The sequence below is a fragment of the Lactuca sativa genome, chromosome 5, assembly GCF_002870075.4.
Source record: "Lactuca sativa cultivar Salinas chromosome 5, Lsat_Salinas_v11, whole genome shotgun sequence".
Taxonomy (NCBI): Eukaryota; Viridiplantae; Streptophyta; class Magnoliopsida; order Asterales; family Asteraceae; genus Lactuca; species Lactuca sativa.
The window spans coordinates 126,966,677-127,038,765 of NC_056627.2; the positions used below are offsets into that span (position 1 = coordinate 126,966,677).

Below are 72,089 nucleotides of genomic sequence, written 5' to 3' on the forward strand. Positions count from 1 at the left end.
TTTTAAATTGTACGTTCTTATTACTAGAAAAGTTGTGTAGTATTAATATTAAAATAAAAATTTTGAAGTAGTGTTTATCCTATAAACAATGTTTAGTTGATACTATTGTGAGTTTCATATAACCATGCTAAAGTGACTAGTGCCTCTACGACGTTCTTCAGGCATCGGAATGTTATGACATTTGTCACCTAAGGCATGTCGGCCTAGCTGTTCCAAGCAGCTTAGGTGCGGGATTGTCAGTCCCGTATAGATCTATATACAAATTCACGCTCTCCTTCTAAGAGACTCTAATTACTATGTATAGGACTGGAACCTATACCTAGATGGGTACAATGAAGTAGTGCCTCACAACCCTGTATTAACTAGTTTACGTGTAGTGTTATAGTGTTCTCTTGTACTTGAAAAAGTACGTATTACCTTGTATTAGTAGTTTACAATAAATATAATTAAATAATTATTTTAGTATAATATCCTTGTCTTAGAAAACCGTGTGCATGTTCCCTAAATTATACCTATTATAGTTTACTTGTAGGTTCTGTATACGATGGAAATCTTAGAGTTTAACAGTCTGTATGACACAAAAAAATATTTTAGAAAGATACCCATCAGCTCGACATGTTACCAAAAGGGTTAACAATATAACGAAATATATTTTATATTCATATATATTCACAATGTATATAATTAAGAAAGAAAAGATAGTTGAATAAATAATTCTATCCTAAACCTACAACTAGACAAGGAACATGATTTAGGACAAAATTGCCAATTCTAAGTCTGTTGACCCGTATATATATATATATATATATATATATATATATATATATATATATATATATATATATATATATATATATTGATAAAATATAGATAATAAATCAATTTGAAAAATTGCAAATGGTTTGAAATTGTTTGAAATCATTAGAATAATAATACTAGAGTCCTTGTGATTTACTTGTAGTCCCCCTCCCCCTAAAAACATTGAAAAATAGTGAAAACGTAGGGGTATGAACTCACCTCGAATGTGTGTGCTAGTTCGGACACGAAGTGATTTTGAAGGATCCCCGAGTTAAAACACGTGAAAGTAGTCGTATCCTAAAATAATTATACCCGACGTCATATTTAAAATAAAAATATATTAATTTAAATAATGGATAATAATTTAAAGTTTTAGACAACACTTAATCATGTAAAAAAATATTTACAAAAAGCCTTAGGAATTATTTGAAATAATTCTAGACATTTTCGGTGCACATGTGGAGTTTTTGGTGAGCTTGTAGGGGTTTTCGGTTGGAGGCTTGAAGATTTCAAGATATTGATGAATGTTCTTGGTGTTCTTGGTGAAAATAAGAAGATCTAGGAAAGAATATTATGAATATATGGGGTTTACGGATGATACTTGAGAGCAAAAGTGGGAGTTTTACGGTTGGGAAATTGAGAAATGAATTTGTTTTGCGGCAAAACACTTATAAATAATAGGGGTTTTCGCCCTTAAAGGTCCTTGGCTTTTGGGTTTTCGGTTGTATGTAGGCTTTACATTGTTTTTTCGGTTCTAATGTGGCCATGGCTTTGTGTTTTCGGTCATACGAAGACCGAAAACCCCTTTGATTTGATTACAATGGCCGAAAGCTACTTTTGGGTTTAATTCTTTGGACCGAAAACTAATGATTCATGGATCTTTGGACCATAGAGTCTTGTTTTCTAGAGTCCTAGGCTGAAATCTCCATTCTGGTGGTTTATTTTACAGTTTAAACACATAGTCTTTTAACTTATGTTAATTTATACTTCATTATTTATTTATAGACATGACCTTAAGGCAATAGAAGGTACAATGCAACAAGGATTTGCATTGTGCTTCCACTTGTACTAGGTTAGGGGTTTAGACTTTGTTGGGTTTAAAATTTTGGGTTCTTACATTATCCCCCGGTTATAGGGAATTTCGTCCCGAAATTCGTTCAAGAGTGGTTACTTAGGACTAGGGAAAGAGGTGGGTACTTTTGTTCCGTTTGATCTTCTCATTTTCTAGTGTGTTCAGATCCTCACTTGGCGTTCCAGTGGATCTTCAATGTTGTGTCTGTTGTTCGGATCAGTAGGAGTGTGTGGGTTTGGCTTACTTATCTATGTTCATTCGAATGGTACCATGTCCACTCGTATTCCTGGGCAGCTTTTGTCCTAAAGTTCATGGTAGGGCTCATACCTAATCCATCTATCATCGTCTTATGTATACAAGTCGTATATAGTTAAGATTGACAAGACAGTCAGGTGGGTGAATCTACCCCAAATCCACAACCAAACAAGGAACATTAGATAGGGTGGAAGTATACGTCCTAATTCCTTAAAATCTTAATTATATACCACCCTCGTATATACGCTTAGTAGTGATAGGTTTATCGTATTTGTCTCTAGCCTCTGTGCTCGAACTTGACTTCCTCCACGAGTGGTATTCCCGAAATGTCTGCTGGGAACACTTCAAGAAGGTTTCGGAAGATGTAGTACTCATCGCATGAGTACTTTGTTGTTACGAAACGACAGATGATTTTGTGGTCTGTGTCAGGTTAGTCGTTATGACTGACGAGGGTTTCATTAGTTGGTTGGTTAAGGCGAAGGGTATTTTCGTAGTACATGTGAATGGTATGGTGAGGACCAAGCCAATCCATGTCGGATGACAAGGTTGAAACTTCTTATCGACACATGTGTTAAGTCAATTTGGAAGAAGTGTTTGTTATAGCGATACTGCATTCTGTGTGTAAGTTTCTAGTGCCTTCAGTTTTATCCTTGTTATTACTATTGCGAGCATTTTGTACTACATTAAGCGGGTACTAGAAGTAAGAGTGTTCCAATAGATAGTGATGATACTTCTTATTATGATCCCCACCAGGTCTGTTTATAATCATCTGGTGTTTACAAGTCATATATAATTAAGTATAAGAAGACATTCGGCTGAGTGACTCTGCCTTAAATCCACAACTAAACAAGGAACTGGATATAAGGCGGAATCACGCACTCTAAGTGTGTAGAATCTTAATTATATATGACCCTACGCTAAGCCATCATAGCTTACCTGCAAGGATTCTTAGTTTTATATAAATGATGTACTTTGTTCGGACGTGGAAGTAATTTATGATTAAGATTTCATTGGTAACAGTTTTTGTAAAAATTTTATGTTTTAAAATATTTTTATTTGGAAAACGTACCGTTGTCTACAGGTGGTTCCGGAAGAGTCTCTCATGTGGTATCATTAGCAAACTTCTATCTCCTCCAGAGTTTTGTGTTATCAGACAATCCCTCTTGTAGTGTCCTGTTTCGCCACACCCGTAACAGCCCTGGCTTACTCCAATGTCGGGGACCTAGGAGATTAGTTGTGCCAGTACCCTGCAGAAACGGGCAGTGTGCCCCTTCCTGTGGCAATTCTGGTAATTTAGCTCTCGGCGAACTCTGGTGTGATGGAAGTTACAGTTGTTATACTTCAGGAAGGTTCCAACATATTGTCTGATCGGTGTTGGAGTGACAGATGTTGTGGCAGCATGAACCACTACAATTTTTTGTCTCTTCGAGGGCTCTTGTGTTGGTTTTCTCTTTTTCTTGCTCCTAGACTTTCTCTTATAGTCGTCCCTTTTTTTGGCTCAGGAGTGGGAGTCATCATGCCTTCGTGAACTCCATGGTCCACAAGTGTTTCAACCAGATGCTTAGCACTGTCGAACGTGAGGTGATTTGCAGCTATCATGTTTCCTTGGATTTGAGGAGATAGTCCCTATATGTATCTCTCTATCTTCTTGCTCTCTGGGGTAACCATCCAGGGGCATAGTGTCGCTAGATCGCTGAATATATTAGTATAGGATACTATGTCCGAGCGTGCTATGGTAAGGTTCAACAGCTCTTGCTCCAGCTTTTGTAATTCGCCCCTCAGCAGTACTCTTCCATCATCATCTCCTTTAGATTTTACAGCCCATCGCGTTTGGCACTGGTAGGGTCGGTGACTTGACATGGCCATTCCACCATGTCAGGGCCCTGTCGGAGAATGTACATCCAGTAAACTTGACTTTGCTCCCTTCTAGGAACGCACATATCTCAACAATTAATTTTGGTTTCTCAAACCATCGCATTAGAGCAATGACTCCCCACTTCCATTAAATGATTTGGGTTTGCAAATCATGAAGTCTTTGTATTAATACTCTCTTGGACGTCTGTGGCTTTCTTCATTGTTAGAGTTGTTAGCACCATTACCCACCCCGTTGGCACCACTTGCATGGATTTGAATCATGACAGCTGTCACTGTCGTTGTTAATGCAGCCTGGAAGACAACAAGATTGTACTGTGGTGGTGGTGGCGGTGGTGTTGGTGGTGCGTTGTTTTTGTTTTTGTTTGACTTTTTTGGTGGCATCTTTCTGCCATAAGGTTTTAAAATATGAAACGGGGGTAAGCCTTTAGTAGTGGTTATAAGTCGAGTGTTACTTAAACTAAGTTATCTTAGTTATGAGTGTGTCATGTTCCGACTTTTATAGTGTTTTGAAAACAATTCATAATAGAGGTCTATGTATAATAGACTTATGAATTTTTAATAGTGATCATCTTTTGAGTGAAACTTTGTAACCTGGTTTACTATTACTAGTTGTCTCTAAAGAGACGATAAGCCTAACACATAGTGTGAGCAGCGTAATCACTAACTCACTAGGTTATATTAGTTGATTATTTATTAGTATGATGCATAAGGTGCTCTGCCACATCGCACGTCTCGTGAGTGGTTTCCTCTGCTCTCTATCCTTGCTATGATTGCCCTAGTTTCAACTGTAGGGACATGTTGTCTCCGGACATTCCTGTGGTGTTCTTGTCCGACGTAGATGTGTTGAATCTTAGCTCCATCATGCTTCGGGTTTTGTCACTAATCTCCATTACTTCCTAATGGAGAGTTTGACTCCGGATGTTTGAGTGAGCCTCTTATGTCTTCTCTTGATAGAGTAAGGGTCCACAATGATTTCACTAGTTCCTTACTCCTCATCTAATCCCTTCTTTGAATCCTCCTTATGAATCCCTTCTTGTTCTTCCATAACTCCTCTGTTGGTTGTTGTAGTGGAGTGGCTACATCTAGCTATGTTGTTGATGCGAGAATGGGGATGACTAATGAATTGTTGAGATTAATAAAAACATTTCTATCGAAATCTTTATGGTGATCCTTACCGGGTCCTCCTATAATCACATAGTGTATACAAGTTGTATATAATCAAGATCAAATAGACCTTCGAATAAGTGATCCTACTCTAAGACCACAACTAAACAAGGAACAAAAAATAGAGCGAAGATCGCAAATTATAAGTCTATAAAATCTCAATTATATATAACCCTAAGAGCATACACTCCGTAATTATAGACCTACCAGTAAGGGTCTTTTAGTTTTCACATAATTTAGTTATAGTGCTTAAAATACTCCTATAGTATTTTAAATTGTATGTTTGATTCTAAAGTTTCTTAGTATATGAACTTGGTAAGTTTTTAGACTTGTTGTTATCTTATAGTATCATAAAATACTCATATAGTATTTTAAACTTTATGTTTGGTTCTAGTATTCCATTCTATATAGAGTTGGTAGGTTTTAGACTTGTTGCAACACAACTATCACTCCCAAACATATGTTGGTTGTATCTCAAATAAATATAGTTGAGCAGGCTATATTTACCACATATATGATTACATAACTGTCTAGGCTTGACTGTAGTGTCCAACATCTAAATACTTTTGTTTTGTTCTTCGTGTGATAGTTGTTCTAGTATGTAAGCGTGTATGTATACTTTTATAAAAATATTGTTATATTTTAAAAGTATAACCCTTGATGTAATGAAATGTAAGAAATGTGACCCAAACTAGTTCCTTCTACAAGTACTTAGTGTATACAAGTTATATACAATCCGGATCAAATAGACAATTGATTCTGTGGTTCTGCGCCTAAGCCCACAACCAAACAGGGAATAGGAAATGAGGCGGAAACCACACATTCCACTGCCTGTTGGATCTTCATTTTATATAACCCTAACGAATTCACTAGATACTTACAGAGTTAGTTGTAAAGGTCCTTTTGGAATGTTTGGGTTGTTGGATTAGATGTCTATGCCCATAACTATTGTTGGTATATACTTGACGTGAGAGTAGCATGGTCCATTTGGGTTGCATATCATCAGGACAATTTGTTAGGATGGACTTTTGAGAGAAGATGTTATATATGATTTATTAATATATTATAAGTTATAATATATTAATATGAAATCATATGAGTTAATTAGTATTGATCAAGAATTAATTTGGAGATTAATTTGGTGATCAAAAGAGACTAATTAAATCTATAGGGACTAATTATGTTAATTAGTTATATTTATATGTGATGGGCTTATGATCCATGTTGGACTAAGTTTGTGTATGGATACATAAAGAGTTGGGCCACATGAACCATGGATCATAAGACCCATGTGTATGGAATTGGGTTATATCCATGACCCTAGAAATCCCACATATAAATACATCCATTCATAGCCAAAATCTCCACGTGTGATAGACTTGAAAAGATACTTGAGGATTATTGGAGTTCATTCTGGTTTTGGGTGCATGGAGATTCTTTCTCAAGTTCATCCTTAGTTCATGATGTGTTGTGATTCCACTTGAGGCTTCCACACTATTGGGGCTAAGCTCTTAAGGTCAAATACATCAAGACTTCAAGCTCCACCATAAGGTATGTTATCCTTACTAGATGCTATCACAATTGTATGCTAGTTATAGGTTTAATACCTTGGAAACACCATTGCATGTATAATTAGTGAAAACATAGATCCAAGGTATTTAGGGTTGCATAAACATCTTAGGAGTGTTACAATTCTCAAAATCCAACAATGGTATCAGAGCCTAGGATTGTTTTCAATTATACTTGATGCAAATTGCTAAAAAAAAGCTGAAAAAACGAAATCGATTTTCAGGCTGTCTGGGCACTGGAATCGCCGAATCCACTGATGGACTCGTCGAGTCCATGAAGAAAATCATCATACTCGTCGAGTAGGTTCAGACACTCAACGAGTAGAATCCCTTAACAGCATATTTTCAACTTTTAAGGCTGGAATTGCACTAGAATCATCACCCTAAGCTGTTTTTGAACCTATAAACTTGTTTTTGATGTGGTAATGTTCATTCTAATCCAATTCTTAAGATAATTGTCAAAAGTTTCATGTTTTGTATTACTTTAATGATTAGCTAATTACATGAAAAATTGTTTGATTTGAATTGTCTTGTTCATATGAATTTAATCAAGATTATGAACATTACTAGACATGTTTGTGATAGTTGTTTTCAATCCAAATTAATCTAAAAGCTATTCATAATATGTGTTTTTGTAACTTGTTCTCAAGTTATATGAAAATTCACATTAAAGAAGGTTATTAAAACCATAGGTTAAGAAACTTGGAGAGTCTTTTCCTCATAAATAGTTTTATGAACTCCATAACTTGTCCTCAAGTTATGGATGTTCAAGAGTCTCTCCATTAAAAGTTTTAAAAACATACATTAAACTCATATGTTATGAATATGAAAGGTTTTGAATAGTTTCAAAACTTGTCATCAAGTTTTGGAATATGCAAACTTACCACCCCATGTATACTTTAATTCCAAATTAAACCTTAGAATTTTAAAAGTTCAAAAAATTCAACCTTATACCATTATAATATTAAAAGTTAATGGTTATATATATGTATAAGATAAATTCAATCTTACCGTTAGTAGCCTCATTCACGAAGCCGGTCTCTAAGGGGGGGTATAAGGTTGTTGCCTATGAAATGGCAGTTTAATGGGTGTCCACTCTCACCCACCGCTTCCTTGACTGGTGGAGGGTCGTTAGCTAAACGGGTAGGAAATGACTATAATTCTCCCTTCATTAAAATAATAATGATAAATACTAAGTAACTAAACACTTATAAATTCACAATCTTAGTTACTTAGGAATATATGAATTTGGTGCTAACCCATGAAATCACACTTTTCACCCTTGTTAAGTCGTTAGTGAAGCGTGTGTGGTTAACCGACACACTAACATGGGAATGGCAATGTGTGGCAAAGCGTGACTTAAGTTTTATCATAGATTGGTGGAGCGTGTGTGGTTAACCGTCACATCGATTGGGTGATAAAATTAAGGGTACCAAGTCCATTTGCATGGTTATTCACACCTTATTTGTGATCTTCGGCATCCCAGTCGCAAACTTGAGTGGGCACAATCGAGATTTAAACATGCCATTGAAAGTTCAATGAATCTCAAAAGATCTAGGAGTTTCAAATCCAATGAAAACTTAATAATTTATTTTGTTTTTCATGGTGGAAATTGGTAAATCGTCATTTACCTACCTTCAAATATTTTGTAGCTTGGATTACGACATCCCTCTTCCAAGTTATAAAATACTTTGTTGGGTCCTAGTGTTAATATTTCATATTGAGTGTTATATTAAGGACTTTAAATCAACTAAACTTGAATTTCTCCCATTATAGATGTCTAAGTTCAGACAACTATGGTCTTCCTCATCCTTTTGGATAGAGCTTTCCTAAAGAATGTGATATCCCAAATGGCAGTCAAGGTGAAAGATCAATCCCTTTGTTGTGAATTAATAGGACTAGACATCATACTTCACTTCCTCCACCTCTTCCAATAATTCTCCCTGACCCACAAGTTCAAGGTCTCTCAATCCCTATTTGGAAAGCAATGCCTATATGTTCTCACACCTTGGAGATTAAGTCACATATTGACAAGTTGGGAGAGTTGGGGATCAAAGTCTTAAAGGAAGTTGACTGTCAAATGGGTTCTTCAATAACTTCACAAGTCATATAGTGAGTTCTTTAAGGAATGCTATGTGATAGACCATGACATGACCCTTAATGATCTTACATATTTGCTCGATGCTACTGAATCAACAATGATTTGGAGCAATGGTAAAGCAAATTTGATTGGAAGATCTACTTCCCATGCTTCCATGGACATTGGTATTGGTAACATTGAAAGTCTAGAAAAACTTTCTCTTCCCAATGGAAAGGCATCGGACATGGTTAATTCATTTGACCTAATGGTAAAGAGAAAGGCTAACTCTGAGATAGTATCATGCACCATTTTCAAAGATTTCATATGTTTCTATTGCCAGGAGAAGGGACATTGGTTGCGATGCTGCCCAATTTACCTGAAAGATCAAAAGGATTGTAAAGTCAAAAAGTTTGACTCAACTTCAGGTAAAGTCCATTATCTAACTCTATGAAGTTTCTTTTGGATATTCTTAATACATTATGTAATGTAATTACATTTTGATGTTTTAGAAAAATCAAAGGAAATCTGAAAAAGGGTATGCTAATTCTAATCGTGAAGATGGATTTCAATCGCATGGTTCGATGATCAGAATTTTGAGCTGCTACTTAAGAGTTATGATAGATTGCTTAGGAATAGTTAAAAACATGTTTTTCATATGTATTTGCATTGTAAGGGTAATTTTTCCGCAAGTTTTAAAGTAAAATGTTTTAAGCATCCTTACAATGGAATTTATGAAAAATTGTTGTTTATATGATTTTATTGATAGCAATATTGGAAAATGGATTTGATTCTTTCTTTTATGGTAGTGTCATAATTTACCAAATATGGAAAGATTCTCATCAACCAAGTTTCATTTGGATAGAAACTTGGAATCATGCAACTTGTATTGTATGATCAAGGAGAATTTTAATCTTTTGTAAATTAAGACTAATTCCTTGTTCACTTGTACATGTGAGTCGAGTGAAGGACTAAAGGATCATGTACATTAGGTTGTGCGCTGGTCAGGTCCACCACAAAGGCTAATAAGGTTATTCATTACGATTTACTAAAGCTTAGTAAATATGTTTATGCTTACAAGTTTAAGTGTAATTCTGAAACATTGGAAAGGTTTCAATGATTAACAGAATGAATAAGAAGAATCAATTTAGGCAGAAAGATAAAATTTTCTCCAATCTAAAGAGATGGGAGAGTACTTGAGTATCTTGTTTTATGATTATCTTAGTGATTATGGAACCATATCACAATTGATCCTCTGAAGACACCTTAGTGCATTTGTTTGGCTAAAGAGAGGAATTGTTGTTGAAATGGTTAAATCAAAAGATAAATCATACTTCGTTCCAAAATCAACTCTTAGAGTCATAGTCTAAGATTGTAACTTGAGTGACATAATCTTAAGAAAGGTTTCTAACACTTGTCAAATGTAATAGTAAAATGTTTCTTACCCTTGTACATTTGAAATTTGTAAGTTGTGATGTTTTGGATAAAACAAAGACCAACTAAGGCCAATTGTGTGAAGTGTTTGTCTTGATAAAGAATCTGAATTATCTCTTGAATATTTGGCAAGAATGTTTTATATGTCAAGAGGACAATTTGAATCTTAAAAATCCTGAAAGAATTTCAAGATCTAATCAAGAGTAAAACCTGTAGTTTATCACTAGCACCCGAATTGAGGTTTATAACCTATCGTGTTGACATATTGTGATTTTGATGCCCATTCCAGTTAAACTTGGCTTTGCATATGAGTTCTGAGAGTTCTCAATAGGTTGCATAACAACTTGTAAGCAATGGTAGGCCCTTGTGCTACCTGGTGGCAAGAATTTAAGACTGCACATGTTCAATCCATATGCGTTTGGATTTGTCACTAAACTTTGTCTTGTGATTATGGTTTTCACAAATTCACATGGATAGGAACACATATACCATAAAAACTAAGTGTCATAAGGTTTCACTCCGATTCATGAAAATGATGGCGAAGAAACGCTTTCACTAAGTAGATTTTAAGTAGATAGAAATTGTGACATTTGCATTCTCAAAGTCGTTAGTGGGGCGCGTGTGGTTAACCGGCACACTAACATAGACTTGTGAGAAATGGAAAAGCTCAAAACAATTGAGACTATGATTACGACATCCCTTTTCATAGTTCTAAACTTTTTTAGACACACATGTGAGCTATCCAAGGAAAGGTGTATAATTTTGATAAAGCCTTATCAAAACATCTCGTATTAGAAATCTGAACTTTGGTAAGAAAGTCAATAAAGTATTGATTTCAAGAAGTCTAGCTGATTTCTGGATACATGTCAGAGCTAGTGGGAGCATAAGTGTTATGCTAATTATCATCATGTTAGTGGGGGCATGATTATTATGTTAAGTGTTGCAAGTTATCAATGTTAATTATAGAAAATAAAAGTTTCAATTAGGGTTTGAAAATTTGTTTTGCTATAACTAAGAGAGAGGATTTTATAATTCAATCCAATTCTACAAGCTTAAGTTGAGATTTTAATCAGCTTTAGTTAATGATATATATGAATGTTATGTTGGAATGGTCAAACATAAGGAAATTCTATATATATGGTGTTCTCAAAATTCGATTATGATTATGGCATTCCTCTTCATAGTTCGAATTGTGACAACATGGCAGATATAATTTTATAGCAAGAATCACGTCCCATATGCTTCGGGTATACGATCGATTACATCCTTGTGTTATAAAATCATGTACGTGTTCCCTAATCTATACCTATTATAGTTTACTTGTATGTTCTATATGCGATGAAAATCTTAGAGTTTAACAGTTTGTTTGACACAACCAAATATTTGAGAAAGATACCCATTTGCTCGATTACATCATTGTGTTAGAAAATCGTGTACGTGTTCCCTAATCTATACATGTTATAGTTTACTTGTATGTTCTGTATGCGATGAAAATATTAGAGTCTAACAGTTTGTATGACACAACAAAATATTTGAGAAAGATACCCATTTTCTCGACATGTTACAAAAGGGTTAACAATATAATGAAATATATTTTATATTAATATATATTCACAGCATATATAATTAAGAATGAAAAGGCAGTCGAATAAATAATTATATCCTAAACCCACAACCAGACAAGGAACGAGATATATGACGGAATTGCGAATTCTAAGTCTGTTGACCCTTATATATATATATATATATATATATATATATATATATATATATATATATATATATATATATATATATATAAACATATTTTGATAAAATGTAGATAATAAATCAGTTTCAACAATTGCAAATGGTTTGAAATCGTTCGAATAATAACACAAGAGTTCTTGTGTCCCCCCACCCCATAAAAACATTAAAAAATAGTGAAAATGTAAGGGTATGAACAATTGCTAGTTCGGACGTGAAGTAATTGCGAAGGATCCCCGAGTTAGAACACGTGAAAGTAGCCGTATCCTAAATTAATTATACCCAACATCATATTTAAATTAATAAGATATTAATTTAAATAATTGATAATAAGTTAAAGTGTTAGACAACACTTAATTATGTAAGAAATACCTACAAAAAGCCTAAGGAATTATTTGAAATAATTCTAGACGTTTTCGGTGCTCATGTGGAGTTTTTGGTGAGCTTGGAGGGGTTTTCGGTTGGAGGCTTGAAGATTTGAAGATATTGATGAATGTTCTTGGTGTTCTTGATAAGAAGATTTGGGCAACAATCTTATGAATATATGGGGTTTACGGATGATACTTGAGATCAAAAGTGGGAGTGTTTACGGTTGGGAAATTGAGAAATGAATTATGTTTGTGGAAAAACACTTATAAATAAGAGGGGTTTTCGCCCTTAAAAGGCCTTGGCTTTTTGGTTTTCGGTCCTATGTGGGCTTTACATTGTGTTTTTAGTCCTAATTAGGCCATGGCTTTGTGTTTTCGGTCATACTAAGAACGAAAACCCCTTTGATTTGATTACTAAATGGTCGAAAACTACTTTTGGGATTAATTCTTTGGACCGAATACAAATGATTCACAAATCTTTGGACCGTAAACTCTTAGTTTCAAGAGTCCTAGGCCGAAATCTCCATTATGGGGGTTTATTTTACAATTTAAACCCTTAGTCTTTTAACATATGTTAATTTATACTTAGTTATTAGTTTATAGACATGCCCTTAAGGCAATATAGGGTACAATGCAACAAGGATTTGCAATGTGGTTTCATTTGTACTAGGTTACGGTTTAGACTTTGCTAGGTTTAAAATTTCGGGTTGTTACAATATGTAAGTTAGATTAAGAGTGTAAAGATTCGAAAGTACCTTTGTGCTCTTTTTAATTGATGTAGTACGAGTATATTTGATGGGCAAGGTTTGTAATCAGGCCAAGAACTACCTACCATCTTCAAATTATATAGCCTCTCCATAACATATAATCTAATCTCCTCTAACATGGTGATGATTGGCTTTTTCCTTGCATCCCTGATGACATTATTAAAGCTCTCAGATAATCCATTCTCCATTGCATCACACATCCTTCCATCTTGAAAGAATGCTCTACTGCAAGATTTGGGGTTTGTTTCCATAAGGTATTCATAGGCTGTAGGGTTAATGTGACGGTCTGAAGTTTCTTCCATTCAAACCGTTAAAAATAAATCAATTCGGAATTTATTTCCGCTCTTGTCAGCATTATTTTGGGTCTAGTTAATTATCTTAAGCTCAGTACAATCAAGGTTTGGGTCCAAGAACGAGTTTTTCTAAGTCATAACATAGCATCCGGGCCAAACACCCCTTCGAGAGGAGAGTACGACCGCTAACTCGAGTTTAGAGCCGTACACCCCCACCCCACCCCTTGACCAAAACTCCACCCTATATATAGGGTACTTGGCCTTCATTTACTACTTTACATACTTCATAAGCTTTCTCTCTTTACTCTCTCTACATCCATTGATTTTGGTTCAACAATCCTTAAGACTATAAGTAATTCTTCACTTTGATTATGTTTCAATCCCTTATCTAGTGACGAATCCATGTTTCATCTCATTAATTTCATCACTGGGGGTGCTTTCTTGGTGATAGGTCCTTTCGAATCAAGGAGTTGCCTTGTTGTTACGTTCACTCCATCATAGAAAATGGAGACTTCTTATTGGCTTAAGATCATGATGCGGGCAATTCCTTAGTAAACCTTTGTATTTCTCCCAAGCCTCGTATAGTGTCTCTCCAACTTGTTGTTCAAAGTTGGCTATGGATTTTTTTAATTTGGCTATTTTCGAGGGGGGGGGGGGGAGGGAAATTGATCAATAAATTCTTCTGTCATCTTAGCCCATGTGGTGTTGGACCCGGGAGGGAGTGATTTGAGCCAATCTTTCGTAGCTCCCTTAAACGTGACTGGTAGCATACGAAGCAAGACGGTTTCGCGAGGCACATTTGGAGTATTGAAGTAATCAGCTACATCGTTAACTTCTTCCAAATATTTGTAAGCGTCTTCATGATCTTTCCTGTATAAGGGGATTTCCTTAAGTTGAGCAAGTATGTGGCCCTTTAGTTCGAAAGTGACAGTCACGAGAATGATGGGTTGTACTAGTCCCGGTCCGGTATCGTCACGTATCCTCTTCTTCCATTCTCCCATGGGAACATCATCGATGTTCGCCATGGTGTTGTTGAATTCTCCTTCTAGATTGCTTCCTTCTTCGTATTCGGATTCATGCTCCTTCTCTAATTCGGTTTCTATATGGAATGTATTGTCTCCAAGATTTCCAAAGTTGCTTCCTTTGCTCTTTTGGCTGCTGGACTCACCTGCTTTCTTGTTCTTTTTCTTCCCAAAGACTGATTTTAGATCCCTAAAGAGTGATTTCTTTGGTGGGTTATTGTCTTTAAGTACTTTATCCTTGTTTTTTCTTAATACGGATTTCGGGTCTTCAAATGGAGGAACCAAGGGTGTGTTGGATCCTCTGGTCATGTAACACCTGCAACCAAAACAAGAAAAACGCGTAAAAAGAAAAAAAAATAAAATAATAAAAAAAACAAAACTGAGAATCAGCTATGGACTCGCCGAGTAGCGTCGAATGCACTCGGCGAGTTCACAGCTTAAATAGGAAATTTTTTTTATAAAAATCCTAAAACCATATTAAAACTTAAACTAATGACCAATTTACTAAAAAATAACTTTGTGCAAGATAATTGTCACACACAGGATGGATAAAACTAGAAATTAGTGTTAATTTTTGAACCGTTCCCCGACAACGGCGCCAAAAACTTGATGTGTGTAAAACCAACTAGTTTTAATCCCACTTTTTAAATATAAAATTGAAACACAAAGGCAGTGAACCTATCGATTGTGGTGTAGCTAAATAAGTAGGGTATCGAACTCAGGGAACGGCAAATTAAATTAATTACTAGAATTATCTAAAAAGCAAATCATAAAAAGAAGGGGTTTTCTCTAGTTTTAGAAAACTAGAAACTTAAATAAACTAACTAACACACAATTTAACTAACTAATAGCTAAAACAAGTAAATACCACTGAATTCAATAGTTAAAAGGACTTATGTTTAGGTTCGAATCATTTGTTCCCATGGATGATTTTATCGTAAATGTATTATGGTAAATGTATGGGATTAATTCTTCATTGGTTATCGCTTAAAGTGATTAGATTCACATTCGCTATAGCTAACCCTTAGAAAACAGATTAATTCAAGCAACGGCCAGTTGTCTAAATTAATGAATTTCCTAGTTTAATTGTTCGGGTTAAGTAAGACTTGTAATTAGCTAATCAAATTAGTGATTCGGTTAACTTCTTGTTGATGGTGTATCATACAAGCCCACACATTAACTTACTTATCTTCCAATTAATTCTAGTTTCACATTCGTTATTCCTAGACATACAACTACGTTCTCAAATAAATCATATGAAATTAATAACTAAGAGATGTTCATACAACTTAATTACTGGTTTATTAACAGAGAATAGTTAGTATTAACATATGAGGTTCTTTAACAAGCTTATCAAAACAATATCACCAATTAAAATTAACCCTAACCATAAAATAAAACCACGTTTACAAATTCATCTACCCTAAACAGAAGTTATGGGTTTTTACCTCATGATTACAGTAAAAAAAGATGCAAAAACCAATTTAGATAGTTCCAACATGATTCAAGCAAAAGGTTTAATAAGAATAAACTAAAATTGCCTGAATTCTCTTTGAGATTGGACTTAGGGTTTATTCCTCAGCTTCTCCCGATCTAGCAACACCTTGAATCGCAGCTTCAGCCTCCTAGGGTTCCAGAGAAATCCTCCTATCGATCCCAAAGTCCCTATTTATAATTTTCTGGAAACAGAGGTGACTCGTCGAGTCAAGGTCCCTACTCGTCGAGTCCCTCATTAAAAATCTGTGTTCAGCAAGGACTTCTAGTGCTTCGTGTATCTTTGATCCTACTTGTCGAGTCAGGAGTGGACTCGTCGAGTCCTTCTTGTTTTTTGACATTTTTTCTTTGTTGTTTCAACTCCCAAACTTCCAACTGCTTCTCCTGCTCCCTTTTGCTTCCGACCATATCTTTTGGACTGAGAATATAATTTGAACACTATTAAGTACCTTTTGTCCATAATGTGCAAGTAATTAGTTAATACATAAGAAAAATCTATGTTAAATATAAGGCTAAATATGCACATATCATTTAGGGAATTTCATTACCGATTTCTCAGATATGAACTACATACACGGTTGAATACATAAACTATGACATATTTAGTTTATAACCCATATTACTACAAGAGTACAAGAGTTAATAATTATTTAAGTTTAATTATTATTTTTTTACTCTACAAAACATACATCGGATTTTCATACGAAAGGACATAACACTTATATATTATTACTCGTAAAGTCGTTGACTTAATTGGGAGATACGTCCTTGGGCGCTTACAACATAACCTAAGTGGAGGACTACCCTTATGAACCAGAATTTCCTGGAGGGAATGTGTGGCTTTTATGTATAGATCTATACGGGACTGACTATCCCGCACATGGCTGATAGCTATAGTCAGACCGGCATGTCTACAGATGAAAAGTGTCATAAAGGATATTGATGTCCATTTCCTGTCATATCAAGTTTAAGTATGGTCGTAAAACTCGCCAATTGTACGACTCTTTTACGTGATGATATACCTCTCATAAAAAATTGCTTTAATAACATAAGTGTGACACTTATGCCTTACAGTTTCAGAACTATTAAATCAACGGCACATGTATACCAGGGAAAATAAGGGATTTTCCCAGACAAACAGAACATAGTTTACATACTGGTGGTAGCCAAGGTTTTCAAACGGAATACATTTTACATACTGGTGGTAGCCAGGGTTTTCAAACGAAATACATTTTTCATACTGGCGGTAGCCAGGGTTTCGATACAAACGATACTTCACATATATTGAAAAATAATCATTTTAAAAATTCAGTGACTAGTTTTCATTACAAAAACATGCTTATGAACTCACCAGCTTTATGCTGATACGTTTTCAAAACAACTTGTATTCTCAGGACAGCAATAGACAGGTACCTTGCCAGCTTTTGGGGAAGACGGAGCATTTTGGAGTCTTGTCTTTTACTTTTGTCTCATTATGATGTATACACAGTATGTTTCAAACAGATGTAAATATTCATATTATAATGTAATGGTTGTGTTTACTTTGATTACTATGATCCAATTGTTGTGATACTACGCATGACGTCATCCACCCCCGGACGTTTCCGCCATTTGTTTTCACGGTTCGAGGGTGTGATAGATTGGTATCAGAGCTATTGTTTATAGTAAACTGAGTATACCGAACCATACATGGTATACAACTATAAACACTAAGGGGCCGAAGCGCTCTGAACTAAAATTATACTTTAAAAGTATAAGTATTTTTCAAGAAGTATACAAGTGTACCTACATACCATAAACAGTAATCACGAGTAGAACAAAACTAAAGTATTTGGATGTTGGATACTGAGGTCAAACATGCGCGGTTATGTAATCATGTCTACGGTCAATATAGCCTGATCAATTATATTTGTTCCAGACATGACCAACATGTGCTTGGGAGTGACTGTCGTGTTGCAGCAGCCCTAAAACTTACCAAGTATCACTACCACAAGATATCGATAGAACAAAACATGCAACTTAAAATACTATAAGAGTATTTTAACTAGAGTCAAATTCATTACAGAAATTCACCTCCAAGTGTTTTTACTCATTCCTTTTAGCGATAATTTACTTGCATTTAGTAGCTTTTCCTTGTTTATCGCTTAGTAGAACACTCTATCTATCAAACTGAGATATAGCTTGCTTCTTATCTCTTGATTCAAATCCAGGGGACTTACCATCCTCTTCTTCATGATTATTTTTAGAAAAAGATGCCTCCAAAGAAAAGAACCAACAAAAAGAACAACAACCCCCCAACAGATCCGACGCCGCCACCTCCTCAATTCGATCCCGCTATATTCCAGGCAGCTGTTACTGCCGCTGTGGCTGCCGCGATGTCACATATTAACTTTGGCGGCTCTGGCGGGTTAGGAGGTGGTACCCATTCCCTCAATCTTGATGGAAACCAAGAACACTAGAAGGAGTGTTCCTATAAAGACTTCATGAACGCAAAACCCACATATTTCGACGAAAATGGAGGTGTTATTGCCCTGACTCGATGGTTCGAGAAGATCAAATCCATCTATGAAATTTGTTCCTATTCCAAAGCCAACAATGTGAAATTCGCCACTTGAACTTTCATCGACAGAGCTTTGACCTGGTGGAATAGTTGAGTCAAATCCCTAACCTTTCCTGTAGCAAATTCCATGGGTTGGGAGAGCTTGAAAGAGCTGATGCTTGTTGAATACTGCCCATGGGGCGAGATGCAGAAATTAGGGCACGAACTATGGAACTTGAAGATGAAGGGTTCCGACATTTCCTCCTATACATCTAGATTATGTGATCTAGATCTCCTCTGTCCGGGAATGGTCACCCTGGAAAGCAAGAAAATAGAGAGGTACATATAGGGATTAACGCCCCTAACGCAAGGGAATGGCTTGGCTGCTAAGCCAACCACTTTTGACAGTGCCAAGTGCATGGCGCAGACTCTCATAGATCATGGAGTTGATCTAAATCCAACAATAGCCACTCCCGAACCAGCAAAGGTGAGTGGTGGGAAACGAAAGTTCTGGAAGCAGCGTAAGGGCCAGCCTTCGCAGGAGCCCTCCAAGAAACAGAAAAAGGTGGAAATTCACGCTGCAACTACTGTTACCGCTGCTCCTGCCACTCAAGCACCTACCAGTGGATATGTTGGTACCCTTCCTCGGGGCGACAAGTGAAATTACCATCATAAACCCAGCACATGCCGCGAAATGCTCTGCAACAACTGTGGCAAGAAGGGTCACACAGCCCGAGGTTGCTAGACACAAGTCCAACACACTAACCAGGCCTCTGGAGTAGGCGTTGGGCAAGCCTGTTACGGTTGTGGAGAAGTCGGGCACTACAAGAGAAATTTCTCCAAGGCAACAATAGTTGGCAGCACGGGGAAAGTGCTAGCTATGGGTCAGGAGGAAGCAGTTGCAGTTCCCACCGTCGTTATAGGTACGTTCCTCCTCGACAACTCCTATGCATGCATTCTTTTTTATTCTTGTGCGAAGAGAATTTTTGTTAGTCATGCATTCAAACATCTTCTCAAACATAAACCTCAACCTTTAACGTAAGCATTTACCGTTGAGATGGCTAATGGTGAGAAAGAGAGCACTAACAACATATTCATTGGCTGTACCCTTACCCGAAATGATCATTCCTTTCTGATCGATCTCATGCCTATTTCAATAAAGACTTTCGATGTCATCATCGGCATGGATTGGTTGAGCCCCAATCATGTTGATATCCTTTGTTATGAAAAAGTGATCCGTCTTAATCTTCCCTCTGGAGAAACCCCCATGATCTATGGTGATAAACTCAACTCAAAACTCTGCATCATTTCGTCCATCAAAGCCCAGAAATTTATGCGAAAGGAGTGTCATGCATTCCTAGCCCATGTGGTTAATGAGAAATAGGAAGTTAAGGACCTCGAGAGCATCCCCAAAGTCTGTAATTCTCCTGATGTCTTTCCTGAATAGCTTCCGGGAATTCCTCCAAAACGCCAAGTTCAGTTCCGAATCGACGTAATCCCCAGAGCTACCCCCGTAGCTAAATCCCCATACCGCTTAGCGACAGCAGAAATGCAAGATTTATCTAGCTAGCTCAATGAGCTCCTCAACAAAGGATTCGTCAGACCGAGTTCCTCACCCTGGGGAGCCCCTGTTTTATTTGTGAAAAAGAAGGATGGATCATTTCGGATGTGTACTGATTACCGCAAACTGAACAAGCTCACTGTCAAAAATCGTTACCCTTTTCCGCGAATCGATGACCTCTTCGACCAACTTCAAGGAGCCAACTACTTCTCCAAAATAGACCTACAATTAGGGTATCATCAGCTGCGAGTCGACGAGAGTGATGTTCCTAAGACAGCATTTCAGACTCCATATGGTCACTATGAGTTCGTAGTAATGCCCTTCGGTCTAACCAACGCACCGGCGGTATTCATGGACCTGATGAATCGGGTGTGCCGTTCTTTCCTGGACAAGTTTGTAATCGTGTTCATCGACGATATACTTGTCTATTCCATAAGAGAAGAAGATCACCAATAGCATTTGAGACTGTTGATAGAAACGCTAAGGACGGAGAAGTTATACACGAAATTCTCCAAATGCGAATTCTAGATTCGAAAAGTAACTTTCCTAGGTCACTTGGTAAGCGAGGAAGGCATACACGTTGACCCTTCTAAAATCAAAGCGATAGAGAGCTGGTCAGCACTGAAGACGCCCACAGAAATCTGTCAATTCTTGGGTATCGCTGGCTATTATCGTAGGTTTATCTAAAATTTCTCCAGAATTTCCAAACCCTTAGCCACTCTGACTTAGAAAGGTGTACCCTTTTGTTGGGGTGAAAAGAAAGACACTGTGTTCCAAACATTGAAGCAGGCCCTATGCAGCGCACCTATCCTGTCTCCGCCCAAAAGGACAGAGGACTTCGTTGTCTACTGTGATGCATCCAATCAGGGCCTAGGTAGTGTGCTCATACAGCGAGGAAACGTTATTTCTTATGCCTCAAGACAGCTAAAACCACACGAAGTCAACTATACAACTCACGATATGGAATTGGGAGCGGTGGTCTTCACATTGAAAATATGGAGACATTATCTCTACGGAACCAAGTGCACTATCTTCACTGACCATAAAAGCCTGCAGCATATCTTCGACCAAAAGGAGTTGAACATGAGACAACAACGATAGGTAAAGCTACTCAACGATTATGAGTGCGAAATACACTACCATCCCGGAAAGGCCAATGTGGTGGTAGATGCCCTTAGCCGGAAGGAATGCCCAGGTCGTAGAGTGAAGGCACTGACAATGACTATCCATTCCACTTATCCATGCAAATCAGAGAGGCTCAGCTGCAAGCCTTAAAACTAGAGAACGTGGCGGATGAAGCCTTGAGAGGAATGGAAAAGAGCTTAGAGATCAAGGGACACGGAGTCTATTATTTCATGGATCAAATCTGGACCCTAAATTTTGGAGGGTACAGAGATGTTGTCAAGAACGAAGCTCACATGACTAGATACTCTGTTCACCCAGGTTCGGACAAGATGTACCTTGATCTCAATAAACTATACTGGTGGCCAAACATGAAAGTGGAGATCGCCACCTTCATAGGCAAGTGTCTGACTTGCACCAAGGTGAAGGTCGAATATTAGAAGCCTTCAGATTTGCTTCAACAGCCAGAGATACCTGAATGGAAGTGGGAGAAGATTACTATGGATTTTATCACTAAATTACCCAAATCTCCGAGTGGGTAAGATACCATATGGGTAATTGTCGACCGATTGACAAAATCCGCTCACTTCCTACCAATCAAAGAAACATTCAAAATGGAAAAGCTCACACAAATCTACATCCAAGAAATAGTCTGACTGCACGGTGTGCCTGTGTCCATTATCTCCGATCGAGATAGCAGATTCACCTTGAGATTTTGGCAGTCCCTGTAGAAAACTCTTGGAACTAAGTTGGATACGAGCACAGCTTACCATCCTCATACAGACGTGTAGAGTGAGAGGACCATTCATGCTTTAGAAGACTTGTTGAGGGCATCTATCATTGATTTCGGAAAGTCGTGGCACATCCATTTTCCCTTGGTTGAGTTCTCTTACAACAACAGTTATCATACCAGTATCCAGGCTGCGTCGTTCGAAGTGCTATATGGTCGTAAGTGCAGATCCCCTCTGTGCTGGGCTGAGGTGGGTGACACGTGGCTAGCCAAGAGGCAAGTCCCTGATAGCCCTCTCACCGGCCCAGAGATCATCCGTAAAACCACCGAAAATATCGTACAAATCCGAGAATGACTGAAAGCCTCACGAGACAGAAAAAAGAGTTACGCCGATAAACGACGAAAACCCTTGGAGTTCCAGGTTGGATACCGTGTTCTGCTAAAGGTCTCACCATGGAAAGGCATGATACGTTTTGGAAAGCACATAAAGCTAAAGTAAATATACAAAGGACCATTCGAGATCCTTGCTAGGATCGGTCCCGTAGCCTACAAACTTTGTTTACCTCAAGAGCTTAGCAACATCCATTCAGTCTTTCATGTCTCAAATCTTAAGAAGTGTTTATCCGTTGAAACCCTTATGATCCCTCTTGATGAGATTAAAATCAACGAGAACCTCAACTTCATGGAAGAACCAGTCGAAATCATGGACAGAGAGATCAAACGAATGAAACAATGTCGCATCCTGATAGTGAAGGTTCGCTGGAATGCCAAGCGGGGACCTGAATTCACTTGGGAGCACGAGGATCAGATGAAACAGAAATATCCGCATCTCTTTCCAAATCCATGATTTGTATTCTATGTTCGAATATCAGGAAAAAATCCCACTAATGAGGGGATGATGTGACAACCCAAAGTTTCTTCCATTCAAATCGTTAAAAATAAATCGATTCGGAATTTATTTCTGCTCTTTTCAACATTATTTTGGGTCTAGTTAATTATTTTAAGCTTAGTACAATCAAGGTTTGGGTCCAAGACAAAGTTTTTCTAAGTCGTCATAGCATCCAGGCCAAACACCCCTTCGAGAGGAGTGTACGGCCGCAAACTCGAGTTTACGGCCGTACACCCCCACCCCACCCCTTGGACAAAAACTCAACCCTATATATAGGGTACTTGGCCTTCATTTACTACTTTACACACTTCATAACATTTCTCTCTCTAATCTCTCTACATCCATTGATTTTGGTTCAAGAATCCTCAAAATTGTAAGTAATTCTTCACTTTGATTGTGTTTCAATCCCTTATCTAGTGACGAATCCATGTTTCATCTCATTAAGCGCTTCTTTTTAAGGGTCATTAGCTGGACTCCACCCCGCCTTACGTCTCGGCTGCTTCCTCCATCGGAATCTCCTTCTTTAATTTTTGGACTTTATATTTCGTCTTGTACAAATGGATTTTTCTCTTGTATGCTCTCTTTAATTCTTCCATTCTCCTACTTGCAGTGATTTTTTCAGCCTTACACTTTTTCCATTTATCATGCTTATTTTTTTTCCATTACATCATTTTCATGCTCCCTCGGTTCCCTTCCTTCTTCATCTTTCTTGATTGAATACAGTGTTTTGAAGGTTAAAACATCAAACGTAGTAGAGACACTAGCACGAGGCTTGGTTCTTTTGTTTTTGATTGACATCCTTTCTTGATCTAGCATATGTGTTCCAATAGGAGGGTTGTGATCTTCACCATTCAAGGTTTTAGGATCCCCTTTATCTCCTAGACTTCCTCTATCCTCATCTTGGACAGCCACGTTGTTCTCTATAACTGTTTCAAGAAAACCCAAATGTGCATCCTCAAAGTTGATGTGATCTTTAACAACCTTGTTTTCCTTAAGAGGATTCTTCAAGTAATCATGCAAAAATTGTACATCTGGTTCACAAAGAGTATTAATGGCTTCTAGATTAAAATTTCCATCTAATTGAGATTCTTCGTAAGGACTCGTCGAGTCAGCAGGTATGACTCAGCGAGTCATAGGATTTTCAACACTTCTGAAGCTTTCTTTGTGGTCAGCATCCTTGATCAGCCTTTCTATCTCCTCCAGATCTCCCTTGGCATTAGAATTCTCATCCAAGGACGATAAGAATTGGTTTGGATTGATCTCTTGTAAGTAAGCAAGCTCTCTCTCCAACAATTCATCATCCAAAATTATTGATGGACCTTATGTTCTTTTGCCTCCTTGTGATTCTCCTTTTTCTTAGCTTCAAAAATTACCAAATCATCTCTCACCCTTAATGTTAGTGTAGAGTTGCGCATATCTACCAAGGCACAAGCGGTACTCAATAAACCACCTATATTCTTGAATCTTCTCATCAGGTATGGCTCGGATTGGAAATGGAAAAGAGGGCTAGTAAGGCTTCAGAAAAGAGCAATTTTCGTTATCAGGTCTTCGACTCGTCGAGTCCGTGTGGGAGACTCGTCGATTCGACTCGGGTTTACTCGAATTCCTTCTAATCGCTTCTTCTGTTTGCACCCTGTTGGGATTCTTCTGGATAGAAGTCAGAGGGGTGAAAATTGGCTCAGAATATGTTGTAATTACATTCACATGCTCCATTTTTGGATTTTGCTCGGTATTGCTAGGAAGTTCACCGGGTGCTCTTTGGTTGATTCTTTGCGCAAGCTGACCTAGCTGTTTTTCAATGTTATGAATTGATGCTTGTTTATTCCTAAGCATTTTTTGTTGATCCTTCATCATAGCTTGATGTTCTCTAAGCATATTCTGTTGCTCTTTCATTTCAGCATCTGTACCTTATGCCTTTTCTCGGACGAGGCTACAAATCTTGTAAGCATATCTTCCAAGTCAGCTTTCTTCTCCAGCAATGGTTCCTCTTTTTGATAGAAGTCCCTATCTTTTTGCTTATATTTTTCCTCCTTTGCCTTTTTGTACTCATCATACGGGAGCCAATCCTTCTTGGGTTTTCTCCAATTATCATCGTACCTATCACCACTTGAATAGCACACTTGTGATTTCTGGTTCCCGTTCTCGTCAAGATCATAATCTTTAGTGAGATGAGGCCCTTTACAATTCTCACAGCCGACCATAATGCCATGGATGGATTGATCCATCTTAGTCATTCTTCGATCTAAATTCTCTAGTGTATCCATCATTTCCGCCATGTTGTCATTGACTGAGTTCACCACCCCTTTACTTAATTCATTTATTGGGTTATGATATTCTCTAGAAAGTTTAGAGATTTCTTCAATTAGTTATTTGATCACCGGGGGTGGTTTCTTGGTGATAGGTCATTGAGAATCAAGGAGTTGCCTTGTTGTCACGTTCACTCTATTATAGACAATGGAGACTTCTTGTTGGCTATTAAGATCATGATGTGGGCAATTCCTTAGTAAGCCTTTGTATTTCTCCCAAGCCTCGTATAGTGTCTCTTCAATTCCTTGTTCAAAGTTGGCCATGGCTTTCTTCAATTTGGCTATTTTCAAAGGGGGGTAAAACTGATCAATAAATTCTTCTTTCATCTTAGCCCATGTGGTGTTGGACCCGAGAGGGAGTGATTTGAGCCAATCTTTCGCAGCTCCCTTAAACGTGACTGGTAGCATACGAAGCAAGACAGTTTCGAGAGGCACATTTGGAGTATTGAAGTAATCGGCTACATCGTTGACTTCTTCCAAATGTTTATAAGAGTCTTCGTGATCTTTCTTGTAGAAGGGGATTTCCTTAAGTTGAGCAAGTATGTGGCCCTTCTGTTCGAAAGTGGCAGTTTCGGGAATGATGGGTTGTACTAGTCCCGGTCCGGTATCGTCATGTATCCTCTTCTTCCATTCTCCCATGGGAACTTCATCGATGTTCGCCATGGTGTTGTCGAATTCTCCTTCTAGATCACTTCCTTCTTCATTTTCGGATTCATGCTTGTTCTCTAATTCGGTTTCTATATGGAATGTATCGTCTCCAAGATTTCCAAAGTTACTTCCTTCGCTCTTTTTGGCTGTTGGACTCACCTGCTTTCTTGTTCCTTTTCTTCCCAAAGACTGATTTTAGATCCCTAAACGGTGATTTCGTTGGCGGGTTATTGTCTTCAAGTACTTTGCCCTTGTTTTTCCTTAATGCGGATTCCGGGTCTTCAAATGGAGGAACCAAGGGTCTGTTGGATCCTCTGGTCATGTAACACCTGCAACCAAAACAATAAAAACACATAAAAAGAACAAAAATAAAATAAACAAACGAAACTGGAAATCAACTATGGACTCGCCGAGTAGGGTCAAATGCACTTGGCGAGTTCACGAGTTAAACATAAATTTTTTTTTATAAAAGTCCTAAAAACAAAAAACTATTAAAACTTAAAGTAATGACTAATTTACTAAAAAATAACTTTGTGCAAGATAATTCTCACACAAAAGATAGATAAAAGTAGGAATTAGTGTTATTTTTTGAACCGTTCCCCGGCAACGGCGCCAAAAATTTGATGTGCGTAAAACCAACTAGTTTTAATCCTACTTTTTAAATATAAAATTGACACACAAAGGCAGTAAACCTATCGATTGTGGTTTAGCTAAATAAGTAGGGTATCGAACTTAGGGAACGGAAAATTAAATTAATTACTAGACTTATGTAAAAAGAAAATAATAAAAAGAAGGGGTTTTCTCTAGTTTTACAAGACTAGTAACTTAAATAAACTAACTAACATGCAATTTAACTAACTAACAGCTAAAACAAGTAAACACCACTAAATTCAATAGTTAAAAGGACTTATGTTTAGGTTCGAATCATTTGTTCCCATGGATGATTTTATGGTAAATGTATCGGATTAATTCTTCATTCGTTACCGATTAAATTGATTAGATTCACATTCGCTATAGCTAACCCTTAGAAAATAGATTAATTCAATCAATAGCCAGTTGTCTAAATTAATGAATTTCCTAGTTTATTGGTTCTGGTTTAGTAAGACTTCTAATTAGCTAATCAAATTGGTGATTCATATAACTTCTTGTTGATGGTTTATCATACAAGCTCAGACATTAACTTACCTATCTTCTAGTTAAAAATCCATGTTCGGCAAGGACTTCTAGAGCTTCGTGATCTTCGATCCTACTCGTCGAGCTAGGAGTTGACTCGCTAAGTCCTTCTTGTTTTTTGGCATTTTTCTTCTTTGTTTCAACTCCCGAACTTCCAACTGCTAATCCTGCTCCCTTTTGCTTCCGAGCATATCTTTTGGACTGAAAATATAATCCAAACACTATTAAGTACCTTTTGTCCATAATGTGCAAGTAATTAGTTAATAAATAAGAAAAATCAATATTAAATATAAGGCTAAATATGCACATATCAAAATACCCCACACTTGACTTTTGCTTGCCCCCAAGCAAAAAACTGAATTTTAGCACACTAATATTACAAAAGACAATCCCAATCAAACCCAGCCATTATGCTAAGACCGCAACGCATGCGTTTTTGTCTATAATTTTTTCCTAAGGACCCCCCTCAATTCTAAATACTTACAATCCTCATAAACACTCGCCCACTTCTTTTGAACAATGCTCATTTTATGCATCCCTCCGAATCTATCCCCATAAAACTTTTTTAACCTCACGGTACTTCTAGTCAACATCCCAAGCATACATAATCTAGAAAATTACTACTTTTTGATACCACTATAGAGCTATTCGGAATTTTTCACTTCTTTGATATTTGACTTTGATTTATTTGAATTCACCAATCTTTTTGCAATCTTTGATATCTTCAACTTTTTGAATCTTCAGAATTTTGATATTTTGATCTTCACTTTGACTGCTCTAAAATTTTACTACTTTTCTTGTAATTCTCTCTCTCTCTCTTTTTTTCTCATGTAACTCACTCTTTTTCACTCAAATCCTACATGCTTAAGCATGGGTGCTCCACTTCAACCCTTATTGGTTAAAGTATTAGTTTTCCTAGATACATTTCAAGTACACGATGCTAAATATATTGCGTCCCTCAAACTAAGAGAGGTTGTGTTTTTGTCCCATGATTTCACTAGAATAATGGAGGCCACAAATGCATTATAACATATATTGACTCAACTAAACATTTGGGTCTTTATGCAATCATCAAACATAATACTAGCATGAAATCCTAATTGATTTTACCGTAATTTTCTGAATTAATTCCTAGCAATTTTAATGCAAAATTTTCAAAATTTTCAAATTTTAACTAAAATTTGAACTAATTTAACCAACCCCCTACCCCACACTTAATTTATGCAATCCCCATTGCATGCTATGCATGATAAAGAATAATAAAGTAAAGAGGGAATTGGAACAAACTCCCCTGGTATAGCAGTTGCGAGGTTGATCTTCTTAATTTAAAGCTCTATCTTCAACTGACTTTAGACATGGGAACAACTCATCTATGTCTTGGGTGTCATTATCTCATGTGGTTAGCTCAAATATGCAGGAAAATCCTCGAAAAATTTCAAGAATTGATCTTTAAAAGTGCAGCCAATTGTCATGCGAAATAATCATTGAATCATAAGCTGGAGAGGTAAAATACGTATCAACTCGTCGAGTGTGGTAGATGACTCTTCGAGTTGTAGCGTGAAAAGTCAGAAATTGCAAAATTACACTGGGACTCGTCGAGTCAGTAAGTGCACTCGGCGAGTCCATCGCTGGGTGATAAAAATATATTATGCTCCAAAGTTAATTCTGATGTGTTTGGAAACTAATCATTTGAAACTTGCCTATTTTTCCCTTTTCAGTAATTAGGCAGTTTCCAACTCTTCTCTATCGGACCCCACTCTCTCTCTTGCCTAGAATCGACATTTCTAACACTCTCGAGATCCCTTGCATGCAATCCTTTTGTCCAAATTCTGAAAGGACTAAAACAAACATGTAATAAAAAGGAAAAAAACACACCATAAGCAAATCCTAAACTACTTGTCCAAAACAAACAAAATCAAACAAACACAGCCAAAATCAAATAATAAATTTTTTTTCAACCAAAATAAAAAGCATAAAACTTTAATCTTTAACATCTTCCTCATCATCATTACGCGCTCCGCTCCCACTTGTGCCGCTTCTTCTTGTGTTTGTCCTCTCCTCCCATGTATGCACATAAGGAAATTGGCCCCCGTCCACATGTTGAATTTTGAAGTGGTCAAACATTTATATAAAGGACCGGTTAGCAAAATTCAAGCCCTTTCCCAAATCATCTTGACATCTTCTCCCTTCCACTTTTAACCACTCCGGGGGTATATCATCTTCCATTGGGATCACCGGTGGATCGTGATGTGCTTACTCGTATCTCGGCCTTACCCTCCTTCCCGACTCCTCGGGTCCTATCACAGCATCATCATGAGGAATAGCATAGTGGCCCCCTCCATAATCTTCAATAATTCTAGCTCTTCTAAAAAGAATTGGATTAAAAGGAGGGGTCGGGACCATTGTCATTAAGTTCCATGCTCCTCTTTCCATTAACCCAAAATATTTGGCTAGGTGGGTCACAAACATCCCACCATTAATTTTTGAAGTTTTGCGATCCTTTACCGCCCCTCCAGCTAAATAAGACGCCATGAAATATGGAAGATTACAGAAAGAGTTCATAGTAATAATACTCCATAAATAGAAAACATCAAGGTTTTGAACCTTGTCGTCATCTTTCTGCATGTTGATCGTATTCGTAATGAGGCGATGAATCAACCTATGGGTGGGTGATCGAATACTCCCCTCTTGAGCAGATTTGGGGATATAAACCTTGTTAGCAATGGTGTTCCACCAAGTGGAACCCACAACACCCTCCGGGAACTCCTTGTGACAATGTTCAAGAAAGGTGTCGAAACCCTCAGTGGTGACCAATTCTTGGTCATAAATACCTAACCGACAAGCTAGTTGCACCATACTGTATTGGCAGAATTCACCGCCAAGGAAAAAAGTAACAATTCCCGGGTTGTACTAATCACTCCCTTCACGGACGTTGATGGTCGAGAAAAACTCCCAACACAACTTCTAAAACACCGATTCTTGAATGCGGAATATCTGGCTCCATCCATCACAAGTGATGGATACCCCATCATTCATAAAAACTTAAACAAGATACGGGGCCAACTCTTCCTCATAACGCACTCTTCCTAACCAATCCCAGTCTAGAGCATTTGGCACATAAATTTGCTTCTTTTTCATGTCAACCATCTTCTTCTTCCATCTTCTCATCGTAGAATCTGAATCAATTCTTGGGAAACTTAACCAAGGATGGTCTCCTTTGTTACCCCAAGAGCTTTGCCCACTTCTGAAAAACATTTTCTACAAAATTACAAAAGCATACAAACCAGAAAACGCAGAAACATTAAAACTCAAAAACTGGAAATGCCTTCAAGGACCGCCTCGTCGAGTCCACAAATAGACTCAGCGAGTCGCAAGAACTGTTCGGGTTGTAAGTTCGAGATTCAGCAATTCATCCAACAAAACCCAAAATTGGTCCCAGGGGTTTGATTTGGAATGCATACTATGTATAAATTCGCTATCATTTGCATTTATAACAAGAATGTAAAAACCCTAAAACCCTAATCAAGTCAAAGAAAACGGGTTGCAATAAAATGGAACAATTAGTCTGCAAAAATCAAAGCTTTAAGAAGATAATAACCAAAAATTGTTACCTTTTCAGAAGGAAGTGGAAGAAATCAAAGAAAATGGAATGGGTTGCTTGAGAAAATCTTGGCACGTCGAGTATAGGAGTGTCGGCCTTATGAAGTGAAAATGGTTTTCAATTAGGTTAAAAACCCTAATTTTACAGAGATGTAAAAATTATTTTTTTTAGTAAATTAAACCGACAAGTCAAGTCCATATATGGACTCACCGAGTTAGGTCGCGAATTTAATTTATATCAGCATAAGGACTCGTCAAGTCAGTGTATAGACTCGCCGAGTCTATTAATATGTTGAAAAAAAAATTCAAAAAAAAATCATTCTTTAAAAATAACACCACACCCCACACTTAGGCCTTTAATTACCCTCAAACAATCATTTATGGATGAAAATGAAGATTGAAATATAAATAAAATCCTAAGTAGTCCACACAAAATGAAAACTAGAAACGAAAAAGAAAAGAAAAGCAAACTCTGTTGACGGGTTGCCTCCCGTTAAGCGCTTCTTTTTAAGGGGTCATTAGCTAGACTCCACCCCGCCTTATGTCTCAGCTGCTTCCTCCATCGGAATCTCCTTCTTTAATTTTTTGACTTTATATTTCGTCTTGTACAAATGGATATTTTTCTTGTATGCTCTCTTTAATTCTTCCATTCTCCTCCTTGTAGTGATTTCTTCATCCTTACGCTTTTTCCGTTTATCATGCTTATTTTTTTCCACTACATCCTTTTCATGCTCCCTCGGTTACCTTCCTTCTTCATCTTTCTTGATTGAATACAGTGTTTTGAAGGTTAAAACATCAAACGTAGTAGAGACACTAGCACGAGGCTTGGTTCTTTTGTTTTTGATTGACATCCCTTCTTGATCTAGCATATGTGTTCCAATAGGAGGGTTATAATCTTCACCATTCAAAGTTTTAGGATCCCCTTTATCTCCTAGACTTCCTCTATCCTCCTCTTGGACAGCCATATCATTCTCCACAATTATTTCAAGAAAAGCCAAATGTGCATCCTCAAAGTTTATGTGATCTATAACAGCCTCGTTTTCCTTAAGAAGATTCTTCAAGTAATCATTCAAAACTTGCACATCTGGTTCACAAAGAGTATTAATGGCTTCTAGATTAAAATTTCCATCTGATTGAGATTCTTCGTAAGGAATCGTCGAGTCAACAGGTACGACTCAGCGAGTCAGAGGATTTTCAACACTTTTGAAGCTTTGTTTGTGGTCAGCTTCCTTGATCAGCCTTTCTATTTCCTCCAGATCTCCGTTGGCATCAGAATTCTCATCCAAGGACGATAAGAATTGGCTTGGATTGATCTCTTGCAAGTAAGCAAGCTCTCTCTCCAACAATTCATCATCCAAAATTATTGATGGGACGTTATCTTCTTTTGCCTCTTTGTGCTTCTCCTTTTTCTCAGCTTCAAAAATTACTGAATCATCTCCCACCCTTAATGTTAGTGTAGAGTCGCGCATATCTACCAAGGCACAAGCGGTATTCAAGAATGGTCGCCCAAGAATGATTGGTACTTTAAAGTCCTCCTCCATATTTAATATTACGAAGTCAACCGGAAATACTAACTTATCAATTTTGATAAGGAGATCTTCACATACTCCAATTGGATGTATTATCGTTTTTTCATCTAGATGAATCTTCATTTGAATAGGCTTTGGGATCGGAAGATTTAGATTTTGGAAGAAGGAATATGGCATAATATTAATACTTGCCCCCGAATCCATTAATACTCATGTGGTCATTATGTTCCCGAATTGACAAGGTACGATAATGCTTCTCGGATCGCCCCTCTTTAATGGCAGTTCATTCAGCACTAATTCAGCAACTTCTTCTATATTTCGTCTAGTGGTAAATAGGTTTTTTAGTAAATGAGCTTATATTGGTGTTTGCAATATTGTTTCAACAAACGGAATATTTACTTGGAGTGCCTTTATGTGCTCAATAAACCACCGATATTCTTGAATCTGTTCATCAGGTATGGCTCGGATTGGAAATGGAAAAGAGGGCTGGTAAGGCTTCAGAAAAGAGCAATTTTCGTTATCAGGTCTTCGACTCGTCGAGTCCGTTTAGGCGACTCGTCGAGTCGAGTCTGGTTTACTCGAATTCTTTCTAATCACTTCTTATGTTCGCACCTAGTTGGGATTCTTCTGGATAGAAGTCAGAGGGGTGAAAATTGGCTCAGAATCTGTTGTAATTACATTAACATGCGCCATTTTTGGATTTTGCTCGGTATTGCTAGGAAGTTCACCGGGTGCTCTTTGGTTGATTCTTTGCGCAAGCTGACCTAGCTGTTTTTCAATGTTATGAATAGATGCTTGTATATTCCTAAGCATATTTTTCTGATCCTTCATCATAGCTTGATGTTCTCAATGCATATTCCGTTTCTCTTTCATTTCAACATCTGTATCATTATGCCTTTTCTCGGACGCGGCTACAAATCTTGTAAGCATATTGTCCAAGTTAGCTTTCTTCTCTAGCAGCGGTTCCTCTTTTTGATAGAATCCCCTATCTTTTTGCTTATATTTTTCCTCCTTTGCCTTTTTGTACTCATCATACAGGAACCAATCCTTCTTGGGTTTTCGCCAATTTTCATCGTACCTATCACCACTTGAATAGCACACTTGTGCTTTCCGGTTCCCGTTCTCGTCAAGATCACAATCTTTAGTGAGATGAGACCCTTTACAATTCTCATAACCGACCCTAATGACATGGATGGATTGATCCATCTTATTCATTCTTCGATCTAAATTCTCTAGTTTAACCATCATTGCCTCCATGTTGTCATTGACTGAGTTCACCACCCCTTTACTTAATTCATTTATTGGGTTATGATATTCTCTAGAATGTTTAGAGAATTCTACAATTAGTTCTTTAATCACACGGGGTGGTTTCTTTGTGAGAGGTCCTTGCGAATCAAGGAGTTTCCTTGTTGTCACGTTCACTCCATCATAGAAAATGGAGACTTCTTGTTGGCTATTAAGATCATGATGTGGGCAGTTCCTTAGTAAACCTTTGTATCTCTCCCAAGCATCGTATAGTGACTCTCCAACTTGTTGTTCAAAGTTGGCTATGGCTTTCTTCAATTTGGCTATTTTCGAAGGGGGGCAAAATTGATCAATAAATTCTTCTTTCATCTTAGCCCATGTAGTGATGGACCCGGGAGGGAGTGATTTGAGCCAATCTTTTGCAACTCCCTTAAACGTGACTGGTAGCGTACGAAGCAAGACGGTTTTGTGAGGCACATTTGGTGTATTGAAGTAATCGGCTACATCGTTGACTCCTTCCAAATGTTTGTAAGCACCTTCGTGATATTTCCCGTAGAAGGGGTTTTCTTTAAATTGAGCAAGTATGTGGCCCTTTAGTTCGAAAGTGGAGATCGCGGGAATGATGGGTTGTACTAGTCCCGGTCCGTTATTGTCATGTATCCTCTTCTTCCATTCTCCCATGGGAACTTCTTCGATGTTCGCCATGGTGTTCTCGAATTCTCCTTCTAGATTGGTTCCTTCTTCATATTCGGATTCGTGCTCCTTCTCTAATTCGGTTTCTATATGGAATGTATTGTCTCCAAGATTTCCAAAGTTGCTTCCTTTGCTCTTTTGGCTGCTGGACTCACCTGCTTTCTTGTTCTTTTTCTTCCCAAAGACTGATTTTAGATCCCTAAACGGTGATTTCGTTGGCGGGTAATTGTCTTCAATTACTTTGTCCTTGCTTTTCCTTAATGCGGATTCCGGGTCTTCAAATGGAAGAACCAAGGGTGTGTTGGATCCTCTGGTCATGTAACACCTGCAACCAAAACAAGAAAAACACGTAAAAAGAACAAAAATAAAATATAAAAAACGAAACTAGAAATCAGCTATGGACTCGCCGAGTAGGGTCGAATGCACTTGGCGAGTTCACGGCTTAAACAGGAAAAACATTTTATAAAAATCCTAAAAACAGAAAACTATTAAAACTTAAACTAATGACTAATTTACTAAAAAAATAACTTTGTGCAAGATAATTCTCACACAAAGGATCGATAAAACTAGAAATTAGTATTAATTTTTGAACCGGTCCCCGGCAACGGCGCCAAAATCTTGATGTGTGTAAAACCAACTAGTTTTAATCCTACTTTTTAAATATAAAATTGACACACAAAGGCAATGCACCTATCGATTGTGGTGTAGCTAAATAAGTAGGGTATCGAACTCAGGGAACGGAAAATTAAATTAATTACCAGAATTATCTAAAAAGCAAATAATAAAAAGAAGGGGTTTTCTCTAGTTTTACAAGACTAGAAACTTAAATAAACTAACTAACATGCAATTTTAACTAACTAACAACTAAAACAAGTAAATACCACTAAATTCAATAGTAAAAGGACTTATGTTTAGGTTCAAATCATTTGTTCCCATTGATGATTTTATGGTAAATGTATCGGATTAATTCTTCATTGGTTACTGATTAAAGTGATTAGCTTCACATTCGCTATAACTAACCCTTAGCAAACAGATTAATTCAAGCAATGGCCAATTGTCTAAATTAATGAATTTCCTAGTTTATTGGTTTGGTTTAAGTAAGACTTGTAATTAGCTAATCAAATTGGTGACTCAATTAACTTCTTGTTAATGATGTATCATACAAGCTCACACATTAACTTACCTATCTTCTAGTTAATTCTAGTTTCACATTCGTTATTCCTAGACATACAACATGTGCTCACATAAATCATATGAAATTAATAACTAAGAGATGTTCATACAACTTAATTTCTAGTTTATTAACAAAGAATAGTTGTTATTAACATATGAGGTTCTTTAACAAGCTTAACAAAACAATATCACCAATTAAAATTAACCCTACCCATAAAATCAAACCATGTTTACAAATTCATCTACCCTAAACAGAAGTTATGAGTTTTTAGCTCATGATTACAGTAAAAACATATGCAAAAACGAATTTAGATAGTTCCAACATGATTCCAGCAAAAGGTTTAATAAGAATAAACTAAATTTTCCTTAATTCTCTTCGATATTGGACTTAGGGTTGATTCCTCAACTTCTCCCGATCTAGCAGCACCTTGAATTGCAGTTTTAGCCTCCTAGGGTTCCAGAGAAGTCCTCCTCTCGATCCCAAAGTCCCTATTTATATTTTTCTGGAAACAGAGGTGACTCGTCGAGTCAAGATCCCAAATCGTCGAGTCCCTCATTAAAAATCCGTGTTTGACAAGGACTTCTACAGCTTCGTGAATCTTTGATCCTACTAGTCGAGTCAGGAGTTGACTCGCCGAGTCCTTCTTGTTTTTTGGCATTTTTCTTCTTTGTTTCAACTCTCGAACTTCCAACTGCTTCTCCTGCTCCCTTTTGCTTTAGAGCATATCTTTTGGACTGAAAATATAATTCGAACGCTATTAAGTACCTTTTGTCCACAATGTGCAAGTAATTAGTTAATAAATAAGAAAAATCTTTATTAAATATAAGGCTAAATATGCCCATATCATTTGGGGTATTTCATTACCGATTTCTCAGATATGAACTACATAGATGGTTGAATACATAAACTATGACAGATTTAGTTTATAACCCATATTACTACAAGGGTACAACAGTTAATAATTATTTAAGTATATTTATTTTTTTACTCTAAAAAAGATACATCAGATTTTCATACGAAAGGACATAACACTTATATATTATTACTCGTAAATTCGTTGACTTAATTGTGATAAACGTCCTTGGGCACTTACAACATAACCTAAGTGGAGGACTATCCTTATGAACAAGAATTTCCTGGAGGGAAAGCTTGGCTTTTGTGTATAGATCTATACGGGACTGACTATCCCGCACCTGGCTGCTAGCTACATTCGGACCGGAAAGTTTACGGGTGACAAATGTCATAAAGGATATCAACGTCCATTTCTTGTCGTATCAAGTTTAAGTATGGTCATAAAACTCACCAATCATACGACTCTTTTACGTAATAATATACCTCTCATAAACAATGGCTTTAATAACATAAGTGTGACACTTATGCCTTCCATTTTCGGAACTATTAAAGCAACGAACACACGTATACCAGGGAAAATAAGGGATTTTCTCAGACAAACAGAACATACTTTACATACTGGTGGTAGCCAGGGTTTTCAAACGGAATACATTTTACATACTGGTGGTAGCCAGGGTTTTCAAATGAAATACATTTTTCATACTGGCGGTAGCCAGGGTTTTGATACAAACGATACTTTACATATAATGAAAATTAATCATTTTTACAAATTCAGTGACTAGTTTTCATTACAAAAACATGCTTATGAACTCTCCAGCTTTATGCTGATACGTTTTCAAAACCGCTTGTATTCTCAGGACAGCAATAGATAGGTACCTTGCCAGCTTTTGGAGAAGACGGAGCATTTTGGAGTCTTGTCTTTTACTTTTGTCTCATTATGATGTATACACACTATGTTTCAAATAGATGAAAATATTCATATTATAATTTAATGGTTGTGTTTACTTTGATTACTATGATGCAATTGTTGTGATACTACGCATGATGTTATCCACCCCCGAACGTTTCCGTCGTTTGTTTTCACGATTCGGGGGTGTGACAGTTAAGCACCTAAATCTCCTTCATGTCAGCATTCAATAAAGGCTCAGTGGATGATTTGGTTGCCTTCCGAAACATGATCTCATAGTGTACACCACCGAATCTTTTCCTAAAGTTGGCAAGAATATGCCTTGCACACAGCCTATGTTCAGTTGTAGGAAGCACTTCTTTGAGAAATTTTAACAACCCCTATCAAAAAATGGTGATATGTTAAACATAATGTAACCTAAATGTAAAATATATAAAAGTTGAAAGTATAGGACATACCTTATACTGATCTGACATCAATGTTATACCAAAACCATTATCTAGATGAAGGTCATCTTTTAGATTTTCCAAGAACCATTTCCAATTTGCTTTGTTTTCTACACATACAATTGCCCATGCAATTCGTAATATGTGACTATTAGCATCCCTTCCTACAACACATTAGCTCTCCTGAACATAAACCCTTTAAGAAGCAACCATCCAAATTTATTACTCTTCTGCAGCTCCCTCTCCACCCTTGCTTTAGGCCATCAAAACAAATGTAAAACTTGCTAAAATAAGTCTCACCATCTGGAATAACATTGACATCGATTTTGACTATTGGTCTAGGATTTGATCTTCTTATCTCCTCCCCATATTAACATAGATTTGCATAGTGCTCCACTAGTATTCCCTCAATCAATTCAACTGCATACTTCTTTGCTCTTCTACACTGTCCCAGACTTACATCCATCCCAAATTTCTCTTTAACCTCATCGCTAAGGAGCCTCACACTAACTTTTTGTTTTAGTACGAATTGGGTGGTGTAATGGCTACATATCCAAGCATAGTTCACAATTTAACCTAATTTGATGTTTCTTGCACAGTTATGCTCATTTATGAGACTCTTAATTTGGAAATATTTTTCCTCACTCACCCAAGAAGCCTACATTCTAAACTTGTAAGCACCAGAACAACATTTCACTAAAAGTCTCCTGCTATTATTTTTCTTGTAGCATAACTGATAATCATTTGCAACAGCAAAGTTACACATCATGTGTTTCAGTTGTTTAGGATCACAAATCTCATACCTAATACAGGCAGCTTCTATTTTTTTCCAATAAACATTCTCATTGTTAATAGCTTGGTCATTAGATATTTCCTCATCTCATGTAGCTTATCATATGGCTCTTCACGAGGTGGATTGTTAGGGGTAACTTGGTCCTTTGTGATGAGTTTTGAGCATTCTAATACTCTTATGGTGTGCATGCATCCCTAGAAACCTTGGATCTATGTTTTCTCTATTATACATGCAAACTTTCTTTTTTCCAAGGTTTCATCCTAATTAGCATGTGATTGGGGTATATGTAATATAAAACTAGTGAACCCAGCACCCCAAATATGATGCCTCAAATGCTTTACACAACACCACCAACAATTGGAATAACTTGAGAGAAGATTATTATGCACCAAAATCGGCTAGCCCTCACTATTATCTCTTAAGTGCCGATTTTACAAGGATGAGGCTTCTTTATGTAGTGTGCATATTAGGGTTACACCATGTAAATCATGCATTTCCATATTCCTCATGATCCATGGGTTTTAACCACCATGGAGTATCCATGGGTAACCACATGGGTTTAGCCCAACATGAAGAACTATGGATCATAAGCCCACTACATAAGAATGAATGATTTACCAAATCAATCCCCATTTATTTAATTAGTCTCTTTTGATCACAAATTAATTCCAAAACTAATTATTGATCAATAATAATTAAATAATGCATATTAATATATTATAACTTATAATATATTAATAAACCTTAAACATCCTCTTCTCACAAAAGTCTATCCAAATGCTTCGATGCCATGCAACCCAAATGGACCATGCTAAATCAGGTCAAGTACATACCAAATTTAGTTATGGATTTAGACACCTTATACAAGAGTCTCCCACTTGGATAAGTCTAATAACTATAGCTTCAAGTATGACGTCAAGATCCGACCCGCAATCGTAGCTCTTTCAAAGTCTCGCGGAACTAAGTTGTGCCATTTTAGATAAGTGATCATATAATCCTCTATTCAAGATATCAGCCGGACAAATACATGGAACAACGTCGTACTTAGTCCAGCATTTTGTTTCCTAATTTCTGATTTGTTTGATATAGAACTTAATCAAACACATCAATTCAGTTCTGACTGGGCCCGGCACATAAGTCAAAACAAAATCATCGAGGGACCCAAGATATCGGTTTTAATCCTCCAAGGACTAAAAGGAATAGATAAACTTCGACTCATATGCTTGTACTAACTAATCATCAAATTGTACACAACAACACCTTTTATAACATCAAGTTACTGATGCGTTTTCGTACTATCAATGTATAACTAACTCATAGTCAACAACTCATATCTCTTGGTTTGACGACTTATATGATATTATCGTCTCATGATCACTCGAGATAAATTCCATGAAGTGATACAAGTGAGCATGGGTTGAATCTAATACTCAGAACTTATGAGCACTCATGAATGTTGCAGCAACAATTGTTGTCTAATATAATTCAGACAAATCTACAAACCCAATTCATGATAGTCTTTTTTCAATAACTACTTCCAAAGTATGATAGACTGTGGATGGTTTGAATAATATGATATACCATAACATAATTATTCTGGAAGTCAAAACATGCAACATGAAACAATAGTAAATGATTGAAACAAGACAATACCATACTAGTACAAGTTTCGAAAGATATCTAATTACTAAAACTAATATCATCCTTCAGCCCAATGTGTCTTGCATGTTGTAAATGCTTAACCATACACAGTCCCTTCGTGAGGTGATCTGTTGGGTTCTCATCCGATGATACCCTCTTTTCCACGAGGAGTCCCTCTATTCGACGTCTAATGAAGTGATATTTTCTGTTGATGAGCCTAGATCTGTCGTGATCCCTTGGTTCCTTGGCTAAGGCAACTGCACTCTCGTTATCACATAAAATCTCCATAGGCTCCTTTATAGCTGGTACAACTCCAAGGTCTCCATTGAAGTTCTTCAGCCATATTGCCTCCTTTGCTGCCTCGCTTGCTGCTATGTACTCTGATTCGTACGTTGAATCAGCTACTGTCTCCTTCTTGGAACTTTTCCAAGTAATTTCTCCTCCATTTAGGGTAAAGACCTAGCCCGACTAAAAGCAAAAATTATCCTTATCAGTCTAAAAGCTAGCGTCACTATACCCCACTACTCTCAAGTTATCACTCCCACTAAAGGTAAGGACCCAATCCTTAGTCCTCTGCAGGTACTTGAGAATGTTCTTCACTGCAGTCCAGTGAGTTTTGTTAGGGTTCCCTAGATATCTACTAACCATGCTCAAAGCAAAAGCCACATCAGGGTGAGTACAAGTCATAACATACATGATCGAGCCTACAACGGAAGCATATGGTACTCGACTCATCTCAGTTATCTCATCCTCTGTACTCGGGCTTTGAGTCTTACTCACTTTGGCGTTACTTTGGATCGGTAAGTCACCTTTCTTGGAATACTGCATGCTGAACCTATTCAACACCTTATCCAAGTAGGTACTTTGACTAAGTCCAATTAGTCTCTTACTCCTGTCTCTCAATATCCTTATCCCTAAGATATAGGCAGCTTCTCGAAGGTCCTTCACAGCGAAACACTTCCTAAGCCATGATTTAACCTCCTGCAAGATTAGGATCTAATTTCCTATGAGTAGTATGTCATCTAGATACAATACCAAAAAGCTAACTATACTCCTACTAGCCTTGATATATACACAGGACTCATCCTCGCTCCTGGAAAATCAAAACTCTCTGACTTTCTCATCGAAACAAAGATTCCATCTGCGAGATGTTTGATTTAATCTATAGATGGATTTCTCAAGTCTACACACTCTATTAGGGTACTTTGCATCAACAAAACCCTCTGGCTGAATCATGTAAACATCCTCAGCCAACTTTCTATTAAGGAAAGTGGTTTTGATATCCATTTGCCATATTTCATAATCATCAAATGCAACTATATCTAGCATAACTCTAATAGACTTAATCTTTGCTACTGGTGAGAAGGTCCCATCATATTCAACTCCTAGAGTTTGAGTAAAGCCCTTCACAACCAATCATGCCTTGTAAGTGTGTACCTTCCCATCCATGGCGGACTTCTTCTTGAAGATCCATTTGCACCCGACTGTCTTACGAACTGGTACATTGACAACCAAGTTCCAAACTTGATTATCACACATGGACTAAATCTTGTTGTTCATAGCATCTTTCTATTTGGCTGACTCAGGGCTTGCCATGGCTTCCTTGAAGTTGTTAGGTTCATCCAAATTTACCAGTGTACTATCACTGATAAATGCATCACCTTTTGTAGTAATATGGAAACCATAATAAAACTCAGGTGTGCTCCTAACTCCTATGGAACGCCTCAGAGGTACAGCCTCATCTATCGGCTCAACAGGAGTTTCCTCCTCAAGTTGATTGCTTGTGTTTGTGGTTCCTTCACCGCTTGACTCTTGAAGCTCTTCAAGGTCAATTTGCCTCCCACTGTTTTCTTGGCTTATGAATTCTCTCTTTCGAAACACTCCTCTCATTGCAACGAAGACGACATTATTGCTTGGTTTGTAGAAGAGATAACCAAAAGATTTCTATGGGTAGCCGATGAAAATACATCGCTCACTTCGAGGTTCGAGCTTGTTGTGAGTTTCGCGCCTTATGAAAGTCTCGCAACCCCAAACTTTGATGTGTTCTAAAGTGGGAACTTTCCCAGTCCACATCTCGTGAGGTGTTTTGGCAACCTTTTTGGTAGGGACTAGATTAAGGATATGGGCGGCAGTCTCTAAGGCATACCCCCAGAATGAGATTGGTAACGAAGCTCGACTCATCATGGAACGAACCATGTCTAACAAAGTTCGATTGCGCCACTCAATCACACCATTCAGTTGTGGTGTCCTAGAGGTGTCAATTGTGAAACAATTCCACATTCCTTAAGATAGTCAAGGAACTCGATACTAAGATACTCACCACCTCGATTGGATCGGAGCATCTTTATCTTCCTGCCCAGCTGATTTTCCACTTCTTGTTTAAACTCTTTGAATTTCTCAAAATTTTCTGAATTATGCTTGATTAAGTAGACATAGCCATATCTACTATAATCATCGGTAAAAGTCATAAAGAAGCGGTTAGCATCCCTTGTGGCGGTTCTGAAGGACCCACACACATCGGTATGTATGAGATCCAACAAACCGTCACCCCTAGCACAAGTACCAGTGAAGGGTGACTTAGTTATTTTTCCAAGTACACAAGATTCGCAACTATCATCTGACTTTAAGTCAAATGACTCCAAGACACTACCCTTTTGGAGTTGGCATATGCGCTTCTTGTTGACATGTCCAAGACGACAATGCCAAAGGGATGCGTTATCCAAACTAGCGGAAGAATCAATATGCAATACATTATTTCCTAAGTTGTCTACAACCGACATAGTTTCATATACACCATCACAAGGTAATGCTTTAAACTAAAAAACACCATTATAAAAAGCATTAACACCACCACATTCATTATCAAATGAAAAAGTAAATCCTTGTTTGTACAAATCATGAAAGGAAATAATATTTCTCACCATTTCAAACGAGTAACAACATTTATGTAACACCCATAAAAATCATGCCAAATTTAAAATTTTTCAAAACACTTGAAACCATTTAACATTACATAGATTGTTTTCAAAATACTAAATATCAAAGTATCCCAGTATCAATTCATAAAAATCATAACAGCAGGAGGAGCGGTATGATCATGCCTTCGCCTTGCCACGATCACTAGAAGTACCTAAAACATTAAACTGAAACTGTAAGCCCAAAAGCTTAGTGAGCTACCCCCAAAATATCATACTCATAAAATCATAATCATATCATATCAACAAATAAAGAACAGCATGCATAATGAGACTTCAGCCTGACTGGACAGCCTCGCAGACCTTCAGTCTATCAGGACCGCTCTCCAAGCGTTCGACACATCCGGACCGCCTCATAGGGCCTTCAACCTATCCTGACCGCTCGACGGGCCTTCAGTATGACTAACATCCCTCCTGGACCTATAATCTGTCTGGACCGCCCTGGGTATGTTGGCCTTCAGCACAAAGCAGGACCGCCTCAACCCAACCCCTAAACAAATAATCATGTGCACATAAATATCTTACGCTAGCACACATAGCAGTCAAACTGATCAACAGATCACAAAACATAGCAACAATCCTATAACCAGGATACCAGCCTAACAGGTCACTAACATAGCATCATCTTATATACCAGGATACCGAACTAAACAGGTCACTAAGCATAAGCATATAACCATCCTAACTACCAGGATGTAAGTCAATAAACATATCATGCAATAATCTGGGTACAAATCCATAAAGGGCCGGCCTTGGTGCCTTAGACCCTGCTGATATAGTGAGGAGAATTCACCTTGCAACTATCATCTGAAACTAGAAAGCTCAACTCCCGGATCACCACCACAAACTCCACCACCTATATCCGACACATCAAAAAGTTCATAAATTCCCAAGATACCCCGAGAAGTCAACGGGTCAACCCTTGGTCAAAGTCAAAGTCAACTGTCAAGGTTAATAGTCCATGTTGACCTTAACTAGTCGAGTACCCTCAACTACTCGCCGATTTCTTGCTTAAATTGCCAACTCACCGAGTCCCCCAAATGACTTGTAGAGTCCAAGGCAATCTTTACCGGAATCGCCGAGTCACTCATCTGACTCGTCGAGCCCACGACCATCTTCATTGGACTCACCGAGTCGACCATGCCACTCATCGAGTCCCTTCAGACCTTCATCCATACAGATGCTTTTCAAGCCATGCAAAGACTCCAAATTGCAGATCCAACCTTCCCAGGCATGCTTATCACGTAAAGTTGCAAACTCTACGTGAATGCAAAGCTTTAAGGACCTAAAATGACAAAACTAAGCTTGCAATGAAGTCTAACACTTAAGGGAAGACTCATACTTGTCAAAGCTGATAACTTTATGGATCTAGAGGCCAAAGGGAGTCCAGATCTGAAGTTGCAACTTCAGATCTTGGCTCAAACATAAAATGCCTTTCCTAAAACCCACCCAAAAGAGATTAAAGATGAAATGAGATTAAGAAACAGCCTAATACCTTTAAAAGAGTGTCAACTGAAGTAGATCTTTGATTCCCATGATTTATTGCTTTAACTTACTTGTTTCCCCAAGTGTTTCCTCACCAAGATCCCTCTTCCAAGCTTTAACACACCAAAGAAACACACACACACGATTTAGAGTTTAAGAGTGATAAAGAGTTGTAAAGGGGAGGTTGGGGGAGGCCAATGATCCTTTAAATAGGGTGCAAAACCCCAGAATTTAGAGTTTCATCTGCCAGCTCCTACTCGTCGAATCCCTTCTTGGACTAGGTGAGTAGGTCACCAAAATACGTGGACCAACCTGCTGCTACACGACAAGTAGGACAACCAACTCGTCAAGTAGACCTTGAAATCAGGAAAATTCCTATATATATCAATACCTGAGAATCGGGGTGTTACAATTATCCCCTACTTGATCTAGACATCGTCCTTAAAGTCTGCTGAGTTGAACAACGTCGGGTAGTGCTCCTGCATCTCTTCCCCTGGCTCACACGTCCACTCGGATTCCCTCTGATGCTCCCACTGCACCTTCACCAAAGGTATCTCCTTGTTCCTGAAGATTTTTCTTCTTCCTTTCCAGAATGGCCACCGGCCTCTCCACGCAATTCAGGCGCTCATCGACCTGAATATCATCCAACGACACAACTGCCTCCTGATCCATAATGCACTTTCACAACTGCGAAACATGCAAAGTGCTGTGAATCCGGCTAAGCTCCTCCGGTAGCTCTAGCATATATGTAACCATGTCAACCCTAGAAATAATCCTGAACGGCCCAATGTAATGGGGACCCAATTTCCCCCTCTTCCTGAAGTGGATCACACCCTTCCAGGGTGAGACCTTCAGGAGTACCATACCACTCACCTGAAACTCTAACTCGGATCGAAGTCTATCGACGTAACTCTTCTACCGACTCTTAGTGATCTGCAATCGCTGCCTAATCTGCTATATCTTCTCGGTAGTCTACAGAACTACCTTCGTCCGTACCATCACCTGGTGTCTGACTTCACCCAAACAAACCAAGGTGTAACATATCCGTCCATACAATAGCTCAAAAGGCAGGGCGCCAATGCTGGAATGATAGATGTTATTGTAGGCGAACTCTGCAAGGGGTAGGTAGGAAGTCAATGACACACGCCCTCAACATATCCTCGAGGGTCTGAATTGTTCGCTCACTCTGACCGTCAGTCTGCGGATGAAATGTTGTGCTAAAGTACAAACACGTGCCCAGTTCCTCGTGGAACTTCTGCCAAAAACGATAAGTAAATCTAACATCCCGGTCGGAAACAATGGAGACTGGAACCCCATGGCGAGCGATGATCTCGCGAACATACACATCGGACAACTTCTCGGCCGAGGAACTCTCCCGTATGGCCAAGAAATGGACACTCTTGGTCAATCGATCTACGATGACCCATATATCATCAAACCCTTTCGCCGACCTCAACTGTTTGGTGATGAAATCCATCGTGATATGCTCCTATTTCCGCATGGGAATCTCCAGAGGCTGCAGCATACCATGCGGCCTCTGATGCTTGGCCTTGACCATTCTACAGGTCAAGCACCTCTCAACATACCAAGTGATTTCTCGCTTCATACATGGCCACGAGTAACTCAAACTCAGGTCTCTATACATCTTGGTGTCCCCCGGGTGAATAAAGAAATGAGACTTATGAGCCTCCTCCATAACTGTCTGTCTGATCCCACCAGACATCGGAACCCATACCCTACCGCATCGGGTCAATAATCCTCGACTATCCTACACAAACTGGGTGTTCTCACCCCTGATCCTCTCCAACTCCCAATTCCCCGGTCGCAAGCCCTCAACCTGAGCATCTCTAATCATGCTTACAAGCGGAGAATCCATTGTTATCCTCATACATATCGCTGGGGTAGATGGCCCAGCTGACTTGCAGCTCAAGGCATCCGCCACTACATTCTCTTTACTGGGGTGGTAAAGGATCTCACAATCATAGTACTTGACTACATCTAGCCACCTGCGCTGCCTCATGTTCAAGTTTGGCTAATCCATGACGTTTCTCAAGCTCTTGTGATCCGTGTATATGGTACAACGGACCCCATATAGGTAATGTCTCCATATCTTGAGAGCAAACACCACCGCTCCCAGCTCTAAATCATGCGTAGGATATCTCGTCTCATGCGGCTTCAGCTGCAGCAACGCGTAGGCTATCACCTGTCCTCTCTGCATGAGGACCGCCCCCAAACCTATGATGGATGCATCACAGAACACCATTAAATGTTCCACTCCCTCCGGGAGTGTCAAGACTGGAGCCTCGCACAACCACTGACGGAGAGTCTCAAACGCCCTCTGCTGCTCAGGGCCCCACCGAAAATCCACCCCTTTCTTCGTCAGACGAGTGAGGGGTACTGCAATCTTAGACAAATCCCTAATAAATCTTCGGTAGTACACGGCTAATCCCAGGAAGCTCATAATATCTGAAGGAGACCTCAGCACCTCCCACTGCATAACTGCCTTGATTTTGGCCGGGTCGACCAAAATCCTATCCTGGTTAACGAGATGTCCAAGGAACTAGACCTCTCACAACCAAAACTCACACTTCGAGAACTTGGCATACAACCATTCTCGTCTTCGAACTCCCAACAACTCCTTGAGATGCTCCTCGTGCTGCTCTCGGGTCTTGCAATACACCAAGATATCATCTATGAACACAATGACCGAACGATCAAGCATCGGTCTGCAAACCCGATTCGTCAGGTCCGTAAATACTGTTGGCGTGTTGGTGAGCCCAAATGGCATCACCACAAACTCATAATGACCATAACGAGTTTGAAATGTCGTCTTCTCCACGTCCTCCTATCTGACCCGGACCTGATGATACCTCGACCTCAAATCAATCTTGGAGAACCAAGATGCACCCTGTAACGGATCAAAGAGGTCATCTATCCTAGGGAGTGGATAACGGTTCTTCACCGTCAACTTGTTTAGCTCCATATACTCAATGCACATCCGGTGCGAACCGTCCTTCTTCCTGACGAAAAGGATCGGGGCTCCCCATGGAGAACTATTTGGTCGAATGAACTACTTGCCCAACAATTCCTGCAGCTGTGAAGACAGCTCCTGCATATCGAGTGGCACCAACCGGTACAACGCCTTGGCGATGGGAGCCGCACCTGGCACCAGGTCAATCCGGAACTCGATGTGACTCTCCAGAGGTATCCCTGGAAACTCCTTCGGGAACACGTCGGCAAACTCTGTAACCACTGGAACCTCTGAAACTGAAGTATGATCCCTAACCCGCGTATCCACCACATACACTAGGAAACCCACACACTCGTGCTGAATATACTGTCAGGCCCTAGCGGCTGAACAAAACCTTGATCCCACTCTGGTGCCCTCGCCATATACAATCAGTTCTCCCGCACTTGGGGTTCAAACTACCACCCGCTGGCCCTCACAATCTATCATGGCACCAAATCTACTAAGCCAGTCGATCCCTACAATCACACACACTTCCCTCATGGGAATAAGAATCAAGTCTATCGGAAAGGATACCCCGAAGATCTCCAAATCACATCCTCGGTAGACCGAAGAAGCAGAAACCCCGTGTTTGTTGGCGATGGAGACTCGCAACGGACACTCTAGCTCGCCTACCGGTACACTGAACTCCGTACTAAATATCTGAGATATGAATGATCGACTCGCCCTCGAGTCAAATAAAACGAACGCAGGCAAGGAGTTCACTAAAAACATACATAATCATAGGTACAACAGATAAGCATAAAACAGATACAATAAATGAGATAAAGGATAGAAACATACCAGCAACCACATCCGGTGCTGCCTTGGCCTCCTCGGCCATAAGCTGGAAGGAACGTCCCTGAGCCTTTGGAGGCTCCGCCCTAATTGGCCTCCCATCTGTAATCCTCAATGCCGTCGGCATTGGAGCCTACGCCGGCTTGGCCACGAGCCGTGGACAGTTGGTCTTCACGTGACCAACCTGATGACAATGATAACATATCCTCCTATCCGAGGCAGGGGCGGACTGACGATAGTCCCCAGCATAATGCCCCTCCTTGCCACACCTGTGGCACCCAATACTAGCTCGACAACCCCAGTATGACCCTTTCCGCACTTTCCACAAGTGCGGCTCTGTTGTCTCTCGGTCCTAGAATTAGTGGTCTTAGACCTCTTCGGCGCCGGCTGCGATTGTGTCGGGGCCGACCGCTGCTCCCTCAATTGCAGCTCAATCTCCAACTCAAACCGCCTAGTGGCCTCTTGTAACTCTAATAGACTATCACATCGTTGTGTGGCAACAAACTGTCGAATGTCAATCTTGAGCATGCTCAGATAACGTGCCATCTAGGCCTTCTCAGAAGCAAACTCCAGGCAGAACATCGCCCTCTCAGTGAACATACGAGTGATCTCTGTCACCGAGTCTCCATCCAGTCTCAAACTTAAAAATTCTTGTGCTAAACGTTCCCGCTTGACCCGCGGGATGTAACGAGCGCGTAACATGTCCCGGAAATACTCCCAAGTAACAGTTGCTCTCTGCTCATCAGTGTATGACCCTGTCGTCAGCCTCCACCAGTCCTTGGCCCCAAGTCTCAGCATGTTCAGGGCGCATCTGACCTTTCGGTCAGTAGGACATGAACACGTAAAGAAACAGGCTTCCACGTCAGATAACCAACTCATGGCTCGAATAAGATCCTGGGTGCCATCAAATTTCGGGGCCTTTGTGTTATCGAAGTCCTGGTACTGGAAGCCCCTACTGGCTCCTCTTCCTGCCGCGGATATAGCTGATGCAGCTGTTGCAGCAGCCGTCTCCGTAAGGGCTACATAGCGCTCATCAAAGTGCTTAACTAAGGCGGTCTTAATCGACCCAAACATCTCCAGCAGATGTGCCCGGAACATAGCAGCTACCTCATCATGTAGGATCTCTTGAATCCTGGCATCCAACTCGTCTGTACCCATCTACACCACAGTCTCGGGTGATGTTGGCCCTTCCTGGCCTCCGTCTCCTGATCCAGATCCTGATACTGACCCGGATCCAGTCACAAAGCATCGAGTAACCACCATTCTGAAAATATACCAAGAAGATGTCATATAATCTGCATAACAACAGGAGACCAACATCTAACTAAACTCTAGGGGTTGTGACTTCCTTGCTACGTGTATGGGTCATGTGCTTTCATTAGTACGGTCCCATACTACCTTCCACACCTACCCATATTTGTCTCACGTATCATCATTGTTGGATTAGTGTCTAAGTCCATAACTATTTTGGTATGTACTTGACCCGATGGTGCATGGTCCTTTTGGGTTGCCTTCACTAAAGCAACTTGATAGGATGAATTATGGAGAGAAAGGATTAAATATGATTTATTAATATATTATGGGAATAATATATTAAAGGAGAAATCATATTGTTTAATTAATATTAGTCAATAATTAATTGGTAATTAGTTTTGTGACTAAAAGAGATTAATTAAACTTAAGGGACTGGAATTGTAATTATAAGATAATTGCAATTTGGGCCATGGATTGTCTTAAATCAAGAGGTGGACGAATTCTTATGGGAAGCCCATAAGGAAATCGTCCAAGGGATTGATTAAAGGAATCTATGGGTTGCTTAAGGCTTAAGCAACCAAATTAGGGTTTCCTTGTTAGATAACCCTAATAGCCTCACTATATATAGAACCCTTAAGGCTCAAAAACGTGGGGAAGCACTCTTCTTGGGTTAGAACACGTTTTGGGCAGCCTTCATCCTCTCTCCTCTTCATCCTCTTGCTTATGGTGTTTGTGAGCCATTAGAGGAGTGACACTTGTGACTCTAAGTCTTCCAAACTCAATTCAAGGAGGAATTGGGATTGTTATTACTACATAACAATCAAGGTAATATCTTAAACCTAATTATATGTTAATATTGATTTCCATATGCTAGAATTAGGGTTTATAGCCTTGGATAACTTGCATGTACAATAGAGAAACCTAGATCCAAGCATTAGGGTTTGTATGAGCACATAGGATGTTCTTAGGACCAAAACCCATCAGTGGTATCAGAGACTAGCTTGGTTTCAATTGTATTGATGCATTGTATAATTGGAAAATTCAATTTTTTGGATTCTGGAGGCTGGACTCGCCGAGTCCATGGCTGAACTCGCCGAGTCCATGTAGACTCGACGAGTCCAAGCCTGGCTCGACGAGTCAATTCGTCAGATGGAGGGTATTTCGCGATTTCTTGCTGTTTTTGCTTATGGATGGTTACCTTATCATGTTAGATCAATATTAATCCGATTATATGATATATTTGACAATATTTTTGATCTAATTGAAGATATTTATCAATTAATAAGATAATTGTTTCTTTATAAGATAACTGATTAATTATTTTGAGTAAATTGATAAATTGTTTTGCAAGAAATCATTAAATAAATCAAATATGGATAATTATGTGATTAAATGTTAATTTGAATTATTTGTTATTTGATCCTTGTTGGTATGAAATGTCTCATATTTTCCCCTTTAGGTTTTATAGTTTAAATTTGAACCCAATAGTTTTGTTGTTTTGAAATTTAAATAGTTAAAACCCTAATGTTTTGAAAAAGGTTTCAAAACTTGCCCTCAAGTTTTGGAATTTAAATTTTGATTAATAGTTTAATTTTGATGTATATTTAAATTCTAAACCCTAATGTTTTGAAATGTTTCAAAACTTGCCCTCAAGTTTTTGGAATTTAAAAGTTGATTAAAAGTTTAATTAGGAATGTTAAGTTCTAAAACTCTAGTATTGTTTTGAAAAAGTTCAAATCACACCCTTATGGTTTTATTAATTAATTAAGGTGTATAATTAAAAGAGGTTTAATAAATCCATAAAAGTTTAGGTTTACAATTTAATTGAATTAAAAGTATAATTGTTAAATTAGACCACCTAGTATTTTGAAAGTATAAAATACACCCTATACTATATAGAGCATTAAAAGTCTAACATTATATATATGTATGAGTAAAAGTCAGTCTTACCGTTAGTAGGCCTCATTCACGAAGCTGGTCTATAAGGGGTGTTTAAGGAAATTGCTTATAAAATGGCGATTAAATGGGTATCCACTCTTACCCACCGCACTCTTGACTAGTGGAGGGTCGTTAGCCGAACGGGTAGGATAGGACGAAACCTTCCATTATAAGTATAATGAATTATTAAAGTAACTAAATGTTTTCATAAAATTCCCAATCTTAGTTACTTAGGCAAAGTGAATTGATGCAATTCCATGAAATTACACTTTGTGCCCTTGCAAAGACGTTAGTGGAGCGTGTGTGGTTAACCGGCACACTAAATGGTTCCAAGCAAAGGTAGCAAAGGGTGACTCAATGTTTGTCATAGTTCAGTAGAGCGTGTGTGGTTTACCGGCACATCGAATAGGTGACTGTAACATGTGAGGGAACCATGTAAGTTTGCATGGTTATTCACACCCGCTTTGTGATCCTCGGCATCCCAGTCACAAACAAGAGGGGCATATCGAGATTTAAACATGCCATTGAAAGTTCAATGAATCTCAAAGGATCTAGGAGTTTTCATAGATTTAAAACTTAAATTCCTTTTCATTTTTCGTGGTGGAAATTAGTGAATCGTCATTCACTTACCTTCAAATATTCTGCAATTAGGGTTACGGCATCCCTCTCCCGAGTTGTAGAATATTGTGTTGGGTCCTAGCTTTAGTATCTCATTTGGGTGATTTACAAAGGACTCAATCAATCAACTAACTTGAATTCGTTTTCTCCCGTTTTGTAGATGTCAAAGTTTGACAACTATGGTCTTCTCAAATCCCGTGGAACAAGCATTCCACATGAAGATGATATTCCACGATTCGATCGAGGAACAAGAGATCATACTTCACTTCCTCCACCTCCTCCGATTGTTCTCCCTAACCCACAAGTTCAAAGGCTTGAAAAGTTCAAAATCACTCAAGCCCTTTTGGCAAGTAAGCATAAAGAAGGAAAGTCGGTGTGTGCACACGTCCTAGGGATGAAGTCACACATTGATAGGTTAAGAATGTTGGGATCCGTTGTCTGTGAGGAGATGGCTGTTGATTGGGTTCTTCAGTCACTTCCTAACTCATATAGTGAATTCGTAAGAGAGTACTATATGATGAACCGCGACATGACCCTTATAGATCTCACCTATATGCTTATTGCTGCTGAATCAGCAATGGTTTGGCGCAATAGAAAGGCAAAGTTGATTGGTGAATTTGCCTTCAAGACCTCTATGGATATAGACAATGGCAACGAAAGACATGCTTTGATCGAAAAGTTTGATCATAAGAGAAAGGCAATGTCTGAAGTAGTTCCATGTCATGTTCCAAAAGAGTCAATTTGCTTTTATTGCCAAGAGAAAGGGCATTGGAGACGAAGCTGCCCCATTTACCTAAGAGATCTAAGAGATGGGAGAGTCGAAACGTATGGATCTAATATAGGTAAAATCTATTAACCAACTCTTTTGAGCTTCTATTCTAGATTCAAATACACAATGTGATAAGATTGCAATTGATGTTTTGCAGGATCGAAGAAAAGAAAGGAAGCTTAAGGGAAGAAGTGAGCAAAATCTAACCGTGAAGGAATGGATTTCGATCGCATTTCCCGAAGATTAGATTCTTGAGCTACTACTTAGAGTTAGAATTAGATTGCTAAGAAAGATGTATTAGCATAGTTTTTCAATGAATTGCATTGTAAGGACAAATTTTTCTGCAATAAAATAAATTTTGATTTTAAATTTTATTTATTTATCCTTGCAATGGCGTGTATGAAAAATTGATGTTAAAATATTTCTATTATTAACAATAATGGATTTGGTTCTCATTATGTTATTTATGGAAAGTCGAGAATTTACCAAATACGAAGAGTTTCTCATCGCCCAAGTTTCAATTGGACAGAAACTTGGAATCATGCAACTTGGTTGCACGATGAATGAGAAATTTTGTATTTGGAAATTAGACTAATTCATTGACAAAGTGTCAAGTGAAGGACTAGGATATCGAGCACACAAAGTTGCGTGTTGATCAATTTCACCATAAGAGTAACAAGATATTCGACATGATTCACTAAAGGTTTAGTAAATATGATTATACTTACAAGATTAAGTGCAATTCGGAATTGATTAAAAAGGTTTTAGTAGAACGAATAAGAAGAATCAAGTAGGCAGCAAGATAAAAGTTTCTCCATTCTAAGAAGAAAGAAGAGTAGCTTTTATGCTTTATGATAGGTCTTAATGATTAAGAACCATATCTCAATTTATCCTCTAAGTGAGTCTTAGTACAATTGTATGTTTAAGAAGAGGAATCAGGGATTGAAGAAATGGTTAAATCAAGAAGTCTATCATACTTCGTTCCAATAACAAGTCTTAAAGTTAAGATTGTGACAATGAGTGAAAAGTATTAAGAAGGTTTATAACGTTCATCAAATGTGGAAAGTTGTGATGTCTTGCATAAGACAAAGACCAACTAGGACCAATTTATGAAGAGTTTTGATAAAAGCTACACTAACTCTTGAATATTTATTTGTCAAGAAATGTTTTGACAAGAGAATCTTATATGTCAAGGAGTCAGTGGGAGTCTTAATGGTCTTGAAAAGTTTCAAGAACAAATCAAATAAACCTTATCGATCATCACTAGCACACGAGTTGAGGTTTACAACCTATCGTGTTGACATTATTTTGTTTATGTGCCAATCCAATCAAGTTAATTATGCATGTGAGTCCTATGAGTTCTCATTTGAATGCATAAAAGGCAAGGACCTTGATCAATGGAAAGTACATTGATAAGAAAAGGTGAGCTGCTTAACTACTTGGAAGACATGGTGGGCAGCTGTGCTACCATAAGACAAGAAATCGAGATTAAGAAAGTTCGATCTATATGAGTTTGAATTTGTCGTAAACTTTGGTTTTCACAAATTCACATGGATAGGAAAAAATACACCGTTTAAATCTAAGTGTCATAAGATTTCCTCCTTCATGAAAATGATTGTGAGGAAATGCTTTCACTAAGAAAGATTTTAAGAAGATAGTGATTGTAAAATTGCATTCTCGAATTCGATTATGGTTACGGTATCCCTTTCCATAATTTCAATTGTGAGGTTTGGCAATTGTTTAGACACACATATGAACTATCGAAGGCAAAGGTGTATAAGTTCAAGAAACCTTGATAAAAGATTATCAAAGCACTAAGTATTAGAAACATGAACTTAAGAAATTCAATAAGCATTGTTTTTCTGAAAGTTAAGATTTTTATGAATACATGTCGAAGCTAGTGGGAGCATAAGTGTTATGTTTTATAATAATCATCATGATAGTGGGAGCATAAATGTTATGATTGTATGATTATTAAGGCACATATTGCAAGTTGGCAATATTAATTATAGAAAACAAGAGTTATACCTTGCAAAGTCGTAAGGTTTATAAAGTTGTTTTGCTATAATTAAGGGAGAGAATATTATGCTTCATTTCAAATCTAAAGGATTAGGTTGAGAAATGTTAATAAATTTACTCAAGGGTACATAGTGTGTTCTTAAAATTTCGATTATGATTACGGCATTCCTCTTCACAATTCGAATTTTGAGAACATAGCAAATAAAACATTTATGCGTCGTGTCCCATACGCTTTGGGTATAGGATCGATTGCAAATGCTTTAATATTTGACCATTCTAAAATTTTCCAAATGTATAGCGCATTTAGAGGGAAAAAGGACTAGAATCGGTTTTGACTAAAATAATTAAACAACTATCAAAGGACAATCCGAAGTTCGACGAGGATTGGTTGCTTGTGAGTAATTGGAAGCATGGTATTGAATGGACCATATCGACATTATTGTGAATAGAAAAGATTCTATTAAGAATGAGTTGTCATATGGAAAATTATGGAAATGTTTCCATATTGGATGGACCATATCGACATCATTACGAATAGATAAGATTCTATTAAGAATGAGTTGTCATATGGAAAATATGGAAGCGTGTCCATATTGGGAATTGAATATTGAAAAATCTATGACTAGATTAGAAACTTTTATGCAAAAGGATGTTCAAAGGAATGTTCTTTGAGTGAGAGACATTATATCTAAGGAATTGTATTGTAACAATCTCCGTTAGAAGACTTTGTAATATCATTGGCAATAGTCTTTGTGACTTTGGTGCAGTGACATTACGAAAGGATAGTTGCATAGAATGTTAGAATCTAGCATATTCTATAAGTAGCAAGAATTTGATATTCTTTAACTTATGAAAAATGGATTTGGAAGTTGTGAAATGAGAATGATTGGAAATGTGTTCAATTTGATCTATTTCACAAAAAGGAAGAACCATAGGTAAACATTGTGTGCATGCTAGGAGCATGGGACAAGTGTAATAATTCGAGTAAGAAGTTGATTACCCGAAACGACAAATAATGAGTAATCGATATGGTGATAAATAAAAGGTGTTTTATTTATACTCAAAGGTTTGAGGCCATATGGGATTAGTATTATTCTTGTGTTTCACTTTGCATGTTTTGACTTCCAGAATAATTGAGTTTATTAAGAATAATCGAATTATTCAAACAGGCCACAGTCGTTCATATGTTGGAAGTAGATATGAATGAAGACTGTCATGAATTGGTGTGTGGATTGTCTATAAGGTATTAGACATAAGCAAATGTTTGCTACAACGTTCATGAGTGTTTATGAATATGATTTGAGCATTAGATTAAACCCACGCTCACTTGGATCACTCCATGAATTGTATCACGAGTGATTGGTGAGACGATAACATCTTATATTCTTGAAACCGAGATGTGTGAGTTGTATCTTGCAAATCGGTTGCACATTGATAATATGTAAACGCACTAGTAACTTGGTGTTATAAAACATATTGTTGTGTGTGATTCGGTGAGTGAGTGCAAGCAAGCATTGTATCAAAGTTTATCCGTTCCTTTTATCCAAAGTAGGATAAAAGCGATATCTTTGGGCCCCTCGATGATTTAGTGATGACAAACGTAAATGCTCGGCCGGGCTAGGGCTAATTTGATTTGTTCAATTAGTCAGTCGTCATAAATCGGAATCGAGATATAGTACAAAGAGAATGATTTAAAATCATATCTCATATGATATCTAGAATGGAGGAATATATGATCCCTTATCTAAGGACACGCGTATCTGATAGGATCAGAGTTGACAGCGGCTTTGGAAAGCTACGATTGCAGATCAGGATCTGAAGTCATACGCATAATAGTTATTAGACTTATCCAAGTGGGAGACTGTTGGATTAGTGTCTAAGTCCATAACTATTTTGGTATGTACTTGACCCGATGGTGCATGGTCCTTTTGGGTTGCCTTCACCAAATCAACTTGATAGGATGAATTATAGAGAGAAAGGATTAAATATGATTTATTAATATATTATGGGAATAATATATTAAAGGAGAAATCATATTGTTTAATTAATATTAGTCAATAATTAATTGGTAATTAGTTTTGTGACTAAAAGAGATTAATTAAACTTAAGGGACTGGAATTGTAATTAAAAGATAATTGCAATTTGGGCCATGGATTGTCTTAAATCAAGAGGTGGACAAATTCTTATGGGAAGCCCATAAGGAAATCGTCCAAGGGCTTGATTAAAGGAATCTATGGGTTGCTTAGGGCTTAAGCAACCAAATTAGGGTTTCCTTGTTAGATAACCCTAATAGCCTCACTATATATAGAACCCTTAAGGCTCAAAAACGTGGGGAAGCACTCTTCTAGGGTTAGAACACGTTTTGGGTAGCCTCCATCCTTTCTCCTCTTCATCCTCTTGCTTATGGTGTTTGTGAGCCATTAGAGGAGTGACACTTGTGACTCTAAGTCTTCCAAAGTCAATTCAAGGAGGAATTGGGATTGTTATTACTACATAACAATCAAGGTAATATCTTAAACCTAATTATATGTTAATATTGATTTCCATATGCTAGAATTAGGGTTTATAGCCTTGGATAACTTGCATGTACAATAGTGAAACCTAGATCCAAGCATTAGGGTCTGTATAAGCACATAGGATGTTCTTAGGACCAAAACCCATCAATCACAATCCCCTAACTATATACATAAACTGACATGTGCTTAATCCTCACTCCTAGAGGAATGCTAAACTGTCTCATAACTGGCCTCACAGCCTCTCACGACCCACCCATCCATGAAACTTCCACCAACCCTATAACACTAGTGTATGTTGGCCATACATAACGCTAGACCCTATAGACTTTCAAATATCCAATTCTACCCTAGGCTCCCAATCAAAAAAGAACATAATGTAAGGCCAAACCAAACATTCCCAGGCTATAAGATCTTAATTATGTACAACTGTGATGCATACACTAAGCAACTACAGTAATGATGTCAATCTCATATAAAGGAAACCCTAGGCTAGCAGGCATCATTCAATCAAGAAAATTTCATCATGTAATTCCTGAAGATCCCTAGCCTAGTAGTAGCATGTTTTTCTAACATATCACATAGTCAAATAACTGTATGGTATTTTGGGGTCTACTTACTGGCTCTGGCTGATCGTACACCTTGCATCCTCCTCTACATATTTTGAAAACCATTTGAAAAGTCATTTTAAAATCTTTCCCTTGATTTGAGACTGGAGTCACATGAGTGTTCCTCCAATCCACTCAAACCAAGGCTCTGATACCAACTTGTAACACCCATAAAAATCATGCCAAATTTAAAAATTTTCAAAACACTTGAAACCATTTAAAATTACATAGTTTGTTTTCAAAATAATAAATATCAGAGTATCCCAGTATCAGTTCATAAAAATAATAACAGCAGGAGAAGCGGTACGATCATGCCCTCGCCTTGCCATGATCACCAAAAGTACCTGAAACATTAAACTGAAACTATAAGCCTGAAAGCTTAGTGATTTATCCCCAAAATATCATCCTCATCAAATCATAATCATATCATATCAACAAATAAAGAACATCATGCATAATGAGCCTTCAGCCTGACTGGACCGCCTCGCAGGCCTTCAGTCTATTTGGACTACTCTCCTAGCCTTCGGCACGTCTGGACCACCTCATAGGGTCTTCAGCCTTTCCGGACTGCTCGTCGGGCCTTCGGTCTGACTAACATCCCTCTTGGGCCTGTAGTATGCTCAGACCGCCCTGTGTATGTTGGCCTTCAGCACAAAGCAGGACCGCCTCAACCCAACCCCCAAACAAATAATCATGTGCACATAAATATCATATGCTAGCATACATAGCAGTCAAACCGATCAACAGGTCACAAAGCATAGCAACAATCCTATAACCAGGATACCGACCTAACAGGTCACTAACATAGCATCATCCTATATACCAGGATACTGACCTAACCAGGTCACTAAGCATAAGCATATCACCATCCTAAATACCAGGATGTAAGTCAATAATATATCATGCAATAATCCAGATACAAATCCATAAAGGGTCGGCCTTGGTGCCTTAGACCCTGCTGATATAGTGAGGAGAACTCACCTTGCAACTGTCGTCTGAAACAAGAAAGCTCAACTCCCGGATCACCACCACAAACTCCACCACCTATATCCGACACATCACAAAGTTCATAAATTCCCAAGATACCCCAAGAAGTCAACGGGTCAACCCTTGGTCAAAGTCAAAGTCAACTGTCAAGGTCAACAATCCATGTTGACCTCAACTCGTCGAGTACCCTCAACTACTCGCTGATTTCTTGCTTAAATTGCCAACTCACCGAATCCCCCAAATGACTTGTCGAGTCCAAGGCAATCTTCATCGGAATCGCCGAGTCACTCATCCGACTCGTCGAGCCCACGACCATCTTCATCAGACTCACCGAGTCGACCATGCCACTCGTCGAGTCCCTTCAGACCTTCATCCATACAGATGCTTTTCAAGCCATGCAAAGACTCCAAATTGTAGATCCAACCTTCCCAGGCATGCTTATCACGTAAAGTTGCAAACTTTACGTGCATGCAAAGCTTTAAGGACCTAAAATGACAAAGTTGAGCTTGCAATGAAGTATAACACTTGAGGGAAGGCTCATACTTGTCAAAGTTGATAACTTTATGGACCTAGAGGACAAAGGGAGTCCAGATCTGAAGTTGCAACTTCTGGTCTTGGCTCAAACACAAGATGCCTTTCCTAAAACCCACGCAAAAGAGATTAAAGATGAAATGAGCCAAGGAAACAGCCTAATACCTTCACGAGAGTGTCAATTGAAGTGGATCTTTGATTCCCACAAGTTCTTGCTTCAACTTACTGGTTTCCCCAAGTGTTCTCTCACCAAGATCCTTCTTCCAGGCGTTAACACACCAAAGAAACACACACACACACACAAGATTTAGGGTTTAAGAGTGACAAGGAGCCATAATGGGGAGGCTAGGGGAGGCCAATGATCCTTTAAATAGGGTACAAAACCTCAGAATTTAGAGTTTCATCTGCCAGCTCCTACTTGTCGAGTCCCTTCATGGACTCGGCGATTAGGTCACTAAAATGCGTGGACCAACCCACTGCTACTCGACGAGTAGGACAACCAACTCGTCGAGTAGACCTTGAAATCAAGATAAATCCTATATAAATCAATATCTGAGAATCGGGGCGTTACTATTTATTCAAATTTAATATTAATCCACTACTAAGAAATAAAGAATAAAGTCCAATCTTGGTGACAGGTGAAGCTTTCCTATTCCCCGTGATCAAGTTTATCTTCTCGTGCTTCACATCCTCACTTCTTTTTAGGCCTTGCAAATCAGAACAAATATGGATTCCACGCCCTGTATCAAGGACCCAAGAATTAGTATGTGGTGAGTTATTAGACAATATAGTGTAAATACCTGTATGGGTGGGTTTTACCTTCCCATCCTTAACATCTTGCAAGTACTTAGGGCAGCTTCGCTTCCAGTGTCCCTTTTCCTGACAGTAGAAGCATTGTGCATCCTTCGTGTTGGAAGAGGGAGTGGCAAAAGCACCTTTGGTTCCACTCGAAGAGGAGCCATCAAGAGACTTTCCTTTGGTACCCTTCGAAGGGGTCTTCCTCTTTTTCCCTTTACCTTGCCCGATTTCCAAAACAGGGGCTGCAGTAGGAGTGGTAACAACATTCTTACCTTTGAGACTACTTTCAGCAGTCCTCAAAAGTCCTTGAAGTTTGCTAAGCAAGACTTCCCCTTTGTTTATATGATAAGTCATACAAAACTGATCATAACAAGTGGGTAAGGAGTGTAGAATAATGTCTATTGCTAACTCCTCATCAAAGTTAACATTCAGCTTAAGTAACCGGTCCATGAATCTTTCGACTTTCTGCAGGTGGCCAGTGATGGACTCTCCATCCTTCATTTTTGTTGTTATCATGGAGGTGATGATTTCATACCTTTCCTGACGAGCACTCTGATGGTATCTTTCCATCAGATCTAGGTGCATCTCATAAGGGTAGAAATCTTCATAGGATTTATGAAGTTCTGCTATCATGGTAGCCAACAAGATACAAGATACCTTAGTGGCATCCTTCTCATGGGTAGTGTACTCAACAATCTCCTCGGAAGTAGTAGACGACTCATCGATGACCTTAAGCTCCTTGTCGAGGACATATTCCTTGTCCCATAACGAGTGACCATCCTTATGTTCCTAATCCAATCATTAATATTAGTTCCATCAAAGATGACTCTCCCACAAATGTTCATGAGAGAGGAGGAGTCGGTAGGGTTTGAGCCAGAAGCATTGTTGGAAGACATCTGAAAAGGAAGAAAGACAAGTTTAGATTAGATAAAGAGTCCTTAATAAGACAACCAAATGAAATATTAAGGCTAGGACCCAACACAATATTTTATAACCTGGAAGAGGGATGTCGTAATCCAAGCTACAAAATATTTGAAGGTAGTTAAATTACGATTTACCAATTTCCACCATGTAAAACAAAATAGGTATTAGGTTTTAATTGGATTGAAACTCCTAGATGTTTTGAGATTCGTTGAACAATTAAATGGCATGTTTAAATCTTGATTACGCCCTTCAAGTTTGTGACTGGGATACCGAGGATCACAAACAAGGTGTGAATAACCATATAAATTAACTTGGTATTCTTAATTTTATCACCTAATCGATGAGTTGGTTAACCACACACGCTCCACCGATTTATGATAAACCTTAAGCCACCCTTTACTACCCTTGTTAAGTCCAAGTTGGTGTGCCGGTTAACCACACACGCTCTACTAACGACTTTAGCAAGGTACAAAGTGTAATTTCATGGGTTAGCATCAAATTCACATTTTCCTAAAGTAACTAAGATTGGGAATTTATAAAAGGTTTAGATACTTTATAATTATCATTATAGTTAATGAGAATTGGTGTCCTATCCTACCCGTTCGGCTAACGACCCTCCACCATTCAAGGAAGCAGTGGATGAGAGTAGACACCCATTAAGCTGTCATTTTATAAGCAACAACCTTATACCCCCCCCCCCCTTATAGACCGGCTTTGTGAATGAGTCCTACTAACGGTAAGACTGACTTGTTCTTATACATATATATTATTAACTTATAATACTATAAAGTATAAGGGTTGAATTTTAAACTTTTAAAATTCTAGGATTTGGAATTAAAATTTTCTAAAGTGACTTTACAAATTCCAAAACTTGAGAGCAAGTTTTGAAACTATTCAAAACCTTTCATTTCTATAACTTACGAGTTTTAATGATTTTAATGGAAAAGACTCTTGGAATTCCACAACATGAGGACACATTATAGAGTCCATTAAAATACATTCAAGATCAATAATTAAACTAACATGCAATGTCAAGTAATCTATGATCTATCAAAACTCATAAGCATGCATAATTCATATCAACAATTTTCAAGAATCATATGAACTTAATATAAAACTTGAAACTTTGACAATTACCTTTGAAATTGGATTAGCATGATCATTACCGCATCAAAAACAGGTTTAACAATCTAACAACAGTTTAGGGTAATGATCCTAGTCCAATTCCAGCATTAAAACTCGAAATTCTGCACTCAGGGCCTCCTACTCGTCGAGTGCATGAACCTACTCGACGAGCAGGATGAGTTTTCACATGGACTCGTCGAGTCCCCCCATGGACTTGGCGAGTTCACTGAATAGTGACAGAAAAATCGATTTTTTTAGCAATTTGCATCAAGTATAATTGAAAACAAGCCTAGGATTTGATACCACTAATGGGTTTTGAGCATTCTAACACTCCTATGGTGTACATGCAACCCTAGAAACCTTGGATCTATGTTTTCTCTATTATACATGCAAATTTTCTTTTTTCCAAGGTTTCATCCTAACTAGCATGTGATTGGGGTATATGTAATATAAAACTAGTAGAATGAGATACCTTTCTTGTAGCTTGGATTCCTTAAGACTTTGTGAGCCTAGCACCCCAAATGTGATGCCTCAAATGCTTCACACAACACCACCAACAATTGGAATAACTTGAGAGAAGATTATTATGCACCAAAATCCGCAAGCCCTCGCTAGTATCTCTTAAATGCTGATTTTACAAGGATGAGGCTTCTTTATATAGTGTACATATTAGGGTCACACCATGTAACTCATGCCTTTACATATTCCTCATGATACATGGGTTTTAACCTCCATGGAGTATCAATGGGTATCCACATGGGTTTAGCCCAACATGAAGAACTATGGATCATAAGCCCACTATATAGAAATAAATGATTTACCAAATTAATCCCCATTTATTGAATTAGTCTTTTTCTATCATAAAATTAATTTCAAACTAATTCTTGATCAATACTAATTAAATAATTCTAATTAATATATTAGAACTTATAGTATATTAATAAACCATAAACATCCTCTTCTCACAAAAGTCTATCCAAATGTTCTGATGCCATGCAACCCAAATGGACCATGCTAAATCGGGTCAAGTACATACCAAATATAGTTATGGACATAGATATCTTATCCAACACTTTGGCCACAGCTTGCTCAAAAACCAATCATCTTTTGTCTTGTTCATAGGAATACACTCATCAGGTTCATTTTAACTTCCATGTCAATGCCCTCATCTTCCTCACCTTGAAAATCCTCCCTAGTACCTTGCAAATCCTCCGTATCACCTTGCAAAGTATGACCTAGCAAATCCTCAATGTCATTTCTATCATTCCCATCCATACCACCTTGCACTTCTTCATGACCTTCATTTTCAGAAGACAATTCGTCTAATGAACTACATACTTCGGCTAGCTCGTCAAGTATCTATTGATGTACATTAACACCAAGATGGTTATGTAGACATGAATTACACAATCAGAAGCATACCCTGCTTCGATGAACTCATAGTAGTCTAAATCATTAGCTATTATCATTAATCTATTACGGAACGCAATATCGGGCTTGCAAAAGTAAACATTCACACATAACTTATTATGCGAATCTTGGAAAGAACACCACAAACTAGTTATTATCCATTCCAGCAAAATCGACATCATTAAACCTTTGATGTGCTCCATTTGAGTAACAAATAGTGGGGTACCTCGTAAAACTTCCAACAAAATGGAGATCTATCTTCATGTAAACATCCATAGCAATGATTATGTTAGTCGATTTGAGCGAAGGGGAGTTTAAGAAACAGACTCATGCAAAGAACGGTTTGAGAAAAGGATACAAATGAAAAGGTAGTAGAATAAAATAGCTGAAAAGGACAGTTCACAGGGGTTTAAACGGATATTAGGTTTCATTTACTCAAACACACATGGCAATTACATGGCATCTTTAATCTATTTGGCAATGACGTGGCATAAACAAAAATCCTAGTAGGATTGGTGTGACCGACTGCACCTTTCAAATGTTAAAATATGACCTTTTAAACCATAAAATTACAAGTACAAGCCCTTTAAATGCAAAAAAATAGTCACGATGGATCATTTAAACTAATATATGAAAGATAGTTGTGCTATAATGACAATTACCCTTTATAAATCTTTTCAACATAGACATTTATTGATCTACACAAACATAATGTGACAAAAAAACATGATCGCCAAACGAAGAGTAATCAGTTATGATTTTTAGTTCAACCACACTCTCATTAGTCACATTGATATAAGAAGTCCATCAATATTTATGAATCTACAAATAAAAAGAACACAGATTTCTACGAAACTCAAACACAAATATTTGCATTATAGACAAATAGAAATGTTCAAAGATATGGAAAGAAACACAAACATAAATCAACCAAAACTTAAGAATATATATATATATATATATATATATATATATATATATATATATATATATATATATATATATATATATATATATATATATATATATATATATATATATATGTATATATCAACCAAAACTTAAGAACATATATACAATTCCAAAAATCCATATATATAAACCATATGGTCTGGTCCAGTTTTATTTGGTTTCAAAATTTTGAAACCGTAACCCAACCGTTCATTACAGTTTCGAAAGTTTGAAACCGAAAGTCAAACCGTAAAGATAATACAAACCGCGAAACCAAACCGATGCTTGTTTTGGCCGCTTTCACAGATTTAAACCAAATCGTAAACACCCCTAGGCTACATATCAGCGGTGACATGCTGCTGCTAAAGTCACTAACGGCAACAAAAGGTAGTATTAGGGGCGATATGGGTCTCTCCTATTGCCGTTAAATCTAGTAGTGTAGATGCATAAAAAAAATAAATAAATAAATAAACTGCAAACAAAAACTACAGGCCGATGCAAACTTTATAAATTGGCATAATTCATCCAAATATTAATGATCATGCTAGAACTCTCATCAGTTCTCGATAAATATTTAAAAACATAAAATACAATAAATGTAAAAAGATTCAAAATAAGTATGGTCTTATTCAGATTCTACCGATTCTGGTTTTGAATATGTATGGCATTTTGACTGGCATCTGAACTTTGTCGAGAAATCGACAAGCCCGATTGTTTCCGATGAAACGTAGTGATCTTCATCCCATGTTCATCATAAATAATATCATCTTCATCCTCATCAGGTACCCGACATTTTTCTCCAAGAATTATCCTCTTTTTCCAAACCGAATCCTCACGTTGCATTTTATCCGTATCATATTCTTTATCTTTACCATTATCATTTTCTTTCTTTGAACCTTTCTTGAGCCCTTTTAATCTCCCCGATAGTCTCACGCTCATACTCGGTGTCAATTTAGCACCATTAGATGTATTTGAGCTCGACCCCACATGGTAAGATGACGCCCGTATGTTGGCCAGTCGTGGTGGCGGTGGAAGCTCTTTTTGTTGAGGTGTTGGTGGTTCAAGTGGCGGAGGATCGCCGGTTTTATTTTCAGTTTTGACGTGTGCCACCTCGCTTGTGCGTTTGTTTGTTGTCGAGACAAGTGGTTTAGTATCCTCGGTAATTTTTCTTGCCGGATTATTTGATGGCGGAGCTCGTTTTTTTTTCTTTTTCGCACAAAGAAGTGATATAATTGTGACAGTTGATAGGATAAAAGCAAAGATGAATGATCGTGATAGTAGTGGATTGTTTGTAGGAGTTTTGCTTGTTGGTATATTTCTTACCATTGCTCGAAAACATTAATCAAAATCATTACATGATTGAAGCGGAAGAGTCTAAGAAGCTAAGCACTTTGTGAGGTGGATTTGTGTAGTGAACGACTTTTTTTAGAAAGATTCGGAAAACCATTAACTTTGAATTGTTTGACATAGTGAAGTTCCTGAAATGTTGTTTTTACGAAACAAATTGCTTGAATTGTGGAATTGTGGGATGGGAGGGAGGGAATGGCTAATAAAGTGGAGGTTTTATTATTTCTTTTATATTATAAAATTTGTAGTTACATGTTTATACAACTAAACTATCATCACGTTTAGGTATTATTTTCTTTTTATAGGACCAACTTCAATGGTGTTAATACAATGTATAAGAACCTATCATTATGGTGAGCACTGTTTATAAACTGCAAATATACTTTAGGACATCCATAATATATTAAATTTATTAGAGTTTAATGGATTGACACATGATCATATTACTTACTATATAATTTTATATTAATTTTCCTACAGTGCATTGAGCTCAATAGAGTTCAATGAAATATATATTTAATAGCTAAAAGGTTTCTTTTTTACCATTGAAAAGTTCAATGGTCATTGAACTACATATCTATTGAATGCCAACATGACATCCCAAAATGGTAGAATTTAATATATTAAATGTCAATTAGGTATGTCATCTCATTCAACTCTCTCATTGAACTATGCATTATAGATGTTCTAATATACAAAATATCATGATCGGTCTCTTCGGGAGTTTAGGTTACAAAATATTTCTCTGACAACAACTATCAAAACAGTTACGTATTTAGTTCATATAATTTCGATTTTTTGTATCTATTTCATGTTTTTTTTAATTTATTATATTTCTATTTGAACTAACTTTATTTAACAATAAATAAATAAACACAACCCATCACCCCTAATACACACCCAGGCCACCTTGAACATAATTATGATCCTAGTTTACGGTCCCCTATACACTCCCAGACCACCTTGTTATTCGTTGAAATTTGAGACTATTGATCTTTTTTTAGAAGAGTTTATACAAGCATCAACTGCTCTACTTTTAAATCTACACATTTCATCAATATTAGGACTTGAACCCTCAACATTTGGCTAGGGTTGACAGTCTGTCAATGTATGATATTGCTAGGCCAAATGCCCCTTGGTGCCTATTCATCATCTCTTTATGTATTTTCGGCACTTCCTCACTAAACACCATCAGCAATTTAAAGCCATCCATATTGATCCTTAAGTCAACTCTCCTGATGCACCTTCTTTTCCATATGAGTTTATGGATTACATTGAAAAATAATATTTTTGTATTCGGCATCTACTATGGCTTGCAACTAATTTTGCATAAACTGAGTAAGGAGGTTATGACATAAAAATAGAAGAAGTATGATAGAATGGTGATTAAGGTTGTAAGAGATTATGGTGGGTTGTTTGGGGTGAGATGTTTGGTGATAAGCAGGTTGTTTGGATGAGCCCGACACATAAGGTGGTAAAGTTTCCCAATCACCCATTTCTAAAAAATTTGTAGTTTTTCGAAGCAGATGTTCATGATGGTGTGATTGAGTTTTTCATTTGGTTTCTATGTCTTGATGGTTTTCTTGAGTTTTGGGATGATCTGGTTCTTAATATATCAATTATGTCCATCTAATATTGAATTTTAATACTGCAATTGAGTTCATTGAGTGTTTAACTTAGGCTTTAATATTACAATTGCATACATATGGTGGAGGGCGGTGCATGATGATGATGATGATGGTAGACAATTGTGGTCTACGAAGTTTGTGGAAGAAAAAAGCGGAAAGTTGTATGGATGGGTATGTTGGGCCTTTTAATATAATACTAATATAAGTTGTAAATAAGAAAAATATAAAAATTAAATTAAATATATATAAAATAATCATTTTAGACGGATTAAGAACCAACCATATAAGAAATTGAAACCACAAGGCCAATAATAATTTTTTGTAATTGTTCTCACCATATGAATTTTTATAACCCTAGACACCATTCGTGAAATTTTGTCTTATTAATATACAATTACTTTTGGTGGCATTTTATATTCATAAATTCCAAATATTGTTAGCATAATCTACTAGGAAAAAATCCCTTAAATGTAATCTTTTTTGTTTAAAAATAATCATATTATTTTTTGGTTTATTATAAAAACATTATATTATTTTTTTAGGATGATGATCCGTATACAACAATTTTTAGTCGTGCATAACAATTTATGTTTTTACAATTATATAATACAATCATGTGATGAATAAATTGTTGTGTATAAATCATTACTTATTTTGTTATTTAAATTAAAGTAATGTTTTCAACCGAATAACCTATGAAAATCGGTTGGATGTCCTATGTAGAATTAAAACGATTATAAGACTTAGTAATGTCAATAAACATTAATTGTTATTTCATAAAATAACTATAATTTTATTGAAAATTAAAATACCATTAATTTATCGAAACTATAATTATTATTTTTATATAACTTTTATAATTTAAATCAATAACATAATGTGCAATCTTTTTAACTCAAGGTAGGCTATGAAATTGTTTTGTTTTTGCGTATTTGGTTGTGAAATATTAATTTAACACACATACATACACACACACACACACATATATATATATATATATATATATATATATATATATATATATATAGAGAGAGAGAGAGAGAGAGAGAGAGGCTTAGGTTATTTGATTTTTATTAACTATTGTGTGTCAAAATGCACAGATCTGGACCACCGGATGGAATAGAATCAAAGGTTATGATCTGAGAGTCTATGATATTACAATAGGGTAACATGAACAACATAATCACACAATTTTCAGCATAAGGATATTTTGGTCAATTTATGTATATTAAAAAAGGAAATTTTCAGATTTTAGGGGATAATTGATTCCTTTATTTTTAAAAATCTGAATATTTTAAATTAATTCAATTTAAAAATCCGATTTTATTCTGTCAGAATGATAGAATGTCAACCATAAACTAGTAAATATATTTTTAATTTTATTGTTGCAGAATACATTTCCAGTGCAGTTATATTTGATAATTGACCTGATTTAAAAATAAGATATTATTTATATACATCCAACTTGGGTCTATGATTTTATTCTTGATGAGAATTAATCTCTAGATCATTTAGATCTTTCACAAGTAAGAATATGAAAATCACACAAGACAAACACAATAATGATATGAACACAGAATGGAATCAAAGATGTGCTTATGATTCAAATAAAGTCACGCCTCAACAGAACTTGATAAAGAACTTCCACTGTAGAGGCGAGCTAGGGTTTACAAAAACTCAATGAGAAAATAATTAAAGCGCTAACTGCAAAGACTGCATGCATGCAGCTTATATACTAAACCCTAGAACAAAACATGCACAGTTGGACAGGCCCAATACCGGCAATCAAAACTAGGCTAAGGACCGAGCCCATGACGCAACATAATAATCCCAACAATCTCCCCCTTTGCGTCTAATGAGGCGAGAGATTATTTCTTCTGTGTTGGCTTCACTGTCTTTATCACCTTGAACAGCCGAGGAATTATTGCAAGAAGTGTCTGCCGAAACTAGATATACCACCTCAGCATATCAGTGAACAACTTCTTCAGCTGCAGTGTTCTGATCACACCTCTGAATAATCTCCAAAATATGCTCCAAGCAAATAGTTGAGAAGAAATGTTTGTCAACAAGAGCGAACAGGCATTTCTGACCTTCGCCCCTGACGAACATTACAATGTGGTACTTCGAATCAATCTTCCCCTTGACCATTGTATTAACATTGCCTGCTTTGCCCATAGTTTTCATCGTGGTTCGCTTGTGAATGGCAGAAGCTAGGAATCTCTTGGTCCATCTTCGCTACCTCGTGAATGTAGCACACAAGCATTCGCTTGACATGGTCAATAATTGGATGATACTCCCGTGGATTTGACAATAAAATATTGTTGAGGAGTATCCAGTCGTGGGGATTGAGGTTCGGTAGATCAACAAGGGTGAAGTTATGAACTGAGCCTTCGGTGCCTCGAGTCACTTTGAATTTAACATTAATAAACTTCCCCGCTGAGTAGGGCTTCAAAACCTTGACAGTTTTAATTTTCTTTGAACTCCAGGTCAAGTACTGGGGTTGAGCGAACTCTAAGTAGAACTCCAACAGATCCCTATCCACCTTCGGGTCTGGAGACGGAATGGCAACAGCTGAATTAAAGCAGTGAAAAATGAATGCCTTTCGCGTGATCGGCATGTCAAACTGTGCATCCTTGGAGTTATCAAGCCCAAATGACATCACAGGCTCAAGCCAAAGTGTGTTAGGCTCATCAATGGCACACCTTTGAAGTGAATCTAGAGACCTGTCAGGAAAAATGGACTTCTTCTTTTCTAGGAGCCCCGTCTCCTTTCGCTTTTGCTCAAGCTCAGCCTGTTGTTTCTTGTACTTTTCTGCTAGCTCTTTATCAGAGGATTTTGCCTTCTGAAAAGGCTTTTCGGGATTCTCAGCATAGACATCATCTTCATTATCAGTGTCATCATCCCCAATCTTCTTCTTCTTCTTGTATTTATTACTGACCGAAGCTTCATTACCCTTCAGTTCAGTGGATGGTTTTGGTGCAGGAGGAGGAGGAGGTTGAGTTGCCTTCTTTCCCCCTTGTTTTGGCTGGACACCAGTCACCAGAACACCCTCAATACGACTAAGGATGTCCAATGTTGGCCTGAGTTTGTCAGCCAAGTGTCGTCTGATAGTAATGGAGATGATGGGATCATGGGCTTCAAGGAGATGAAGGAGGATGGAGTGAACATCAGCAGCAGAGCTTCGAATAACCTCCCTTTCGGACTTCAGGTCATTGAGCTCAGCAGTGGCAGTACGAAGCTTGAGATTCTGCATCTTCAGCTAAGAGGTTCTTCTGTCAAGCAGATCCATGATACGATTCTCTACAGCTAATTTTGCCTCAAGTTGAGTCAGACAATCATTAACATTAGCATGCAAAGTTTCATTGGCAGCTTCGATCACTTGGTGTCACAACTGGAAATTTTGCGTCATGTAATCTATACACTCAAGTTAATGTGAATCAAAAACTTAAGAACATGTGTGACACCTATGATTATGACATCAAAAAACTTCAATCAAATACATCATACAAGTGCTACAAATAGTCATCAAACAATTGGAAACTCTCGAAGTTCTTATTTAGGTCCACCTTGGACTAGAACTTCCTCATTGGATCCAAATGGACCAATAAGCTTTCAATTTGACTATCATGGGCTTAGAACCCTAATTGGGCACTAATTGGACCCACATTAATTTATTTCAACATTTTGGGCCATGTTGGGCCTAGAATGAAATGAATTAAAAGCTTTGATCCATGAATAACCTAAACTAGTCCAACAAAAATGTAAAAACCCTACCACATTCTTTTAGGTATAAAACACACACTAACTAACTCTAATTTTGGGCTTAAGGGAAAAAGCCCAAATTTTTCCTTTTCCCTTCCAAACTCTCGGCCCAAGGCCCAAACCCAAGGAAAGATGAAGAGTTGACTTGCCATTGCCACCTCATTATTGTCTTTTGGATATCCATGCAACATATCACATACCTCCATGCAAGTATCACTTCAAAGATCACTTCTTCTCCCTCTCTCTCTCACTCTCGGCCATATTCAAACACACACACAAAAATTCACTCATTCTTCTCTCAAAGAAACTCTCTCATTTCTCCTCCATAATTTCGAGATCTAAGAAGCTTTCAAGAGGATCTTTCAAGTTAATCATCATCTTAGGTATGTTTTTACTTATATCCATGATCTAGCTACTTCATTCCATCAAAAACCTCTTCTAAATCTATTCCAACTTGTGATCATGCACCTTAGAAGTCACCAAACTCGAGATCTTCAAGAAAAGGGTGCTAGAGCCGAAAATCACTTCATTTTTCTTCCATCTTCTCTTCAAAACCGAAAGCTTCAAACAAGGTGAGCTTCATACCCCCTATTTTCTGTTTTTATGAGTTTTGTGGGGGGGGGAATACAAGTGAAAGTGTAGATCTATATGGGTTTTGTATGCCTTGTATGATTTCCATGCTTATATGTGTGTTTTTGTGTGTTATAATGTTGGATCTAGCCATAAAACCCCTCAAAACCGAGATATGCCTTGTGTTAAATGATACTAGCATCAAGTATATTTCCACATACAAAGTGTTCCTAGAAAAATAGCTAAATGGCTTAGTAACATTTTCTTTGGGCTAAAAACACAATTTTTGGA

At 37.7% G+C, this 72,089-nt stretch overlaps 3 non-coding genes across 3 annotated transcripts; all 3 read left to right on the forward strand.

The window, feature by feature from the left end:
- Positions 1-13,943: 13,943 nt before the first annotated feature.
- Positions 13,944-14,050, forward strand: LOC111887295 (small nucleolar RNA R71). Its single transcript, XR_002848725.1, has one exon. It is a non-coding gene; the product is annotated as a small nucleolar RNA R71 (small nucleolar RNA).
- Positions 14,051-25,252: 11,202 nt separating this feature from the next.
- On the forward strand, positions 25,253-25,359 carry LOC111887296 (small nucleolar RNA R71). The gene has a single exon (XR_002848726.1). It is a non-coding gene; the product is annotated as a small nucleolar RNA R71 (small nucleolar RNA).
- Positions 25,360-33,489: 8,130 nt separating this feature from the next.
- LOC111887299 (small nucleolar RNA R71) lies at positions 33,490-33,596 on the forward strand. The gene has a single exon (XR_002848728.1). It is a non-coding gene; the product is annotated as a small nucleolar RNA R71 (small nucleolar RNA).
- The last annotated feature ends 38,493 nt before the right edge of the window (positions 33,597-72,089 follow it).